The following is a 72,089-nucleotide window of genomic DNA, read 5'->3' on the forward strand; positions in this document are numbered from 1 at the left end:
GAGAATGAAAGTAAAGACTCAAATAATGAGTTGCAAAAGTTTTTGAAGATGGGGACCACTTAGAATGGGTCTCCACCGTTCCATCAAATCTAATGGAATGGTAAAGAACAATTCTGATTGGTTCTCATAGTCATCAGTTCTCGGTTTTCAGGGTCTCATATATATATATATATATATATATATATATATATATATATATATATATATATATATATATAGAGAGAGAGAGAGAGAGAGAGAGAGAGAGAGCTCTAAATATTTTCTACCACATTTTTTATGTGTAAATCCTTTTGTACCTCTCCCAATTTTTTCCAGCACACCTACCACAAGTGAGCCTCACTTTTTTTATGTAAAAGTGTCATGGAAATTTATGAAAGTTTTCTCATGAAAAGTCTAAGATGGCAGGATTTTGTAGAAATCCATGTCCATTCCCATGAAAAATCTTTCCTTTACATGCCAATGAAACAAACTAAGCCTAAGGCTTTCTGTCCAACCTGCACCTACCTTTTTAGCCAACCTGGTAGATTTGGGCTGAGAGAAACATGATTCAGATCCAAGTACCATTTTGGCAATTATACACCCTGAATAAGAATCTAAACCCGGAAGGTTCAGAATTCAGATCGTCTACTAACACTATCATAATGTTGCTGCACTTACTGTCTGATCTGTTGCCCATAAATGGTCCTACCATCACTAGCCAGTTTTGTGGCTATGTACTTAGCCTGGTTAGGAACAAGCTTTCCCTGGATCGGGATCCACACTGTGCAGGCCCAAGGTCCAGTTGGTGTGCAGAGGATGGTTGATTAGGGATGTAAACAGTTGGGATTTGGATCAAATATGGCCAATGCCATATTCAATTAATGGATGTTGGCTGAGTGGATTCCAATTTGGATTCGGATTTGGATAGTGAAAATCTCATGACAGATCCGGCTTTTTACATTATTAGTTAAATTTGAATATTTGTTAGTTTCAGTAGCAAAAAGATCAAAACCATATCGACATCCATTAAATATGGTTTTGGCTTACCAAATGCAACTAAACATAATCGAATTTGGTTGAATATCGTACAAAATCCGAGGCATTCACATCCCTATGGTTGCTGAGTCAACCTGGCTTTATGTAAGAATGAAAATGGATCGGGCATAGTTGGATATCAGATCCAAATTCATCGTATTAACTTTAGATTCAGATCCTTAAAGTACGATCTGAGTGTGCATTCGGATCAGATACAGATTTGTTAAATCGGATTATGGGTCGGATTCAGATATTAGGTCAGATCTAATTCAAATTCAGACCAAAATTTATCTGACTGCAATTTTTACATGAAAAGCGATTGTTTTAAATTTTTCTGATCGGATCTGAATATGGATCCGAATCTATTGTTTATATTTCGGATTCGGATCGTGTTTGACATGATCCAGACCGTGTTGGATCCATTTTCACCCCTAAACTCCGTGCTTCGCTGGAGCTACAAGCTCAAAAGACAATCTCTCTCTCTCTCGACGACCCCGTTTTCCGTATCTCTCCTCTTTCATTTCTTTCTTGCCTCTGCTTCAATTCCATGAATTCAGGGAGACGAAACTCCACATGGCATAAATGAAACACGAAAAGGTAACACGTTCGCCCTTGTTTTGATTGGAGTTTCATTTTTTATGTAATTTGAGAATTGGGTTTTTCAGTTTGGACCTTGGTTAATTGAATTATCTTGTACCCACTTGCGAAAAATCTAATTTTCAAGGTTGTCGGACATCCCGAGTTTTGGAACGCTAAAAATTTGTAATTGGGAACTTTTGGTTTTCTTTTTGTCATCATCAGAATGGAACGTAAGCTCTGCAATTCGGTCATTTGGTGATTTGGGTTTACCGGAAAATGAGTTTGTTGTGGCCGATTGAGGAATGATATGCTCTAGATGATGGGAAATCTTGAGTTAGGCCCTAATTTGTTGATGGGTAGGGAAGTTTTAGGGCTTAGGCTGTCGTAAAATGTAATACCTAATTTGATTCATTAGGTTTTGTTGGCTGAGTTCTACAATGATTAATTTTGTTTTTTACTTGCTGAAAAAGGTGTTTTTTTGGACTTTTTTAAAACTTTGTTTTGGGAGTTTTTGGGATCTGAGGCAACTTTTCAATTTTGAAACCTAGTTCTGCAGTTTTATATTATAGCAGATTTTTTAATCTTGTTTTCTTTTTGCTAATCAACTTGGGGTTAAGCAATCAATTCAAAAGAAAAAATGAAATTTAGATTCATGTACCTTAGGAGTCGTAGAGTTGTACTTCCAAATCTAATGTGCTTCTGACCTAATTAATAATGCAAACCATCTAGGTAAGGAATTACATTTCTTGTAAGTCAAATCTATCTGAAGCTGTTAAAACCAAAAGCTTAATCATGAATTTCCATGGAACTGTTAACAATTTGATAATAACGATACTTAAAGGCTGAACACATCTTGGTACATCTTCCAACATTTTATCCTGCCTATGAAACCTATGTTCCAATACTCCATGAAAAGGATGAAGCTTTTAACTTCGATCCATCAAGTTCATGATAAAATCCAGTCGTTTATAGATAAATTTATATGTGCTAGGCATTTTTTTTTCAATTCCTAATAGTATATTGCATAATAGAAAGTTTACTTGCTGCAACTACCAAATTTATGATATGCAACTACCAAATTTATGATAAACATGATTCTGTTGCCAATATCTTAAATCTTTCTCAAACAGTCTCATTATCGAACCCATGAACCAAGATTTTTTTTTTCTCCACTTCTCCAGCCTCACATCTAACTACACACTTGGACTTCTCCATCTACCATAATCATAGCTAATACTGTTCTGTATACTTCTCTAAGCATGACAAGAAACGAACAAGTGACAAGGACATGATGTCCATTTAGTGTTATCATCCTGTCATGGGTGAGTAATGCATCATTTGCTGCACTTCCTGATTTTTGATGCAGCTCTGAGATAATGTAAGGGAAACAAAATAAGCTATACTTGATCCTTCTGTCATCAACAACTGCCATGAATCTTTGGACAGAAACTTGTGTTACAGTTATGGTGGATCTGGTTCCAGTTAGGGCATTTATATTTATCTCATTAGTTACATCACATTCTCTCTTTATTTAATGAACTTTCTCTTAGAGCTGTAAAATGTTGTTTTTTGGGATTTTCAAATGGACAAAAAGGCTATAAATATTATGATCATGTTAAAAAAGGATTTTGAATATCTAGGAATGTTATTGTTCATGAGGACACACCTTACTTCAGTCTTATAAAAATAGGGATGGAGATGAGATTGATTTTCTTTCTTGGTGTTGTTTCTTGAGAAAGAGGGAGTTGATAATCATGTTGAGGTTCAAGGGGAGCAAGTTCAGACTAGAGAGAATAGGTTTGAATAAATCTACTCTAAAAGACATAGAAATGTTATTAAGGTACCATTCTTAGATCAAATAGAATTAAAAGATACGGAAAATTTAAAGGTCGATTTTGATCCCCTTCCTCTTTTGATTGAGTCTGAGTACACAAGTTTGGAGTCGTCTCTTCTTTATCTTCATCCTCCTCTTCTCCCCCCTAGGTACATTGAAGCTCTAAAGTATTTATTCTTTCCTCTCGTTTTGTATCTTCTGAATCTTTTTCTCCTAAGCATTATGCATTCCATTCTTATGTTAAACCCAGTTCTTATGCAGTAGCAACTTATAAACGAGAGTGACAACAAGCTATGGTAGAAGAGTTAAATGCATGCATGAGATCTTGTAAAACCTTCACCTGAAAAGAATGTGGGTGGGCAGAAGTGGGTCTGTAAGATAAAGACCAAATTAGATGGGTCAATTGAGAGTTACAAAGCAATGTTGGTGGTAAAGGGTTACAATCAATAGTTTGGAATAGTAGCACATATAACTACCATAAGGACTTTGTTACTTATGGTGGCCATAAGACAATATAACTTGTGGTATTTGGATGCAGATAATGTCTTCTTGAATGGTGATTTGGATTAGGCGGTATACATGGTGTTACCTTAAGGTTATATTGATTCAAAGGGCAATGTATGTAGGTTGAGGAGAGCCTTATGTGGGCTTAAGCAGGCACCAAGGGCATTGTTTGAAAAGTTTAGCACAATCATTAAGTCTCGTGGGTTTGAGCAGAGCTATTGTGATAGATCCTTGTTTGTATCGACCTCTTATAGAGAAAAGTATATATTGCTTTTATATGTGGATGATATGATCATTACAGGTGATGTTTTGCAAAATATAGAAGATACCAAACAATGATTGACAAGTATTTTTGAGATGAAAGACCTAGAAAATTTGAAATGCTTTCTTGGGTTTGAAGTTGCATACTAAAAAAGAGAGCTCTATTTGACACAACATAAGCATGCAATTGATTTGGTTGTGAAGGCAAGATTGCAGATAACTCTAAGAAGGTTGAGTCTCTCATGGAACCAAATACAAAGCTAAGGGCAACAATTGGTGTTGAAATAGAGGATCTAGTAATGTATAAACAACTTGTTGAGAGGTTGATATATCTGACTATATCTAGGCTAAATATTACCTATGTTGTTCATGTGGGTAGTCAGATCTTTGGGCCATTTGTGATGCATATTTTGGATGGTTTATTGGAAGCTCTAGATTGTCTCTCTACCATAGGGTTCTGTGTCTTTGATGGAAGCTCCTTGATTTCATGGAAGAACAAAAAACAACAAAGAGTTGCCTTATCCACAACTGAGGTAAAGTATAGTGCTATGACAAGTTATAGTTGAGATTATCTAGATAAGGTGGTTGTTGGGTGAGCTAGGGGTGTCTATACGTGGAAGAACCTCCTTGTATTGTGACAACATGAGCATTATTCATATTGCAAAAAATCTAGAATTCCATAAAAGAACAAAGCATATTGATATGGTTTATCACTTTACGAGGAGTGCATATGAATGTGGGGTTAGTTCCTCGGAGCATGTGAATTCTAAGGATCATATTGCAGATGTATTCACCAAGAGTCTTGCACCTATGCATTTTAAGATGTTCCTCCCCAAACTTGGGATGATTCCTCTTGCAGCATCTCAAGTTTGAGCGGGGTGTGGGGGGTGTGGGGTGTTGAGTGATGTAATACATGTATTATTGTTACTGTGCTGCCATTCTTTCTCTTGTACATTTTATTATTTATAGGAGTATTCTTGTACTTTTCTATTCTTTGTTGTAAAGTGAACAGTTTTTGTCTATTTGTGCAGAGTAGGGGATTTGATTCCTTCACTTGTAAATACACGTGTCCACTAGGGACCTTTTTTTGTTTTTATTATTTTTTGTCTTTTTAGTTTTTCTGTATTTTTCTTAAAATATTTGAATTGGGCCCTCATAAGAGCCATTGGGATCCTTCCCAATGGTCACAAATGTGACCGTTGGGGGGTCTCCCAACGACTCTATAGGAGCCCCTTTGCTTCCAGTTTATGTATAAATAGGGGTTCTTGCCCCACTTATTTTCTATGCTCTTAGAAGCATTTTTCAATAAAAGATTCTTTATATTTTAAGTCCTCTCTCTCATATTGTGTGTGTTTATCACTTGGGCTCCTTGTGGCTTATTGTATTTTTTCCCATTAGTGATTTCTTGTTTGTATGCTTATGCATCTCTTGTAGTCACGTTGTGACAATGTTCTTTGCACTAGTGTTTCATTACAGATACGGTGTTGGATCATGTCACATGGGAAATCCCGTGCATTTGGAATGTCCCTGTGACATGGACTCGGGCCCTAGTGTGGTGCTATCGCCAGTTTTGGCCAATGTGACCTCTCTCTAGAACTCCAGCAATGCACATGACTTTTACAAATAGCTCTATGCAAGTTGCAGCCACTGCTTAACGATTAATGACTGCCTGGGTATCTTAGTCATCAAATGCCCAAACTACTACATTCATCTTCTCCATTTTTATCCTTGGTGTTTTACCAGTGAAATGTCAAATGGCATAAAAAGCATGGGATAAATGTGGAGTTTATTAAAAAAGATTGAGAAAAGGATAACTTTATAATTGGTTACCAAAGGAAAAACTCTATATAAAATAAATGAATTGTATAGCTCATTCCTCTTTTCTTCTTCTCATTTATTGAAAAGTTCTCTTTTCTTTTCTTTTTCTTCCCAAGTCTGTTTCCTATAAGCAAACTATGTGTCAGCTTCCGAGTCCCATGGAAAGGCTCTTTGCTATGTTATGACTTTTTCTCCACAGTTTGGAATAATTTTTTTTTAAACGCAATCTGTCTTTCCTTAGCCACTTGACTGGTTTCATGACTTTGAGTTTGTTGTTTGGATTATCTTGTTAGCACCTTTTCTTATGTCGATGTATAGCAGCTTGACTTTAGAAATGGACTGAGGGATGGGGCATCCATTATCGGGTCCGAGAGTTGTATATGATGCTGACTGGATCATGACCGAGTAAAATAATACCAGTGAAACCACCTTTTCCCTTAAGTTTGTGTTGTCAGAATTTTCCCATGTTGAATGTTCGGACCTGAATTAGTGTTTAAAAGGTCAAGACTCAAAACCAAGAGTAAACAAGATTATTATCGTACCATTATGCTTCATTCTCTCAGGAAAAGAAAAATTAACATTATGCTCCGGATCTGGTAACCAAATTATGCATACTAGATGGGTCCATATGTAGGTCCAACTGGGTCGTGTATGAACATATGATGGTATGATTAGTCAGTGAATCTCCTGGTTATGTGCATAGAGGCTCAGTTCAACAAGTTGGCTTGCATTATTTTCTGTTTTGTGAATTTCAGGTAATATGAATGTTAAGTTGTACATTTATATATATATATATATATATATATATGGTAATATATATATATATATATATTTGTTTTATTTATAATGATGTAATAGGCAATACCCTCTAGGGGTATTTTCATCATTTCACAACATTGTAATAGGTTGTGCCCATTAGGGGTATTTTAGTTCTTTTACTTTATTTTGTTCTTTTTGTCTTTTTCTGTTTTTATAGGGACTATTTGGTCAAAGACCAAATAGAGTTGTTGGGTTCTTTTTGGACTAGTCAACATAGAGTTGACTAGTCAATAGAGCTATTGGAGCACTTCAACAACTATATTTATAGATGTTGGAATAGTCCAACAGCTCTAATTGATACTACCCCTTGTGTATAAATAGGGGTGAACGGTGGTTGCCAGTCGAGGAAGCGGGAAGTGATACGAGAAGCGGAAGCGGGAAGCGGGAAGCAAGGCACTTTCAAAATTTTAGAAAGCGGGAAGCGTGGGACGACTTAGAAGCGAATAAGGAATCGTCTCGGAAGCGACCTAGGAAGCGAGGGGGAAGTGAGAGGGGAGCGAAAAAAGAGAAAAATAAATAAATAAAATACAAAAAAAATGAAAAAACATTGTCTAGTGAAATTTATCACTTTTTTTATATCAAATTCCATTTGATAAAACATTGTTTTGAGTCTTGACAGCTAGTGAATTGTGTATAATGGTTATTTTGTTTGCTTGGTGGTACATATCTTAGTTGTGAATATTCCCGTTTGATTTGTGTTTTCAACCTTTAGATGATATACCCTACTGCCTCTATGCATATTTCTGGCTACTGTGATATGGAATTTTTTGTCTGTTGATTACTTGGTGGTACTTGATTCACATGCTGGTCGAAGAACTTACTGTTCAGTGTGTATTACGATAGCTGATACAAGCAAACTACCACTGATATATGTGATAATAGCCCTGATATCTCTTTGTTTCTTTTATTATTCACTTTGTACTTCCTTTTTATTATTGGTTACAGCTGAATGTCACACAGATCCCACTTTTGATCTCACAATTTCCAATCTCTGATGGTGTAGGTTGTCTAAAGGTCTTTAACAGAGTGTAATCCTATAGTCTCCCTCTCTAACTATATATATATATATATATATATATATATATATGTGTGTGTGTGTGTGTGTGTGTATGTGTGTGTGTGTGTGTGTGTGTGTAATGTTTCTCCATAGTTTTTTTTTCTTTTTCTTTTCCACGATAGTGAGACAGTGACTACCATCTGAAGTATTATGGTTAGTTTTGAGGTGATTGCTTATAGAGTAAAAATCAAATGGGTGTCTTGCTGCCAAAAAGTTGGTGCTGGCAAGAAGCTCAGGCATGGCTTCATCCTCTTTCATTTAATAAAGAAGCTCAAGAAGCTCAAGCTTGAGCCTGGTTCGTTAAACTTGTTTAGAGTAATTTATTCTATAAAGTGTTCAATCATAGTGCATAGTGCAAGGACATTTTGTTTTAAATGAGAGACGAGAGGTTCCAATCTCATTTCCTCTACCTTATCAAGTAATATGTTACAGCTGGCTTGGCTCTGCTCAAGCTTACTGGAAGTGAGCTTGATTTATTATAAAAAATGAAAAAAGGGAGGAAGTGCGGGGGAAGCGCGTTTCCCATAAAGGGAAGCGCATTTCCCATAAAAGGGAAACATGCTTCCCATAAAAGGGAAGCGCGCTTCCCCAAAAAATTGACTCTTCCCCACGTTTCGCGCTTCTGAAACGCCCTTCGGGGAAGCACGCTTCCCCACTTGCCTAGGCGTTTCCGCTAACTCTGGGTGAACCCCCATCTTGTTCTTCAATGCTCTTCTAAAGCATTCTAACTCACTTTGTGAGTATATTATGAATAAAATGTTATTTATTTTATTCTTGCTTTTGTGCTTTAATGCATGGTATTGCCCTTAGTGATAGTTTGTATTGTCTATGTTGGCACCTTGTATTATCTCATGGTGGACTTATGCATGTGCATGTTGTGTTTGTGTTATCGTAAGCCTTTTGTGGTTCGTGCTTTTGTTTTTCTGCATATTTCGTGACAATGAATAAATGATAATCAATGCAATTGTATCTCATAAGCTATTATTTGGTGTGTTTGAATGTGTTAGAGATGCACTTGAGGGGTAGTTTTGTATTTCAAACCTAAGTGTCAAGTCAATGGCAGCATTGTAATGCTTTTTGTATTTGATCCTTTAATTTGTGTCTTACTGTTGATGCATATCTCGTAATTTAATCATATGTGCTGGATAGAAAAGGTAATTGTACACAAGGTTATTCTGATTATGTCACAGAACCTAACTATATAAATCTTAATCAGATCTGCCGCCACTTCAAAGAATGTGGGGCTAGTTTGTGTTCTCCATCAAGCCTCTGGGCTCTCTCTTCCTCTCTTCACTTCTACACTTCTGCCAAGAGTTGTTATAATATTATGTATAAGACTAACGAGGAATGTGAAGATGGCACCACCTATGTCATACGGACACTTAGCGTGCATATCCAATGTCAACATGACACTCAGCTCTCCAGGAAACTTCATGCACACAGTCAAACAAGTGTGGGGTACTGTCAGCATTGTGTCATCAATTTTATCTGTTTTCATTTATGATGTTGATTACTTATTTTGTATTCACTAGCCTTATTTTTCTTTCAAAATTTGTCATTATATTACATTTTAATTTCAACCTAGTTTTATTATTTAATATATATATATATATATATGTATATATTATATCCCCTGAGAATCATACATTTTTAATATGAATCCCTGTTGGATCAAATTATAACGAATCCTTGAGAAGAAACTTTTTTAGAATCACAAGGGAAGAATCTTATACACATATTTTGCCCCAAAAAAAGGATGAATAGGTACACTTCTAAATTCTAATTATTTAGTTTAGATCTACATTTGTTGCACTCATATTCTTATAGCATAGAATATAATATACTTATAATTATAATATATAATTATATGTAATGGATATACTTAGTTGTCAAAATCGCTAGTCGAGGCCTAGGCGGAAGACTCCTAAAAAGGCTAGGCAGAGCCTTTGCGGGACTAGTCTACTTAGGCGGGATAAAAAAATAAAACATCAAGAAAAGTAGAAATATTACAATAAATAGTTAAGTTTAGTAACAAACATATGATTGCGACTACAAATGAAGTATAAGTGTGTAATTCAGTGTAACATATCACAAAATTGATAAAATTGCATAACATTGAACATAGAACATATATATTTGTGTGTATGAAAACCAGCAGCGTACATGTAAAGAACAGAAATAAAACATAAGGAAAAAAAGAAGAAAGCGAAGGGTAAAAGAAAAAAAAGGAGAAAAAAGGAAGAAAAAGAAAAAAAGAAAGAGTAGAGAGGCAAGAGGAGGAAGAAGAAGAAAATAAGAAAAAAAATAAGAAGGAAAAAAAGAAAAGGGAACAAAGGAAGAAGGTGGAGGGGCAAAAGGGGAAGGAATACGAAAAAGGAGAAGAAAAAAATATGAGAAAAAAGGAAAAGAAGGGTTTAGGGTTAAGAAAAAAAGACAACCATGTTCCCATGGCCTAGGTGGGGAAAGCCTGGGCACCACCTAGGCAGCCTAAGTGGGAAAATACGGCCCTACTACCTAGACTCATAAGCCTAGGCGGTGGCCCTCTGCCCACCTAGGAGCTGCTTTTGACAAATAAGATACTTTATAGCTATAATAGATATCTTTATATACCAAAGAGAAGTATCAATTAAATACACTGATTCTATGACAGATCTCAACATACCTCTAGTTTTGCTCCTTTAGTAGGCCCCTATATATATATATATATATATATATATATATATAGAGAGAGAGAGAGAGAGAGAGAGAGAGAGAGAGGCATGTGATGGTTCATGATAGGAATGTAGAGCTATCAAACAAACTCTATAGTTTGGTGACAAGGAGTCATAATAAACAAACCAATTGGGTAGAATAGAAGCGCAACTACATCTTCTAAGAACGGATTCTTCTATAGGTAATTATGATCAATCTCTTTATCACCAACTAAGAGTTCTTCGAGAGAGGAGTATTTGTCTAATGCATTTTGAGGATTTCTTTGCTCACGCCGAGTACAAACACATATCTTTAGTAGATCTTTCATCTACTTTATCACTATCTTTAGTAGAATCTTCACTAAGTTATACGCTTTCATTATTAGGATGACTATATCTAACAATAACTTCATTATTCAAGGACTTATTACAACTAGAATCATCTTTTCTAGGAGAGAGACCAAATAAAAAAGTATGGTCTACTTCCTCTTTTCTATTATCTTTATGAATCTCCCGTATCTACCTATGAAATAGGCCCCAACTCTCAACATTAATTGGCCAAAATTCGACTTCAATTTGGTTCATATAACTTATAATCTAATCAATTTTTTGCAGTTTTATGATGCCACCCTGCCATAAGCCATCTGTATTAGGATCGCCATGAAATCAATGATTCACCTAAGAAAATATAAAAACTCGTGGTTGAGTGCCTATTATTAGGTTCACCTCCCCAATCTGCATTTGTATATACAAGGAAATCAAATGCAGACGAGAAAGATATAAACAAACCTCTAGAAATATAATTTTTGAGATATCTAATAATACACAAAACAACTCCCATGTGAACATATGTGGGAGCGTGCTGAAACTGATAAAGCTGTGTACAACATGTGCTATATTAGGTTCAGTAATTGTCGTAAGGAAACAAGGAGTCTTCACACACCTCACTCAAGAGGCACAAATCACACTCACAAATGGTCCAAAACACAAAAACCACTAAGGGCTTATGAAGAACGCAATTACAAAGTGCACATGCACAAGTCCTTTATGGGATAATCCAAAAAGCACTAAGGCTTCACAAGCACAAGAGCGCATACAATATCAAAAGAGAGAACACTTAAAAATAATGAATTTATTCATCAAGGAACTTCAAAGAAGCTTACAAATACAAGGAGCCTTAAACCCTTATTTATAGACAAGAAGAGGCCAAAAGGGCTCCTCCAAATAGATGTTGGGAGACTCCTAACGATCATATTTGTAACTGTTGAGAGTACTCCCAACGACTATACGAAGGCATTTTATAAGAATGCCCTTACACCAAGTGATAAAATACAAAAAATTAAAAGAATAAGAATAAAGAAAAACCTATTTTTTAACATGTAGAAAATGAACAAAATGCCCCTAATGGGCAACCTAAATTACATTCTTAATTATAGTTATATATACATATATCTTGAATATATATATAACTATATATGAAATTATACATATAACTTAACACCCCCCTTCAAACTTACTGTGATGTAACTGTAAGTTTTAAAAATCTTCGTAGTCTTCGTCATGTTTCTTTATTAGTTCCTTCCATTGAATGATGTATAGTGTCTTCAATACTTCTGTTCAATTGTTTGCTCAAAAAACGACTCTTCAATACTTGGGAACCTATAAATAGATCAACAAGCCAAATATCCCAACTATACAAAAGAACATATATATCACAAAAACAAAGAACATTTTAAAATATTATTTGTTCAAAAAATATATTGATATTATGGAAGGAGGCATGTTCATAAAATCATAAATCACTTTAAACATTCACGAAAACATTTATAGAAATATGCATAATACCTTAATACTTCGCAATGAGAAAGTAAAACCACTGGAAAAACTTCATAGTCATGCATAAGATGTGAAAAACTCAAGAAACAACCAATAAGAAAGTTAACTTTAAGATAATCAACACATATATTTAACAAGAAAAGACACCTTAATGCATGCAAGACATGAAATAGGATTTGTCGAGTAATATTAATACCATGAATAAATTACTCACAAAAGGTGTTTAACTCATAAACTTCCACAAAGAAGAGTATTTGACTCGTAAATAGATTTTCATTTGAGAACAAGTTATGTTTACACAGCAGAAGATACAATAAGTAATGTGTTTAAATTATTCAATAAAGGTTAAGATAAGACAAATATGACATACATGGATCAATCAAACATTATGTTTTAAAAGCAACTAATGCATATATGAATGAATCACACAATAGTTTAGAGCCAATAAAAGTCACTTATGGACCAATTACAACAAAATTTTTCTAAGAGAAAATAACTTATAAGAGATTTAAAATTTCACAAATATCACGAAATAATATTTTGCAAATAGCAATATAAATGCAAAACATACAAGACAACCAATCATGAAACAAATTAAAAGTGTCTTTAATCATGCAATTAAAGCATATTTAATGCAAAATGCATGAAAATATTTCAATAACTATTTTAAAAATCTCATATAACACAATGAATGATGTTTGAAAATCTCAACAATAGTTCGATCATTACGAGCAATCACCTTACTAGACCTCCAAACCAAGGTTTTAAAACCCGCGACTCGGAACTCGACTCGTTCTTTATTGACTCGTGACTCGGCGGGTCAACTCGGTGACTCGGACCGGGTTTTGTTAACTTTTGATTTTAAAAGAAAAACAATATATAATTTGTCTGAAACCATGTTTTTGAGTAAACATAGTCTCCAAATGTCTGTAAGAATATAAACACAACTGCAAAGAGCTATAGAGGTTTGCTTGAATAATTGAATTTGATATCTATACAAGCACTTTGACAGTCAATTTGTCATGTGCCACAAAAATCTGGGAGTTTAAAGATTAAAAGTTTATTAGATGTAGAACAGTTGGTCACGACAAGCAAAAATTCATTAATTTTGCTAGTTTAAGTCCCGACTCCCAAACCATTTCATCAGCTTGCAGAAAATACTAGACTCTTTTAGCCTTACTCAAGACCTGGTTCTCCATTTCAACAGTTTATCTGATTTTTCATATCAATCCCAATTTTGAGGTAAACAAGGTCTCAAACTGCAAAATAGACCATTTTTTATTTGACAAAAGCAAATGCATACAAAAATCTCCTGGTTTTGCCAATAGAGTAAGTTTTTCAATGTATGTTTTTACACAGTCAATTGTACATACAATCTATTAGAACACAATTTTTTTTTTCAAATAGTTTGTCAACATGTAAGCAAGTTTCTCAAGGGCTTCACAAATCAATGGCCTACAATATGCCAAAATTTCATGACTCAAAAAAACATATTTTTACATAAAAAAATATGATAAAGGTGTGATTCCTAGCAAATAAACCATGTTGAACACATATATGAGGTCAGATTGCTTAGATACAACTTGCACCTATGATTTTTCAACTAGATTGTACAGACTGTAAATAGTAGACTGCATATATGTATATATATCATTACCATTTGAAACTCAAAAAACAAATTTCAAACATCCCAGAACTCGCCCGAGTCAGGCCGAGTCAAGTCGAGTCAGGCCGAGTCAAGCCCGAGTCAAGCCCGAGTTTTGGCAAACCGAGTTTGCCTTGCCGAGTTGACTCGCTGGAGGGCCGAGCCGAGCTGAGTCAACGAGTTGACTCGGCGAGTTTTAAAACATTGCTCCAAATCTCAAAATTTAAGTGTATTAACTACTAGAACAAGAGCACAGTTACAAATGTCAACAACAATCATCTCTCTGACCATGCACATGCAATGCAGGGCTCACTGACAATACAAATTAAGAGATTAGTCACAAATGTCAGCAACAATAATCTCTCTGACCATGCACATATAATATAGGGCTCCCTGACAATCAAAAGAGTTACAATCCACAAGAGGTGCATATAATTCTCCTTATAAATGATTACAAAATTGTAAACAACATAAGTTTCAATGAGTGCACTCACCACACTGATAATCCAAAATCTCTTATAAACATCGGTTTCAACGAGTGCAATTACCTCACCTCACTGATAATCAATGCCTCTTGTCTACATAAAGTGACACTTAAATAAAAGGCATAAAAATGAAAAGCTACTTGAGGTAAGAAAGCTTGTAATGGAAGTACACTAATGTCACAAAAAAGAATATCAATTTTAACAATCCTTTGAAACACTATAGTTTAAAACAATAGATTGCCATCAGAGATAAATAGAGTTATAAGCATCCATAATAATAACAATGACCAATCAACAAATGAGTGATACTCACAAATCCAGAGATCAATCAACCGTCAGTTATAGCCAAACTACAAGTTAACAATCTAAACTAACATAAAACGAGGTGCACACAACTCACCCCAACAAACATCTCTGAATAAATAACAAGGCCAAGAGAATGATGCATCATATAAAATTCTATGATGGACGATCTAGATGCCACAATAAGCAATACATACTCACATAATTCAATTTTCAAATAGGTGAGTTCATATCAAATATCCGATTTAAAAAAGCATAAAGTTAGGTAAAAACCTTGTAACGATTTGTGCTATCATATGCACACAAGATATTAATTTATAATTTTTCATAAACCTTGTAAGTAAAAACAATCAAGGTTACATCAATAACAATGAAGAATGAATATGGCCAATATAAACAAGTTATACAGTGAGATGACTCAATCTAGATTATAAGTCTATTATGAGACAACAATGGTATACAACATAAAAGGGGCTAGAACTTACAAAGCTTTTTGCTGTTGAGGTTATTTTTCATAGCGGACACCCACATTATGTAGTTGAAACCATGTAATTTGGAGAGATCTATTTTTTGTTCATTCTCCATTTGACTTAATAGAAGAGGAAAGAGAAAATATGAAAGACCAATGAAAAGAGCTCCTTCACCTTGAGTTCCGCATGCACCACGAACAATTTTCCAAAGGACCAAGAGCACTATGACTCTGATACCATGTAATGAATTTTGCAGAATTATAGGAACACAGTGCAGTCGGGTAGCGACTGTTCATCCGAAAAGTTGGCACCCACGTAGGTTTCACTGTTTTCTCCCACTGCACTAGGTATTTCTTCGCTTCGCCCAAGTCGTCAAAGGTGTCTATCACGTATTGACCCCTCTCCATGTCACTGCGCTTCCGCCTCCACCAAGCGATAGCATCTCCATCCAATAGGGCTGCTGCAGCCTTAATCCTGAGATCTTCAAGCGTCACGTTCTGAATATCCAAGTAGTCTTTTACTTGGAACAAGAAGTTCTCAATGGCCTTGCTGTTGCGAGAACCATTGAATGTTGCTGGTCTTGGCACATCAATCCTTGATGACTTCTCATCATTTCCCCCATTCAGGGTCACTGTCCGTTGAAATGTGTGTCTCTTCAACTGAAGCTTCCCTAATTCAATTTGTAAGTCAGTCACTGTTGTCGTCAACGAAGTGACCTATTCCATCAGTAAGATCACCTGCTCTTGCAGGCTCTCCACCACATCATTCAGTCCACCGAATGATTCAACTGCGCATGAATCGCTTTCTCGTGCGAAGTCACATCTTCCACCAGCTTGTTGACAGTTGCAACCATCTGCTCTTGGCCCTGAGGTGAACTCATGTCTTCAGCTTCGGCAACTGTCTTGCCTTTGGTGTTACACAAGTTTTGATAGGGCGCTACGATGTCTTGCTCGCAAATCGTAGCTTGTCGATGCGTCTGTCGACACCAACTCTGGAGTCCCTTCCTCAGCACGAGAACGGGCTTTGGTATCACTAGTCACGGGCCTATTTCTTTCAATAGGCCAACACGTCGCGATGGTCCTTCCTTACCGCCGCAAGCCTACTTATGCTCGTTTGCCAGTCGCGGAAGCTTGTAATCAGAGTGCAAGAGAGCAAGAGAGAATGGAGGGAGAAGAATTGCAATCACAATGAGGGTGAACAAAAGAAAGCTTAACATATTTGATTTATTCACAATTAAGCCCGTAGGCTTTTTACAGTTCAAGTATACGGGCTGCCCCTTCGGGGTATTGATTAACCCGATCTGGGCAGCTTACAACAGACTCAACGAAAGCAAAACAGACTCGAGACGCAACTTTACAATGTAAGTCACAAGGGATCAATCTCCATCAAGAGCTTTAATTTCATTTCCTTCCTTCTTGGTGAGCACAAGTTGAGGCTCAGGAGTAGTGCCTATCATGTATCCCAAATCTTCTTTCCTTTGAGATTGTTCTCCATAGCGGAAGCCCACATCATGTAATCATGCTCTATATTGAAAGAGAGGAGATAGATGTAGGAGAGCATATCACGAACACTTGATGGTCACATCCACAAGTTCAAAAGTACTATGATTTTGATACTATGTAATGAAGTATGTGAAAAACAAATACAAAATGTGCAAGCACTAATACAAGTCTAATAAAGGACAATACAAAAGCACTAAGGCACTACACAAGAACAAAATGCAAATACAAAGACTTCAAAGAGTCAAAGGAAGAACACACGATAAAAAAAATATAGCCTTTATTGATCACAATATGCTTAAGAAAAGCATAGAATACAAGAGAGAGGGTCATCCCCTATTTATACACAAAAGTGGCATTAGACTCTATTGGGGAGCTCCCAATAGAGTCGTTGAGATCTCCCATTGGTCATAAATATGATTGTTGGGTAGATCCCAACGACTCTATGGTCTTTTTACCATAGAGCCCATGCTCAATCCCACAAAGACAAAAAAAATTAATAAAAACAGAAAATAAAAAAATAGAAAAATTATTCCTAATAAAAAATACTTATTAGAGGCAGTAAAAAGACCAAAATGCCTCTGAGGGGCAATACAAATTACAGGACTATATATATATAGATATATATAACAAAGGTCTTTTTTTTAGAAAATGATTTTTGCATCATGTCAATGTGACATGTAAGCAAGTTTTTTAAGGCTTAAAAAATCAACGGCCCACAATGCATTAAAATTTCACTACTCAAAAAATAATATTTTAAGGTTGAAATCACATGATCCAAGGTTTGATCCTTAGCAGAAACAACCACTCTTAATACATGCATGTGGTCAGTGTCACGAAATACTAAAGAAAAAAAGATAGTCACAAAGTGACTAGCAAATGCACAAGCACACAAGCAAAGGGCCACTAGTGGGCAAGAATACAAGCCACAAAGTGACAACAAACACAAAACGAGAGAGAGAGAGAGAGCTAAAAAATATAGAGCATCTATTGAAAATAGCTTCAAAGAAGCTTAAGGAATACATGGGGCAATGCCCTTTTATTTATACACAACATAGGACCCAAGGAGGGGCTTTCATGGAGTCATTGGAGCCCCTCCAACGGTCATATTTATGACCGTTGGAGGGGTCCAATGACTCTATGGTGAGACCCCTCCAATGATGAAATAAAAAAAAAGAAAAAGAAAGAAAAGAAAAAAGAAAAAGCATATTAAAAAAAGAATATGTGTTACAAGGAAATGACTATTTTACCCCTAGTGGGTATTACAAAATAAATATATATATCTATATATATATATATCTAGGTAGACACGTAGACATATATATTGAATATATATGTATATCTCTCTCTATATATATATATGTAGATATATATATTGGAAGTATAATACAATTTAACACCCCCTCCCCCCCCCCCCCTACAGTGAGATCACTAAGAGGTTGTTAAGGAGAAAGTAGAAACGAGGCGATGAAAAAGCTTTGGTGAAGAAGTCCGCTAGCTGATACTCATAAGCAACGTAGGGTAGTTGAATGGTACCCCTTACAAATTCGTCATGAACATAGTGGCAATGCATCTCTACGTGCTTTGTTCGTTCATGGGAGGTGCGATTGCTAGCAATGTAAATAACACTCTTGTTATCACAACACAACTTCAAAGGAGTAGAGAAAATGACGCTGATATCTTTCAGTAAGTTTCTCAACCAGATAAATTCAGTGGTAGTGGTGGCCATCGTCTGGTACTCAGCCTCTGTTGAAGAAAGAGAAACTTTTTGTTGTTTTTTACATCTCCAAAAAATGAGTGAATCTCTAAGAAAAACACAATAACCTATTGTAGAAATATGATCATCGGGGTTACCCTCAAATCAGAGTCAATATAAGCAAGTAAATTAAGAGATGAAGAGGAGGATAAGAATAGTTCTTTTGTGATGGTGCCCTTTAAATATCTGATAATCTTCATAACTGTCACCATGTGAATTAAAGTAGGAGCAGTTTGAAATTGACTTGCACTGTGAACAACATAAGTAATATCTGGCCTTGTGATAGACAAATTTGTGAGTGAACCAATCAACTGACGATAAGGAGTAGAATATGCTAAAGGAGTTCCATCATTGGCTCTCATTTTGGCGTTGATTATTTATGAAGTCTCCACTTTCTTGTCATCAGTTAGGCCAGACCGAACAATAATGTTGGATGCAAGCTTCATCTGAGATAGAACATACCCCCTTGGAGAGTATGCCACTTCAATCCCTAGAAAATACCTTAGAAAACCAAGATCAGACATATCAAAATTTTCTTTGACAATATTTTTAATAAGAGCAATTTCTTTTTTATCGTTTCTAGTGATGATCATATCATCCACGTATAACAATAAGATAGTTATGTGATCTCCAATAGTCTTAACAAATAAAGTAGTGTCAGTATAACAAGAGAAAAAACCATTAGCAAGAACTACTTTGCTAAATAAATCATATCAAACTTTTGGAGCTTGTTTGTTAAGTTTTAAAATATTCCATTTACCAATCTCAAGACCCGACAGAGGATCAATAAACACTTCTTCACAAAGATTTTCATTTAAAAAGACAATTTTAATATCAATATGATAGATAGGTCAATGTTTAATAGATGCTAAAGCAATCAAAGTTTGTACACTACTCATCCTAGCTACCGGAGCAAAGGTTTCCTCATAATCGATTCCATATTCTTTGGCATATCCTTTAGCAACTAACCTTGCTTTGTATCTTTCTAATGTTCCATCGCTCTTAGTTTTGACCTTATACACCATCTACATCCAATAGCCTTTTTTCCTAATGGTTGACTTACTATGGTCTAAGTGTTTGCCTTCTTAAGAGCTTCTAGTTCAAATGTCATAACATCAATCCAATGTGGATGTTACATAGCCTCTTTAACATTGGAAGGTTCATCATAAGTATGTATCATCATTAGACAAGTTCTATATGCTGGAGAAAAAGAGTCATATGACACGAATTTTTGAGGAGGTCTACTATTTCTAGAGGATCGCCTAAGTTGGGTTTCTTCAACTTGATCTTCTGAGGAGAGATCTTAAGAGTATCTATCAAAAGCATTTTGATGTTCATTTCCCTCACACCGAGTATATACATGAATGTCATTAGAATCCTCATTGTGAGAATCATCAATTATGGGTGACAAATCATCATTTTGATGTGGATTGTCATAAATATTATCACAAATTAAATCATTGCTAGACTTAGTTCTAGGTACTAAGTCAAATAGAAAAGAGGAATCCACTTCTTCTTTAGACTTTTGAATTTCAAAAGCATTTTGTTCAAGAAAAGTTACATTTCTTAAGACATAGAGTTTATTGTTTTGTATATCATAACACCTATAACCTTTTTTATTTTCACCATAGCCAATAAAAGCACATTTAAGAGTTTTTGGTGATAATTTATCGTCCTTGAAAAAGAATAAAGCACTTATAACCAAAAATTCTCAATCTCTTAAAATACGGAGATATTTTGAACAATTTTTTGAAAGGAAATATATTTTTTAAGGAGGTGGAAGGCATTCAATTTATGAGATAAGTTGCGGTAAGAATAACTTCGGCCTAAAAATTCTTTGGAATACTTTTTGAAACAAGAAGATTCCTTGTTGTTTCAATGAGATGCCTATGCTTCCTCTCGACAAGACCATTTTGTTGAGGAGTTTTTGGACAAGGCCTTTGATACATAATTTCATTTAGTTTAAGATAATTTTGAAATTCTTGTGACATGTATTCTCCTCTAGAATCAGATCTAAAAATATCTATGTTGCTTTGAAATTGATTTTGAATAAGAACATGAAATTCTTTAAAATTAGAGAAGACATCGAATTTGTTTTTAATAAAATACACCCATGTGTATCTAGTAATGTCATCAATGAAGACAACATAATATGAATAACCTCCTTTGGTTATAATGGGTGTCGATTCCCATACATCGGAATGCATTAGTTCAAATGGTCTCTTGGAAACGAAATTACTATGTGAATACGAAAGCGAATGCATTTTTTCAAGGATACAATCATTGCAAGTAAATGTTTTTTATTACAAAATTTTTTCAAGAATGAAAAGAGATACAACTTGGAAATACTAGGATGACCAAGCCTCTTATGCCAAGTCTCAATATCTTTAGATTGAACATGATTACAAAAAGATTTGGATGGCAAAGACAAAAAAATCATGTAATATAGGTCTCCTCTTCTATGGCCTTTCCCAATCCACTTCTCGGATCGGAGATCCTTCACATAGCAATGGGTTGGTGAAAAAGAGACACTACATCCAAAATCGGTGATTTGAGAAACCGAAAAAAGATTTAAGTTAAGTTTTGGAATAATTCTTATTTTTGGAACATAAAACTCTTTGTTTTGACCATAAACTTTTTCAAGGTTTCCTATTCCTTTAATGTCTAATGATGTTCCATCGGTGGTGGAAACAAAGGATTTGAAAGTAGTGAGACTTGGTTTTGATAAAAGAGATGCATTTGGAGTTATATGGAAAGAGGCACCCGAGTCAAGAATCCAAGAGGACATACCTGAAATTGATGATATTGCTGCGTCGAAAGTGGAAGGTATAGAGGAATTGATTCTCATGAATTGTTAGAGAGTTTCCGTAAGTTGTGCAATAGAGTTTTTTATATGTCCATCTCTCTTTGGTTCTTCATTTGAATTGCTTGGAATCTCTCCAACGGAAACCACCTTTCTTTTTAGCTTAGGACAATCCGGTCGAACATGACCCGGTTCATTGCAATGGTGACAAATAATTTTTCTTCTACCACTTGTTATTTTTTCAAAAGTGAGGTGGTTTATAAGTCCTCACATTGTTTTCCTTTCTTGATACTGCATGTACTTTATCAACATCCTTTTTTAAGGCCAAACGAGTTTCTTTTTGGCATAAATCGGCTAATATTTCACTAAGAGGAGTAGAAGTCCTATGAAGAAGGGACCGTCTTAATTGTTCAAACTCGGGATGGAGCCCATGAATAAATTGAAAGATGCTGTCTCTTTCCATTTGCTCTTGCCTCATGGCAATAGCACTTCCTTCCCATTGAGGTTCGAGAAGGGCAATTCATCCCATAATGAGGATAGAATACTATAGTAGTCTCTAATACTTATGTACCCGTGCTTAGTTTCTCTTGTTTTTTCTTGTAAGAAGAAATGTCTAGCAAGGTCTCTTTGGGTGTACATACCTTTTATGAAAAACCAAGCTTCGTTCACTTTCTTGAATTTTGCAAGATTGACGCATATTCTGAGCTCCACATTGTTCATGAACCATATCAATATCTTGGCATTCTTGCTTGCTCAATCTTCCATTTTATATTGGTATTCTTGAATAGCTTTGGCATTCTTTTCTTCGTTCAAGGCTTTCTCTTCATTTCCTTTCTTCTTTGTAAGCTTTAATTGTGGTTCTGGAATGGTTTCACACACATAACCCAAAGTTTTTTACTTTTGAGATTATTTTCCATGGCGGCTGCCCACATCCTATAATTTGTTTCATTCAACTTAAATGAAAGATCAATCTTTGAGTCTTTGTCGGCCATTGCGGAGAAGAATGATGAAGAGCAACAAAGAGTGATAAAAAATACTTCATGTTTGAAGAGGAGTATTCCAATGGTGCTTTCACAACCAATGCTCTGATACCATGTCACAAAATACTAAAGAGAAAAGGATAATGTCACAAAGTGACTAGCAAATGCACAAGCACATAAGCAAAGGGGCACTAATGGGCAAGAATACAACAAGCCACAATGTGGCAACAAACACAAAAAGAGGGAGAGAGAGCTAAAAAATATAGAGCATCCATTGAGAATAGCTTCAAAGAAGCTTAAGGAATACATGGGGCAATGCCCCTTTATTTATACACAAAATGGGACCCAAGGAGGGGGCTCCCAGTCATTGGAGCCCCTCCAACGGTCATATTTATGACCGTTGGAGGCGTCCAACGACTCTATGGTGGGACCCCTCCAATGATGAAATAAAAAAAAGGAATAAAAGGAAAAGAAAAGAAAAGAAAAAGGAAAAAGCATATTAAAAAAAGAATATGCGTGTTACAAGGAAATGACTATTTTACCACTAGTGGGCATTACAAAATAAATATATATATATATAGGTAGACACGTAGACATATATATTGAATATATATATGTGTCTCTCTGTCTATCTATATATATATACATATATATATATATATATATACATATATATATATATACATATATATATATAGGAAGTACAATACAATTTAACAGTCAGGTTGAGTTAATGATGCTTGAACACATGATTTCCAGCTTTAACCCATATATATATATATATATATATGGCCATGTCCTGTCATACCGAGTGTATCCGCAGCATGTCTCATTCTCGTATCCGTATCCATATCACATAGGACAAATCTCAAGTACAGTGTCCTCTTATCAGAAACTTGCATCCCAATTTGACAAATGATCCTATTCAAACTTATGGAAACAAAAATGAGATGTCCTAAAGTGGCCATCTCAAACCTCTGCTCAATGTAGTGACAAATCTATTTTTTCATCAATTAAACAGTGGACTACATTCTTAGTTGTAATTGTGTAATTTCTCATTACAGCATGAGGTGTGGAGCTAGTCACCGGAAAGCAAATCTAGGTGGCATGAGACGGAAAATATATGCCAAATGACAGATAATCATGGCCAAGAAAAAAAATCAGAAAAGGAATTTCTTCATTTTTCATTCAAGCAATGTCAGAAAAAATGCTAGTAATGTTTAAGAAAATCAGGATTTAAACAAACTAGGCCTGCATCTGTCAATGTTTTGACAAGTATAGTTATTAACAATAATTTCTTTTTCATGTCTAAAACCCAATTTTGGCATCCTTACGTTAATTATCAATGAGTTCTTGACTTCTTCACTACTATTCATGCTTTGGTTTCTTAAACTATCTGAACATGCTTTTGAAATTTCACTGGTAGTTGATATATACCCTTTTTTTAGTTCTTGGACACAAAATTTGACTCTGGAAGACATTGGTTCAGGTTGTGTGTTGAAGAATGAATATCCATTTGCTTTTTTCTTTTCTCTTCCAGTTTTTTTTTCCTAAACAGAGAATTAATTTCAAAGGCTGTTTATGCTTAACCTAGTGATTCTAGTGTATCATTTTTTTGGAGCTATGTTTGAAGAAGCACTTTACTGGGCAAGTGCATCATGTTCACATTTCAGGCAATGCATGCTCGAGGGCATGGTTTCATTGATGTCACTTGAGATGGCTCAAACTGCTGTGTTAGTCTTTGCCGTTAACCATGGTTCTAGAATATGCGTTTAGAACTTTGTGCGTCCGAACATCCTACTCTTGGTCATTGAAACAAATTTTCTTTCCAGGTTGGTTGATTTTGTTGCTGTTCCTTAACACTCGGGGATTCTGCTTCAGTTTTAGAGGCTTTAGAGATGGATGATGCAGATAATGGTAGGGGAAGGACGATTGATCTCAACTTATACCTAGGTTCTCCTTCACCGCCACAAGTGGGCTCGGCTAGAGAATCAGCTTTTGTACTCTTTCAGAGAGAAAGACATGTACAGGGAAGTGATTCTTTCGTCCCTGGCAATTCTGAAGATCTCCCTCAAAATGCAGAGGTGACTTTCCCAATTCCAGTTCGATCTCGGCAACATTGGAGAAGTAGAAATAGGAGATGGAGGCTTCGAGCTTCCAACAATGCAAATATTGGCTCTCTTTCGGATCTCATAAGCTCACAACTCAGAACAAATGACTCCCAAGAAGCTGGGTTGGTCCTTATGGATCCTCAAGAGGAGACTGGAAATGCAGTTGATCCCTTGGAAAGGGCTGATGAGCCTTCAGAAACAAGGAATGAAATCGCAAAAGGTAAAGAACAACAGAATCCGGGTGCAAACTTTGAATGCAACATTTGTTTTGAATTTGCAAAAGAACCAGTTGTGACTTCATGTGGCCATCTCTTTTGTTGGCCTTGTTTATACCAGTGGCTGTATATTCATTCAAGTACCAAGGAATGTCCTGTATGTAAAGGACTGGTAACAGATTCTAATATCACACCAATATATGGACGTGGTGCTAATGACTGTGGTCGGGACCGAAAGGATGATGAAGAAAATTCTTCAGGTTTGAAATTGCCTCCACGGCCACACGGTCTCAGAATTGAGAGCATGAGGCAAAGAATGCGCATATCAAGAAGGCCTGAGGATGGCAGGTTTTATTTTGATGAAATGCTTAATGGAATTCATAGGGAGAATGGCGTGGACCGTGATCAAGGTGTCAGTCGAATTCTTCGTAGGCCAAGGTTGCGCAGAGGAAACTTTTCACAAGTATTGCTTCATGCACACGGCATGCCATCTACTAGACATTCAGAAGTTCCAACAAACATGGAGAGAGGATATGTTCATTCACAAAGTCAAGATGCGGATGGTGGGTCACGGTTTGGTTCATTTGTCAGAAACAGATTGGATCTTTGGCAGCGAATAATTGCTCAGAATCATCTTCGGGGATATGATAGATTATCATCTATAAGTGCCAGCCTTGCTAATATGGAAAACATTATTACCAGGTTGGCAAGGGAAACCAGCAGTGGTTCTGTCGTAGGGAGTTCTAGTAATCCTAGCAATTTGGAGCAACCGGTGAATCAAGAAACTCAAGCAACTGCAGCAACAGATGAACCAGCTTCCCTTAGTACGGTGGCTGGTGTAGTACAAGGTAATGGACTTGGTGAAAATCAAGCTGAGCTAAACAGGATGGATAACTCACCTGCTCATAGGAGGCAGCGCCATGTGGCTTCAGGTTCATCGGATGTGGATGGAGACATAATCCATGGAAGAAAAAGGAGGAGACTGAACTAGATTTAACTTTTGTTGTTCAGCGGCAGATGCATCATTCAGGCAAATCTCCTTCATGGGTCAAAAGTATCATTGGTTACTTCTGTCCCAGTTCGCTAGTTTTGCATAATTTTGTCTGTGTATAGTTGATTCTGCTTCCTCATTTTATAACTGAGTTTGACGGATATATTGCTCTATAATGTCTGACTTGTTTTGAAGAATAATCTGTTTGACTATTATGTTCTTTATCTTTATACAGACCTTAGGAAATCCTTCTTTTCAATTCGTGTGTTATTTCATTGGGTTGTATATTACATCTCTAGTCTGTGGAGAGTATTATCTGATTAACCCATTTATGGGGGTTTTTATATGCACGCAAACTCGTCATTTTAAATGATAAAGGCTGCCCCTTAAATTTCGTATCAACAGTTCCATGTAACTCTGGATAATGCGGTTAATATTTTGCTTTCGAACATGTAGCCTTGAGGCCTTCTATCATTTCCTGGACTGTTTGCCTAGCCTTGTTTCCTGCTATGTGCTTGTAACCTAACAGGTTTACAATTCCAGAATCTGTGCTCGTATAAGAGCTTGCAACAGTTTATCCATTATCGTTTTCAAAATTATGACAGGTTCACCCGTTTAAGAATTGCAGTGGCTTCCGATACATCCACTTTGATAAGTACACCTTAAAACTTTAATGAAGGGACATTTAACTTCAACTGTAGGATTAAGCTTGCAACAACCCATGTCTCCTGCATTTTCTCAGCTTCCTGTGATTGCCAATCACAACACTTTCTCAAGTTTAATGAAACATGAGAACACTTGTATTGAAATTGTGATTCTCACTTGAGAATGCTTAATTGAAATTATGATTCTCACTTGAGAATGCTTCTCCTTTGAATCCTGTGAAAGTTTGTCACAAAGACTAACCTTGTGACAAACAATCACAGTTTTTGGATTCTCAGCTGTGATTGCTCATCCCACGTTACCAAAGCAAACTTAGCCTGAGTTCATCCGCCAAACCATGGTGTTACAAAATTGAAACGTTCACCTTGATGTATAATGACATGCCTCATGCTGCTGAAGCTCAGGTTTGAGGTGCAGATCATGCTTGAAGTTTAAGCTCATGAATAATGACATGCCTCATGTTCAAGAGGCACCAGGCAATGGGGATGCTACAGATTCGCCAGTCTACGTGTGAGTGTATTTTCAAACATATATAATTTTAATATTTTATTAACCTCAACAATACCCGGTTACATCGGTACCAAAAGTCTAAAACTCTTTGTTAATGATGTCTTTTCTTTGAAAAGTTGGAGTGTACTATCATTAGTGTATGTAGCTCGACCTCTTTCATAAAGAGTATTCATCCTCGTGCTTGCACATTTAGGTACACTCTGGGTGCACATTTCGAGTGCATGATTCAATGTACATTTCAATTTGTTTTGTTTTCGAGGATATTTCTAATGTTTTTTGAGGAATATATTTCTAATTCTTGTTATCTAGCGGTTTAGGATCAAATTGATGGTTGTAACTAGGGTATTGATCGAGTTGTCTAAATTTTTACTCTTTTATTTATATAATTGAGTTTGCTGATAAATTAATGATATATAGTTATATATAGCCCATATATGTCATAATGGCAAATGATAAGCTGCTAATATATTGACTCGTGACAGTGAGCTCTCTCTCTCCTAAAAATAATATTTTCATTAATCCATTTTATGACATAATCCAATTAAATTTGTGAATCATACTTTCAAGATCTAGAACAATTAATTGCGTGCACCTTGGTGGACCAATCATCATCATCTTTGAGTCCAACTTCTATTAGGTCTTGGATGATTAGATATTGGTGTTGGTACTACTAGATTCATTGAACGCATGAACTATATTTGGCACTTTTTTTGAATTTATATGCGAAAAACAGAACTTTTTTTATTATTTGGATCGGTTTCATGCTTTCCATTGAGTTCAAATTAAAGTTTTAGGGTTAGATCTGGTTACTTCCATAAATTTGTGATGTTGGCTTGCAGAAAGCAACTTGAATATAGCCTACTGCTAATTATCGCCAAATTCTACTATTTACCCAATAGTATTTATTGCATTACTTTTTTAGACCAATTATCAGTCTAGGTTAGTTCTATCTGGAAATGGATTTAACCGTCTCATTTGCGAATGTCAGCCTCTATTCATTTATTATAAGTTCGATCGTTGGGTCCAATAAGAGATTTGGAGATATATTCTAAATCATATTTTATAATATATTGCAATGAAATCCAAAAACGTGTTAAAAATGAAAATATAATTAAGATACAATTTTTTATGATGATTAATATTGAAATTGCAACCTATCCAAAAAAAAAATTATTGAAATTGCAAGATGAATGTCAATTGTATGAGATACTCAATTAAATAAATTTCTTAATATAAAATTGTGTTCTTTGTTTATTTTTCCTTTTTTACCTCTTATCATTATATTTCAATATTAAATTTCTATTTTATGTTTGATTATATTTTTAAGTTTTCCTATTAGCGGCCGTCCAACTATAAAAAAAAGTGCGGCCCTATCTCTTTGCACGTGTTGATGGCTCCCTACCACCAAGGTGGTATCCCATGTGGTAAGCGGGGACCTGTGCCAAGCTGAATGCCCAGGTTCGAATCCCTCTGCCACATGGGGAGCTTAAGATATCTAGGGATGGCAGTGGGGCGGGGCGGGGGACAAGGTCTCCACCCCCACCCCGCCTCAAGATTTTATCCTCCACCCCCGCCCCACCTCCCTGGCGGGGATGGATTTTATCCTCCACCCCCGCCTTCATCCCCGTTTCATGTCCTCCATCCCCGGTTCAAACGGGGATGAGGCGGGGCGGGCGGGGATATTGCGGGAAAAAGTGGTCGGGGTGGGGTTGGGGCGGGGAAAAGTGCACGTCCATCCCCGCCTCCACCCCCGGACGGGGATGGATTTTAACCTTCGTCCCCGCCTCCATCCCCGTTTCATACCCTTCATCCCCGGTCCAAACGGGGTGAGCGGGGTGGGGCTCTGCTTTCCCCCGGTCCACTGCCATCCCTAAAGATATCTGTTAGGGTCTGCCTAACCCCAGCTTGCTTTTAAAAAAAATGTGATGATGGCTCCCCTAAAATAATCCAAGAACCGGTCAACTTTTGTGGGTCCCACAGTTTCAATTGGGCACATGTTGGGCTGCCCAGGGGCGGCATTTTTTGTTTTTTTACACCAGATCTCTGATCATCAAATTCTAGAACCTTTAAGCATTTTATAACAAAGCAAAGTACGATCAACCATAAGGGAAAACCCCACATCACCCATTATACATTGGCAGGCCTATTGTTATTAAAAAGCTTAAGGAGAGGCATTTTATATCAATACAAATTACAAAGTAAGATCAACCACAAGGGTTTACAGGTATTATTATTACTATTTTTAGCTAGGACAAGGGAAAACCTTACGTCACCCACTAGAAATCTCTAGAAATCTAAGTATTAGGGTGGGCGTTCACACACACCTCTCTCTCTCTCTCTCTCTCTATATATATATATATATATATATATATATATATATATATAGAGAGAGAGAGAGAGAGAGAGAGAGAGAGAGAGATTGGTGCCCTCAGCGTTTTCTTCTCGAAAAACGCTGAAACAACATCAAAAAAGCAAAAAATGGTTTCACTTTTCAAGTGCTGCTAAATGTCCCAGTTCCGCTGAGACCTTTAGCGGCGCTCGAAACCACAACTAAATTTCTTTTTTCAAAAGGATGGGTGCATCCTTTATAGGCTTGAGCAGAACTGAGACCTTTTGAAAAGTGCAGCTAATTCTTTTTCAACAGGAAAAAACTCGCTTTTTAGTTTTTTTTTTTACGTTTTTTAGTCATCCATCATCACACGATGGATGGCCAGCGTGTTCCCGTACACAATTGCACACTTACCATTCTCTCTCTCTCTCTCTCTCTCTCTCTCTATATATATATATATATATATATATATATATATATATATATATATACAGAGAGAGAGAGAGAGAGAGTTTGGTGAAGGCACAACATTCGGAAAGCCGACCCTGTAAAATGCTGGGTGAGCGTAGCAATCTCACCCAGTGTGTACAACCACAAACCCCACCCCACTGTACTGTAGCTCAGTACAAGTGGGACCCACACAGGGGTGGGGTTTGTGGTTGTAAAAGCTGGGTGAGATTGCTAATCTCATCTCTCACCCAGCGTTTTACAGGACCCGCTCTTCAACATTCGGGTCAAGGTAGCTTACTTGCCCACCCTGGTTAGTATGTGGCTCCGCCACTGGCTTAAGGTCCCCTTTTCCTACCAGGAAGTACACTCAGCTTTGATCTTGCAGCAAATGATGCCTCTATAGGTTTTGGACTATGGTTGTCCCATGGTTGCCCTGGTAGGCAGCTTATATTTTATTTTTGAATGACTTAATAGTAATAAGAGAATACAAAAGATATACATGGTATAGACTTTAATGAGCATGCAAATCGAGTCAAATAGAAATTTCATTCTCTCTCAAAACAAGGGCCACGGTAACTTAGTAAGGACCCTAAATATTTATTAGTGTTGGGATTGTGCCACGTTGAGAAAATGGAAGCCCTAGCCCAACCTAATCTTATTTAAAATATGTATTTTTGTTTAAAAGTAAGGTGGAAGCCCAATCCCAACTTATTTTGTTTACAATCAACACATGATTCTATTTTTTTTTTGTTGTGTGTGTGTAGGGGGGGGGGGGGGTCAGGTTGTTTTGTAGGAGCGGTTAGTTCACGTCACCTTGTGTTTCAACAGGTTTGGGTCTGCCTAACCCAGCTTGCTTATAAAAAAAATCAACACATTTTCAAGTTTGGTTGGTATTTGGGTCGGCCTTATTTATAACCATACCCTGAACTTCTGGTTTGAGTGAGGCGGTCCATTGATCATTAGTTGTTACAGCTGGGCTATTTTGAAGCAAATAAACTCATATAAATCATATTTTTTTTCAAAAAGACTATCAACCTTAATGGGTACAATCTACACGAATTTATTTATGAAAATAAATTGAACTATATGTAGAATCATGCATCTAATATGAATATGGTCTATATTATACAATACATGAAACATAACAACACTAAACCAATAAAACACATTTCCCTCAAAAAAAACCTTGAATCTCCAAAATGATTTTTACTATTCGGGTTCTTTCGTTCTTTTTAAATTTTTTTAATTAAAACCACAAATATCAATTTAAATAGGGTTTATGGCATGATCATATCACCACAAAATACTAGATATCCCACTTAATATTCTAGCATGGAGATAATAAATGCATCATCTCAATGATCTAGTATGCAAATTTAAAGTCGTATCTAAATTCAAACTAACAAAAATAACTTTTTGAGAATATGGATTTAATCATTTTATAACTGTTTTGATTTTTGAATTAATGAGTTAGTTAATAAGCACTGATGCGGGCTTTAAACAAGACCAAACTTATATTAAGAAAGACTCCAATATTTCTATCTACTTTACTATCAAAGGGACCATTAAACCTTAAAGGCCCATTTATGGCTTATAGATTTGGCATTGTTGTAGTGATAGTCATAGGTATTGCTTAAATAGTAAATGAATCAACATTCAGAAGCATTATATATATATATATAGAGAGAGAGAGAGAGCGAGAGAGAACATATTAGGCCTTCTTTTCTCGTTCTGCCTATTAGGCTCCATAGTTTGAAGTGTTTTATGATAGATCTGAATCATTAGATGTATTTAACATGCTCTATTTAGTGGGCATTGACTCTTGGATCATATTTTTTGGACAAAAAAATGTATATTTATGAGTTAAAAAAATTGATGCCTTCATAGCCATTGATTTTGGATGTCCGGAAAAACCTGTATACAGGTCAGATTTCAGTGCATTACTCATATATATATATATATATATATATATATATATATATATATATATATATATATATAAACACTTGAGTATAAAAATGGTGATGCACTCTTTCATTTTTTAGCCACACCATGAGATTGGCTGCAACTATCTGGGTCGCATCAGCCTGGTTGTTGCTACCCTGATGGTTTCTAGACAATTTGATGCCAAAAGGATGCAAGTCAAAGAGTGGATTGTTTCCGGTTAACCTGGGTCCAAAACTGTCTCAATTACAGCAGTAAAGGGCATTCATGAGACTAAATATTTTATAGCCAATTACGGCCTGTGATAAGACCGGATATGGGTAGAGAACATCACACCCTTTACACTTTGCTAGTTTCAGGCAACACAATGGCCGAAAAATGGTAGAGTACATAGGGATGCCTGTACACATGAGAGTGTATATATATATATATATGTATATATATAGCATGATTTATTTGCTATAATAGAAAGTTTTATCATATTTAATACACCACGAGATTCCATTTTTTAGACTGAAAAATTGGCAGCTCACAATTCATGAAGATAGGGGTAAATGAAAATAGTAAACAGGACATCCTAAACATGATCCAAATGTTAGATTTTGCTTTTGGCTTATTTCTATGAAAATCAAGTAGTACCACATAAGTTATGGTGGTATAGTACCACCATAGAAGCGTATAAAAAGTGTTAATTGGAACTTACGAATGCATTCAACATAATTTACTTGGTAGAAAGCATGTTTTAGGTCAGGTATTTTTCATGTTTAGATATGTTAATTAGTTAGAGCAATAAAAAACCAATATGGCTAAAACAACACAAAAACTTGATGAAAAATAAAAAATTTTGGTTGGCTTGATACAATCCAAAGCAATTTTTTTACCAAATAAACAACAGTAAACACATCTACAGGTGTATATAAGAAAAAAATATGCCTATAACTATGTTTTTTTGGAGTGTTTACAACATTTAGGAGCTACCAATTTTCTGTATATAATATACATGGATACATACATACATATATGTGTATGCACATGAGCACCCGTGTGTATGTGTGTGTGCATGAATGTCAGTATTGGCTTTCCTAACCCAGCTCATCTTATGATTCAATGAAATGATGTACATTGCCAACACCTGCAGTAAATTGGTACAAATCTTCCCTTGATTCCATGAAACTCAAAATAGGAAAAATTTATGTATCACAATTCATAGTCCCAACTCTCATGGGATTTATATGAAAATTTTATATGGCATTAACTCTAGTAAAGCATGATATGTATTATTCTAGTTATCCTTTTAATTGTCTCATAATCATTGATGATGTTTTAATGCCATCATTTGTTTTTGTATGACAAGGAACCCTCCCCAAAGCGAGGAAAACCCCAGGTGTAGCCCCACGACCACCCTGCCTTATGTGGGGCCACCTCTGAAAGCTACGGACACAACCGTGAGCCACTGAGGTTTGATCCGGTGCCTTCATCTCAGCACCCTCCACTTCGCTTAAATGCCATCAATTTTCAACCTTAATTAATAATATGCAAATCATGATGAACATAGTTATATGACGCAAATCCAGACCTTGGATGTTATAATAATAAAACTCTCATGATAACAAAAAAGAACATCTAATCAAAACAACACCTTTTTCATAAACCTCAAAATAGGTTGTTCGGTAGGTATTTCTATAAAGAGTGAAAACACTCATGCTCGGTGGAATCAAAGTCATTGCATGGAGAATGTGTGTGCCTACCTTCATAGGTTGTTATCACCATTCTACAATCTTCTGATAGCCTCTCAATCTTTTTCTTGACTCGACAATTTGTGTGGGTGCAGCGATAGTAGCTTCTGCTAACAATAAAAAGAACATGAGACAATTAGCACAATAACCTACTGATAGATGCTTTAAAATAGCCTCAAACAAAACATGATCAAATTTATAAGCTACAAAACTTTCTTACCAAATAAACTTCATTTCCTTACTGCCTGTTGAAATGTTAGAGCTTGCAAATCTGTTTATGTGATGCTAAACAAAACCTTTATGCATATGATCTGGTTTTTATAGTTATCTTGAAAGCAAAATTTTCAATATGCAATTGAGTACTTTAAACCTTTGCCGCCAGTGCTCAAAAGCCAGCTTCTGTAATAGATTTTCATATTAAAAGTTATATCAGTGATATCAAAACACAAGTAACATTAGGAGAAACCATATTGCCCTTCACTGGGCAATAGAAAAAAGGAAAAAAGAAACAAAAGAAATTTTGCTTTAATGTGTTTATAGGTGACCTCACCATATGGAAGTTTCCATTTATCATTTTTACTGTTGAGGTACTTGTAAGGACATGATCACACTCCAGTTGTAAGGCATCCCTTATCCAAACACACTTGTTTTCTGTTTCAACAACAAGATGTGCACAAGTTTCTTCTCTATTGCATTGTATTAATGAAGTTCTAAAACTTGGCCTAAGGAAACTCAGATGTTCTTGGACATGGTCACATTTCTGCAATTGTAATTTTGCCTTTTAGAACAAGCTAGCATTACTATGTTTAGGATAGGGTACTGCAAAAATAAAAGAAATGTGGATGAAAGCAGCCACCAAACTTCACACACAATTTCCATTATGATTTGTAAAAGTTGTATTTAAGTCTGCTCTTGAAGAGCCACCTTATGATTATCATGCTTAGCCTTGATTTAAAAGTTTATCCAATCTCAGATGATAAAGCACAAATTTTATTTGGAGCATCTTATCTCTGAATCATGCAGAGATAAGCTCCATGCACCATCATGTACACTATAAGATTGTATACCACGAGTGTTTTCTGTCTGAACTGGAATGAAAAATGCAGCCTAAACCTTTCTATAAATTACAAGAAAACATTTACATCAACAACTGAATCATGTCTTGGGTGTATCAACATCTAGTAATTACTCTCAAATGTGAAGTCAAATCCCCTTAAATTAATTCAAATGACTCAAAATTATAGGTCATGAAACGGTGAAGATTTCCAGTCCATGAACGTTGTGGATATATATAGATAGATAGAGAGAGCAGAGAGATAGAGTCACCAAACATCGAACCCTGGACCTACCGTTGAGAGACAATATTTGTCATAAGGCCTTTACCGCTAGACCAAGGACATGTTGGTGAGAGAGAGAGAGAGAGAATTGTGGATATAGAAGCATTTCACACAGCAAGAGTACCTTATTAACATACTCCCAACTGATGTTTTGAGAAAGCAATGTCCCTATGAATTGTTGTTTGATAAAATGCCTGACTATGATTTTATGAGAAGTTTCGGGTGTTGGTGTGCATATTGCTGCCTTTCATTATAAAATAAAAAAAGAGAGAGAAATTACCTCGGGTGAAGGCTGTTCTTGACAACTTTTTGTCCATACTTTCTCCATTTATATCCATCATCCAACACATCGATGTCACTCCTGGTTTGGAAGCAAAATCTGGGCTCTCTTTTCTTCTTTCTCGACTTAATGTTGCCCTTTTCACTAGCTGGTGAGTTCCGCCACCTGCCCATTACAATCCGGAGAGAGAGTTTTACGAATCAGTGATCTAGAAACAAATGCTATATGCAAAATGATCTATATAAGGTCCTAAAACATAACATAAAAATCAGTGTAAAACCGACTCTTTTCTAGATCTGTTCTTTCACAGGAGACCCGTTCGCCATGTTGTTCAAAAGATATCTTTGTCTCAAAACTGAACGGCAGAACCGTTCCTTAAAGCTTAAAGTCATCCAGCAAAGACAGAGAGAGAGAGAGAGTCACCAATTATTTCCATCACCACCATTGTAACTATGATCATTACCGCTCCTCTGATTCGAACCGCCATCCTGATTCAAAATTTCAAAACCACCATCCAATACAAAATGATCAAGAACCCTAGCTCTAGGCAACATTATATCAATCCTTTTATATATATATATATATATATATATATATATATATATATATATATATATATATATATATATATTCTCACCACTATCATATTACCGATCACCGATGTGCATACATAAGTTAAAAACAGATAAAAACAAACCATATCCATAGTCACCATGTAATTATTATTGTTCTTAGAGCCTGATTGAGGAGAAAAGGACCCGAGGAGCTGCGGGCTCTGCATCTGCGAAGAAATCGTGAAGGCATGTGAAGGAGAGTCCTCAAGATCATCATCCATGGCTCGGACTTCTGAACAGCTTGACGAAAATGGATTGTAGAATTCTTGCAAACCCAATCGAGTATCCATTTACTTCCTTTGATATTACTTTGGTGGGGTGCAATTTCATGTGCAATAGGAAGCTTAATGGGTTGCTGAGTCTTTGGTTGTTTGGTGGAGGTGTTTTGTGGCGGTGTAGTACTGGTGAGTGGGAAGGGGTACTAGTACTACCGGTTAATAGCGATAAATCGGTGGGGTCTTATTCTCTTTTTGGCTTCCCATTCCCACTCGTCTGTCGCTCTCATTTCCTGTTTTTGTCCTTGACAATTTACATGCTCTGGATCCGCAGGTGTGAACAGTGAATTGCAGGCACGTATTTGAACGTGTTACTGTTTACTCATCATCATCTTTTCTCTCTCTCTCCAGCCGAATGTTTTTTTTACTATCTTGGCTTTGGTCTAAGAATACTCTTTCTCTCTCTCTGACTATCTTGGTTTTAATCTAAGAGTGCTGTGTGTGTGTTAAAATATGCTGTACACACGTATATAACACACAATAACACACACGACTCTCTCTCTCTCTCTCTCTCTCTCTCTCTTGACTGAATGTGTTTTTTCAGTATCTTGGTTTTAGCATGTAATAAATTGCCGGGTTCAGTTTTTGATGGGACACACAAATGGAATAACCTGCATAATTTTAAAAATTTATGTTTACAGAAAATACATTTAAAATACTTGGGTCGTGTTGGGTACCAGCAAAAAAGCAGGGTTGCATCAGGTACCCGGCAATAGTCATAACCCAATCTGGTCTGCATATTACTTGGGTCGGATCCGGGTCAACCCGAATACTCTTGACATTGGCACTTTTCATACCCATTTCAAGAATTTGGGTTCCGGTCAGGTTGAGTATCCAGTACAAACGCGACCCATTAATGGCCCTACATCTCTCTCTCACACATGATGGGCAGATAACTGACATTTTGTTTCGTACGAACCCTTGGTCCAGATGAATGTCTCAAAACCAAACAAACTTGGTGGATATAATTGTTCCAAAGAGTGTACGTGTACTGCGTGCCGGTTCATTTGTTTGGGCGTGTATGTGCCCATCTTGTTAGTCCCTGGTTTGCTAAAAAGATGCCACCCTCTATGTTTTGATTTGACATTGAATCATGGCTCCTCGTTTGGTTCCCAAAACCCTTACTGTTTGGTGTAAAGAAGATGGGTCATCAGGAAGTCCTTGTATACAGAAGGTCTGTTGTCCATCATTGTGGTCATTCATGAGAGGATCTGCCGTAGGGACGCATGCATTCATCCATGATACCAAGCTGTCAAGGTGGTGGTGGTGGTGCGTGCCTTCACTTTGTCTGGCCATTTGCCAACTGTGAATTTTTTAAGAGTGGCTCGCGCTGGAACTAGCCAAGTTAGATTTTTTTTTTTGGAAAAATGTAATCACATTAATCAGAAATCGTTAAGGCAAACCAAATGATGAATAATGAGGTATCATTTTGGAGGCCAAGACAGTACAGATATTAATCTAACATGAATATACAGTTGCAGAGGAACACTGTCTGCAAAAAAGAAGGAACAACATAGGAAGAACCCAGCCACACTACAGCAGACAGATGAGCTGCAAACCAGCTCCTGCGAGTTCGAAACAGAGAAGAACAGAGGTGATGCACGAGTGGACGATGGAACAACAAGCAGAACAGAGTGACAAACAGGACCCGCTAACCCAGTCCAGCCCACCATGGTAGTCGACCACTCGCCCAATCCAATTAAAATTAATCCAGTTGACAGCAGAACACAACAGAAATTACACACAACCTGCCAAAGGAAGCACAACAGAGTAGGAACCACAATCTAATTACTGCGTTGCAATGCAGATTACTGTGCAATACTGTTCCATTTTCAAGAGAAATAGCAGAAATGCAAATCAGATTATGGCCCTGCGATTGCCAATCCATTCCAGAGATGGACCATGCCATTTGTTTTTTGTCAGTCATGACCCATCTTAGCGATTCTAGAATTGCAGCAAAATCGCCTTGCTCACCCCTAAAAATATGGTTATTATACTCACACCAGATCAACTTCCACTCTGTGAGAATCTAGACTCTCCAGACAAATTTTCAGTGTTTACCGTGAGAGTTCAAGTGTGCTGCAATCAGCACATCCCTGAGAAAAACAAAGCTATCTCAGTTCAGGCTTAGGTCCACCCATGCTTGATCAAGCATGCATCGTACATGGTTACACTTCCAAGAGGGAGACGGGACTCCTCTTCGCAACGACATAAAGAGCAGAAACTCGCCATTTGCAGACCATGCTGTTTTAGCCTTCCGTATTAACCTTCCCAACCATAATAGGTTACCCCATATGCAAACCCCTACATTGCAGCCCCCCCCCACCCACTATTGCATCGAAGGACAACCCAAAGAACGATAAAACAACGAAGTCACGAAGTCACCATCACCAGCCAGTGTGCACGATACGCCATCCTCTCGTTGCACCAATGATTTCTGTGCTAAGTTAGTCATAAGTGTCAACCATTGCTCAAACACAATTGATGTTGGATCTCTGCGCAGTACAATGTCCCATGCATCTTCTTGAGCCGTCCACATCCGCTGCACCAATGCGAATTTACCTCTGTCTATGCATCATGTGGCCTACCATCGGCCCACCAACAATCTTGTTAAAATAAGGTGGAGCGCCCATCAGTGACCTCCACTCGAATGACACTACAAAAATTATCAACCACCATCACCAACCCCTTCCAAATACCACAGCCCCTCTTTCATTGCTGATTTTTGGACTAGTTCCAAGGCTAACCAATCAAATTATATTTTTGTGAGAAAATGATTGTGACCCGACCTTCCTTCTTACATATTCTCCATAACTATTTAGCTAAGAGTGTCTTATTAAATAGGTGTAGATTCGAAATCTCCAAGCCCGCACAATCAAGAGGATGAGCAATAAAAAACCAACAAGCCAAAGAGTTGGATCTACCCTCGGTCTTACCCGACCAAATAAAAGAATTATAAATGACAATCAAATGTTTTTCAGCCCTCTTTGTCAACCCGAAAATTTGCAAAAAGTATAGCACCACATAGATAATATTAAATGTGACAAGGTTAATACGACCTGACCTCGATAACATACTAGCCACATAAGCCTGGACCTTCTTCCTAACACGATCATTTACCCTACTCCAATGCAACTCTCTTGACACTCCCAAATGCAAGGGCAGACCCAAATACTTCATTGAAAAGAACCCGACTTGGCAATTAAAAATATTATAAGTCATAATTTGCAACTCACCAGATGCATCGTTCATAACCAACACCTGGCTTTTACCTTCATTCATGCACAACCCTGAAATTTCTGCAAAGCATCTAAGGACCACCCATAAAGACCACGTGGTTCGTCACTTTCCTAAACACCAACAATTCATCCACAAAGATGAGATGTTAAATTGTGACACTCTGTAGCCCTAAAACACACCAAGTGTTTCCATAGAGCCAAGCATGACTAAAAGGGCCTCCATCACAATAATCAAGAGGAGGGGTAAGAGCGAGTCACCTTGGCACAAACCCCTCACAGGTTTAAAGAACTCATTCTCCCCATCTGGACAACATAAGTTGTATTGTCTTCATTGTAGGGTCATCAATATACACCACCATAATCCTTGCCACTTGGTGCACTGGTGGAATGTGAAAGGAACAACTTTTAAGGTTATGAAATCAAGGCTTCATTAACAACAGGTTGTATGATGGCAGGACATCCACCACATGAAACAATATCTTTTGAACAATGGGACCTATTGCCACATCCAGTAGCATAGTCCCCATAGTAGTCGTGGTGTTGCCAACATATCCATTAATCTGGATCACATGCTTCTCCAATTCTACTTTCGAAATATCCAGCCTTTTGGCAGTGAGGACTGGGCATATGGTCATTCCACCTACACCGTCTACCAAGAAATTAGTAACAAACATGCTCTTGATTTGGGCATTAATGTACAAGGCCTTGTTGTGAGATGTCACGGGCTTCAATACATCATTGTCTGAGAAGGTAACTGGCATATTGGTTATGACCTGCAAAATCAATGTTGTCAAGGATATTGGGAGGAATCTTAAGCTTCCCAAGAATCTCTTCAACTGACTCTTTATGCTCAGTATAAATTCTTATTATCTCCAATACTGAGATGTTGGTTGGTATCTTGGTCAGTTGGGTTTCAATATTGTATTTTCCCTTATCTACTTATTTTGATTTTTCCTGAGTCTCTTTGTTAGGCTTAGGCTGCGAGGTGATCTGATGAGGCATCAGGGATGTGCCTCTTCTTTGGACTGCATGTTGGTAGACTTTTCCTGACCAGGTGACCTGACCAACATAACTTTTTGACTATTTCTTTTTTAGCGACAATATCGGGTGGTTGTTTTTTCTTGTGCCAGTACCTTGATGATAAGTTGTTGGTGGAGGAACCTTACTCTAACCATTGTCTGGTGGGTCTAGATGAATCACACTTGAGGAATTTCTTGAAAAGTTTTTTGGTTCTTCCATAGAATCTATCTTTCTTATACTCTTCTCTCTCCTTAGTAATAGATTTGGGAAACCATATGTAGTGGAGAGGAACCGGTATTACATATGAGGGTTTGGAGAATGCAGACCATTGTATTGGCAGATAGTCCTTGCTCTATGATCTCTTCGAAAAGCCAATTCTCCTTCAGTTCACAAGCTTGGACTTCTTCGGTGGTGTGATCCGGGAAGGGCTCTTTAAAGATACCTATATCATTATTGCTCAGCTTCAGTTGTTCTTCATTGACAAGCAATTCACTCATGCTTGAGAACAAAGCACACCTCACTGTCATGACCCACAACTTTATGATATCTGCAATATTTGGATAGCTATTTGTTTTTTTTCCTTCATCTGCGGTGGATCTGGCTCCTCAGACAACTTGACCAGCCATCTTGTAACAGAAGATCCAAGACTTCTTACTGAGATTGTTTAAACTTTATAAATGTTTCGTCCTTGTTTCACTTCATATTTTCACCATATCAATTTCCATTACTGTTCAGTTTTCTTTGGGTAATCTTCTGATTGCTTATCTCTTGGCCTTGATTATCATTTTTCTTGGTGGTCTGTATAGACGTTCAAATAGTGTTGACCTAACCTTTTGTTGAGTCAGACTTCTTTTATATATTGTTGTCCCTGCTACTCTTTAGAAACTTGTCATATACCCCTCTTTTGATGCTTACCTCAAAGGAGGTTGCCTTGATGAGTTTGACATAGGTTTCAACCTGAGCCATGTTGATTAGGATCCTCAGAGGTTGGGAGAAGTTGTCAATGACTATCATGAGAGTTTGAGATCATCTTCTTCATTCTGTTGGTCATGGACCGCCATCCGTTTATGAACTCATGAACACTCACATCTCTTTTCTGCTTCAAGTCATACAACTGACTTATGGTCAGGAGAGTTCAAGACTGAAGCAATAATGGTCCATAAAAAGGTTTATGACTTGTTTACTTCCTCACCTACTGAAGGTGTAGGGTAACGAACCATTCTAGTGCCTCGCTCTCCAGACTCTTGGGAAACAAGTTGATCGACCTCATATCATTATTTTGATATTTGGCTACGCTCCCCAAACAATAGGGTCCTGTGTGTTCTTGGATCCCCCTTTCCACTAAACTTTAAAAACTTGGGAGAGTATCATAATCATCATCATCACATCTCTATGGTAAAAAATCCTCTAATGAATACTCTCTTCGGTCATTATCCATGCATTGCATTCTGGTGCTAAGGTTTCAGACCATATCTTTCAGAGACTTGATCTTCATGTTTGATCCCAATGATGTGGTCTGGACCAAGCGAGCCAATTGGGGTTTGTGAATTTTTCTCTCCCAGTCAAACACCTGGGACTCACTTCACTCGCTATAGCCCCTTTCATAATCCGATTCTTGGGCTCTCATGGCTCTTCTGTCATCTCGTGCTTCTTCATACTCTGATTCTTGGGCTCTCCCGCCCCTTTTATTTGCCTGTGTCTGTTCTTGCATCAATATTTCTTGGATCTCTCTTATCCTCTCCTTCATCAATGTTCTGCCTTGTTTGGACTAGCACATCCCCTTCTCTATGCCAAGCTTTGAAATATGAGGTCTTAGGGATTCATTGACTGGTGGACTCGTCTATGATAGAGTTTTTCATCTCGTAACTTGAGTGGAGATGACCGATGAGGATATCAATGTTTTGATACTTTTCTTTCTTTTGGTTGGGTTTTAAAATGTGAGGTCATGGGCATTCATCTTCTAGTGGACTCATCTATGCTTGATTTGTTCAGTTCGTAACCCATGTGGGGACATTTACAAGATTAATAAGGATACCAATGTTCTAGCACTTCCCTTTCTTTGGATCAGGCTTTGAAATACTAGTTCTTAGGATTTATCTTTTAGTAGACTCATTTGTACTAGAGTTGTTTGTCTCATAACCCGTGTGGAGACCTTTATGAGACTGATGTAAGACAGACTCGAAGAATATCAGGGCTTTTCCTTTTTTTTTGGTCATCCTTGAGATCGATATGGGTCTTGCCTTCAAGATCCTCATTGAATATGATGTTTTGCATCATATGGGGTGACATTCATATATGGGATTTTCTAGAGGTTGTGCCTTTGAGATTAAAATAGACTTGAGTTTTTGGGTTTTAGATAGGGTATTCATTATACCTCAAACAATGGTTTACAGAGGTCTAAATAAAATAATGAGAGCTCTTTCAAAAACAATGGATACCCTAGTTCTTCTCAAAAAGTGTATCCATGGATCTGTGAGGTTTCTTTGAGTTCTATGGATCAGGGTTCTTTTTTTTATCAATCACTGATATACCCAAGCTAACAACTTAAAGGTACTAATGTATAAGTTATCTTACTCTAAAGTACCACCACTGATATACTCAGACTAACAACTTAATTATATTGATGGAGGATCCAAGGATCCAAATGATATGATAAGTAAATTTTTTTAAATTCACAATAAAAGATAGGCTATATTCTTAAAAGAGACGGAGACAAAAACAAAGAACACAGAATCAGATCACAAGGTCTCCTACAAAACCCTTGTTGAATATTGTATTTTTCTATTTTCTATGTGTCATAAATTTTCTCTAGCAATTGTTTCTAAAATGTGATAGGCCTAAACCTAATATTTATGCATGAACCTAATGCAAAAAGACCAATATTCGAAAACAAAAAGAAATAAGACCCTTAAAAGAATAAAAATTAACTGAAAAGTGGGTAAAATGGTCGTACACGGGTTCCAAAGGTGAGCCTTTCACCATTTTCTGGTGGATGATAAAAAACAAACCCACGATAGGACTAGAGAACACTGATATGAGACGACGGATGGTCAGACGACACTGTTAGAGTGCAATCCCGTGCTAGACAACACTGTTAGAGTGCAATCCCATGCTGAAAGATAGAGTTAATGGGTCGTCCACTATGTTGGACGACAGGCTCTGTGTGAGCCTAAGGCAGAGATTGCTGGGGTCTGGGACCTTCAGACATTCTAATCGATTTGCAGGTGTTGAGCATGACAAAGTGAAGGGATGAATAGTACTACATGGAGTGCAGTCCCATGACAAATGATAAATCCTTCTAGAGATCCAAGCAGCAAACCCTGTGAGATGGGAGTTCCTCAAATGGTCCAATGGTCTGCAGAGGGTATCGACGATCAGAGAATGAGCGAACTGCATTGTTGGAGTGTGGTCCCACTACAGACAACAGAGTAGTCAGTCATCCGGTGTGTTGGATGATAGGGCTTGTGGCAAGCAAGAAGATAGTGTGGGTGTCAGATGGTCCACCCTTGCAGATGATAGAGCAAGATTTGGACAATAGAGATCTAGATGGCGGGGGTTATCGAATGACAGACATTGCAGGAGTCTAAGCTTTCAGATCCAACCAAGCAAACGATAGAGAGGAAGGTCAAACAACATTGCTCTATCAGTCATTTCAGACTTGGTTGTCAAAGAGGTCAATCAGACGATGGGGTCTATGAAGGTCCGACTCTAAACTAGCTAAGTAGATGATAGGGATGTTGATCGGGCGACAATCATCTGGATATTAGACGACAAGCTCTGTTAATAACGATAGGCTCTTATTTGAACTCGAAACATAGGACAAAATAACTGACCACAATAATTTGTTGGTAGCATGGTTGTTGGACGACAGACCTTTGATGGTTCATCAGTCTGCAACGGTTGTAGACGACTATGAGAAGGACTGGACGGCAAAGTGGTCTGTTATCTAGTGGTTATCTAGACCGTAGATGACAAACTCTGTGTGGCAGAGTCTATCAGGCAAGCAGATGATAGATCGAATGGCAGAGTGGCCTGTTGTCTGATATATGGGACGACATGCTCTAGCTGCAGGAAGGTTGTCGTATGACAAGCCCTGTTATGGATGATAGTGGTCGAATGACAGAGTTGGTCTGTTGTCTGATCCAAAGAACAACATGAAAAACAGGTTTTGGAGCTATTTATGACACAAAATCTTTCGATGATGCAATTCTAACTATAAAAAAATAAAAAATAACTTGACATCCCTCCATGATTGACAAAAAATGTTGATACATTTTTTGTAAGGGGAAGATTTGACTTACCTGAATTTGCATAAAATCTTTTTAGAAGATGGGAATGCTCGTTTGAAGCCCTTGCTGTATTTTTTTTAAAGAAAAAGGTGAATCAAATGCAAGTCTTTCAATTTTCATAGTTCGAAGCTCACCACGATGAATTCAAATATGTAAAGAAATTAAACATGCATGAGTATCAATAAACATGTTAAATAAATCAGAATAAATAGGCAAAAAGATCTTAAAAGTACCATTTTTGGACTTTTGGAATCTGTTTGGTTCTCTGGGGCTCCTCTTCAGTTCAGCAGCACCTCGACATAGGTATGGCAAATTAGGGCTCAGGTTGATAGTAGGGCTAAGGTAGGCATTCTCTCTTGGGGCCAAAATTGTAATACCTGTGATTTTTCATGAATTTTCTCACAAATAATAATTGTATAACGATAATAAGAGGTATGAAATCAATATATTGGATTTCAAAAAAATTATTTAAATGACTAAGTGTCCTACCAACCCTAGTGAAAATTGTACTTGAAACAAATTTCATTAAAAATAGCATTTCTAAAGGGAATTTAGACAATTATGACAAATTAGCAATTAAAAGAATTTCATATGAATTTGAAATAATTTGGTTTACATGTAGTGTCATTTCATCTAAATTGAAATTTAGTTTTAGAAATTTTGAAATCCAAAATACCAAATAAAGTTAATGAATAAAATAAATATTATCGAATGAAAATTTTGATTTAATCAAATTTTACTAAGAAGTAGAGGTCCATAGGTGGAGTGTCTCCTATGAGGCCCATCCAATGTGGCACCTCAAGTTAATTTGAAAAAAAAAAATTGTTAAAGGTTTAAAAATAAAAGAAGTTTTTAAAACTTTTTAAAAGCCAAAAATGAGAAAGCAAAGTCAAAAGTTTCCAAAATGATGGAAACCATCTCAGTGGGGGGTGTCCCATCCTAGAAGATTCTAAGATGGGCTGACAAGCCAAAGAAAAAAAAAGGAGATTTGAAAAGCTTGGAAGAAGGAATGAAAAAAAAGAGATCAAGTCAATTTGCTTGCCAAGCAAGCAAGCTTGACTATTTTGGAATTTGGAAAGAAAGTTGCACAAGGTGGGGCGGGGGGCAGCGTACAACCTTGTGGACCCCCTTGTATAGCATTCAAACCATATAATGTACATAAATTTACATCATATGGATGCTTAAGACCTAGATTAGCTAAGTAAATATATATATATATATATATATATATATATATATATATATATATATATATATAACGCATATAAAAAAAATATGCTTAAGAAAAATTAAGAAAGGAGAAAGAAAGAAAGAAAGTAGAAAGCTTGTCTCAAGGACTAAGATTTAATCTTAGCACTTTATAGAAGGTTAGAAGAGGTTGGGCAGTATAAAAGAGTGAGAGGGGCTCAATTCCCTCTTATTTGCTACTTTTGAGATGTTTTCCCTCTTCTCTCTATCTCCTTCTTCTTTCTCTTTCTTCTTGCTCTTTCTTGAGCTTTCCTCTTTTATATCACAAAGAAGATTGTACCACGATTTAGAGGGAGGCTAAGCATTGAACTGCAACCACCACACGAATGGGAGGAGGTGAATCAAGTAGAGAAATCAGTCTTTCGAGAAGAAGAGTCACTATTTTCGCAAAAAGGTATAGGGTTCTATTCTTTATCCATAGATCGAAACTCATATGCACGAGTTTATTCCAATTCTAAATGGATAGACCCTACAACGAACCTCTTATATGAGGATTCGAGGTTAGATCTATCATATTTAGAGTAGAGATGGTTTTCGAGATTGAAGACCATTTTAAAAATCAATTTTCACTCAAATCAGTTTTAGGATTTTAAAATTAAATCAAGTTGTATACACATATGTGTGTATACATATCAAATATGATACATATACATGGATATATATGAGAGAAAGACTTTGGTCTAGAATCTTAGTCGACGAAAAAAAATATGTACATGTCTATGCATTTTAAACGAATACGGGTAAATCGTGCATAGTCGATTAGCCCAAATTTGATGCACAAAGGGTTTTCGAATGAAAACTCTTCATGAATAAATGACATCACTAGGGTCATGCCTGTGTGAAGTAAAAGAAAGTTAGTCCATGAAAGAAGAAGCCCTGCATATTTTTTTGTTTTTCTTTATATTTTTTATTTTTTTGGGCCACTGGCCATTTAATTAGGTTGTAATAATTTTTAATTTTTGCTCGACTATTGTAATGGGGTACAACATTTTATTTATTCTTTTATTTAAGACAATAAAGGTTTGTCATTGTGTTGAGTACAAAAGGCGTTTAAACTCGTTCTCTATGTTCGACCCGGACATCACCACTAGTGTGAGTCAAAAAATTAAAATTTGATGCACGGTTTACACAAATGAGTTTTACTAAAAAAAATACTTTCAAGAAAAGTTGCATCAAATTTTTGGCACCGTTGCCGAGGAACGGTGATTTAAAACTCAGTACTTACTTTATTGCCTTTTTGCATTTATTTAGGATTATTAGTTTGCTTTGTACTTTATTAGGATTGGTTAGTTTAATTTTATGTTGATATCTAGGATTGCTTAGTTTATTTTTGCTTATTATTTAGGATTTCTAGAACCATGTTGAATGTAAAACATAGAGCTTGTTTACTTTTTCTGCACAGACCACCTATTAGGGTACCATTTTACGTGACTGTGCATTTAGTTTGCTTTAAAGTTCTATATCTGCACTGAGTGGTGGTTGTTTATTTCCTGCTTTATTTTGCTTTATCTACGTTCTGGTGTGGTTTGATCATATTGGCACGCTAGATTTGGTAGAAAACCAAATCCTTAGGACGTTTGTTATACCGGGTCTAACTGCGGTATATGCAAGGGGGATGCTCCCAGGACCCCCAACTCCAAACTACGCTTTCCAATTTGGAACAATTGTTTAGGAGCCGCTTGCCACAAGCTAGAGTAATGGGTGAGGAGGTCCAAACATGCCCACTTAAGGAGTACTTCATCTCTAATGAGTACACCCCGACCTCTTACATCATAAGACCGGATATAGGGGCAAACACCTTTGAGATCAAGGCCAACATTATTCAAATGCTCTCATCTTTCTATGGCATTAGTAATGAGGATCCTTATCACCATCTTGATGAATTCTTAGAAATTTGCTCAATTGTACGAATTCACAACTTTGGCGACGATGGCTTAAGACTTATGCTCTTTTCTTTTCTTTTTAAAGATAAGGCAAAGCATTGGTTGAAGTCCATTGATTCGATTCAAACTACCACATGGAAACAATTTCAAAAAAAAAATTAATATTTTTTCATTGGTAAAATTAATCAGTATAGGAAAGCAATCACTAGCTTCCTGTAGTTGGAAAGAGAGCAATTCCATAAAACATGAGAAAGGCTCAAGGACCTCTTGAGAAGATGCCCTCACCACAAAGTAACTAAATGGCAATTGGTGCAATATTTTTATGATGGTCTTACTGATAAGAGCAGTCAAATGGTGGATGTTGCTTGTGGGGGCACATTCATGCTAAAAAATGAATATGAAGCATGGTCGCTTTTTAAAACATTGAGCGATAACTCTATGCACCATGTCTCATCTTCGAGGTTTGATAGGATCACTTCTAATCCAAGCGGTCCTAAAAAAAGAAGAATTTTTTAAGTTGGGTCCAATCAAGAACTACAAATCAAAGTGGATCAGTCGGTTAGAAAAGTGGACTAACCGCTAGCCAACCCAACTTCAATTAATCAAAGGAGTAAACTGTGTGAGTTATATGCTAGCCCTGCACACTATGTATCTGATTGTTCGGTAGCACCACTCTATCCTAAATTTGTTCAGGAGCACGTGAATACTGCCCAAGGTTTTGCCAGACTGATGCATGATCCTTATGCACCTACCTATAATCCGGGTTGACAAAATTACCCCAACTTTGCACGAAAAAAATCACAAGACCCACCTCTTATGCCTTCCTAAACACAGGCCAGACCGGGTAACTTCCAACATAGTTACCCAAGGCCCACATTCCTAGAAGCCCATCCCTAGTTTAGTCAGCCTTCTCTCCAGAAACCCGCATCGAGTCAATATTTTCAGAAGAAACTCCTCGAGACCTGATATAAAGACCAACCTCAACTCCCACACGCAGTCAATAGCGAAGCTAGAGACTCAGATAGGACAGTTGACTGAGGCCTTGAACAGGTGTAACGAAGGGAGCCTCCCTAATCAGTCTGCCGTCAATCGAGGGTCAAGGAACCCATGCATTCTGGCCTACATATGATTGACTCACACCACGAGTAGGTTCAAGCTATTAGAGTGGGAAGGAATTTCATGGCACCACAGAGATGACTGAAGAACTTCAGAGGCAGAAGAGTGATCGGTTGGTCCCCATAGATTTACCCCAGGAAAGTGGGAGGGCTTTACGTACCATCGTGCCTTCCAGGTCATATATACCCATGGCCCCCTTTCCTGAAGCTCTTGAAAAACTAAAATTTTTTGTCAAGCAAGGAGCGAAAATATAAGAAATGCTTGAGATATTCAAGCATGTTCACATAAACTTCCCCCTATTAGATGGCATCCAACAAGTGCCTGCATATACAAAGTTCTTTAAATAACTTTGCACGCAAAAAAGAAAGCCAAGATCTCTGCCATAGGAGAAGTCTGAGTCCAACTGAAACACACATCCTTTAGAGGCTTATCCACACATCTAATGGGACAGGACCACACACTAGAGTGTCGTCCGGTAGATGGGACCACATACTGGATTGGTCTCATACTGAAATTAGGTTTTCAACATCTTTTTGGCGGAGTTATTTCCTAGATCCCTAAGTTTGTCATTTTAGGAAATTATAAAGAAAGTTTAAGGTGTCTACAACGCACCTAGTAAAAACTAAGAATTTTCATAATTATTGAGTTTTATATGTATTCGTAGTAAACAATAAGTCTTGGAATGTGTGATCTTGACATGCTTGTAGGGTTTGTATGATCTTTAAAAAATTAATGGCTACAATATACCAAAATTTTATGACTTAAATGCCTTATTTTTACAAAAAAAAGTATCTCAGGCATTATTCCCATTTTTTTGAGAAGTAAAGCATGATTCCTATTAAGCAAACTGTAATGAATACATTTATGAAATCTGATTGAGGGAATGCCACCATTCATGTTTTCTACTGGGTGGTATAGGTGCTCCCACGGCACCCTATCATTACTATACGCGCTCGCGTGCGCACACACACACAAGGGCGCACTCTTGGTCAGCCATGCACCACGGATAGCCCCATCTTGTGGTGAACCCCATTAAGTTGTCCATTTGAAGATTCTTTGTTTCAAGTCTTTACCTGCATTATTAACCTAATATCATTTAATCACTCTAGTTTTAGGCTAACCCCTTTGTACACATCATAACCTTCAAGGATGAATAATTGATTCCCAAACACCACATCCACAACTATTATATTTCATTACAACTCTCTCTCTCTCTCTCTCTCTCTCTCTCTCTCTCTCTCTCTCTCTCTCTCTCTCTCTCTCTCTCTCTCTCTCTCTCTCTCTCTCGAAGGGGTGTTCGTATGATTAATGAATTAAAATTTTCAGCAGAATCATGGAATGCAGTAAAGTGGAGAATCCAATAATATGCGACGTATACAAGAATGAAATGAATATTGGGAAGGCTCTTCATATGATTTATTCTAGAGTTCCTTTAGGGGTCCACGGCCTTGTTGGTCCTTAGATCATGAATTCTTCAAGGGAGATAACACTCCCAACTTCATGCAGCGATCAACGGGGCATGTGAATGTAATGATATAAGCTCATGAACCCACAGAGTGCGGAGAAAAGAGAAAAGAATAGAAAATGCTTGGAAAAAGTAGAAGGCCTACTATATACATAGCTAACGTTCTTCCCTTTATACTTCAAAGGTAAGAATATACTTTCCTGTGACAAGATATTGATGACATAATGGAAAATAGTTCAAGACATTGGAAAGTATCGCTCGTATTGAAACAAACAAAAAATAAAAAATAAAAGTAAAAGGATAAATTGAAGGCCTGAATCTTCGCCCGGTGCAAAGACTCAAGGTACCATCCGAAGCATGCTCTGCTGTTGCATCAGCTTCCCTTTTGAAGTTTCAGAGAGCAAGTGAAAAGTTGGGCTGTTGGGTGACAGTAAAATGCAACTCTCTCTCTCTCTCTCTCTCTCTCTCATTTTGACTTTAGTGTAAACTCGTATCCACCTTTTCTTTCATTTGCTTGAGCTCTCTCTCTCTCTCTCCCGTTCCCTTCTCCCTCGAGCAGAAATGAGGTGCAATGTGATTGCAGATAAAGAAGTGCGACCATTTTAGATCAAATCAGGTGATATGCCAAAACGCAATTTTTTTGTGTCCCGAAATCACCACCGTCCGCATCCTTCAGCCATTTTTGGCGGGCCAAACTGTTTGCATAATGAATTGTGGTGATGAAGGGCATGCACGGACTGTGGTGATTTCAAAACTTAAAAGCTTTTGTTGTTGGACATATCACCTGATCTCATTTTCTCCATCTCCTTACCCGATGACGTGTTTTTGGGCCCCACAAAACATGAAGAATCCGTCAAACTTTTGTGGACCCACAGTTTGAATCTGACATGCATGTTGAACAGGCCGATGAACGGTCAATTTGGTTCCACTCACCCCCCATCTTCATACCCCTCTAAACCTTATTGATGCAGGTGGTTTTGAATCTGTTGATTAAATCCCGATGATTTAATAAGAATTGACCCTTGCAAAACCTAAGAACCCTAATCTTAATATGGATCTAAGATAGATCTAATCCAAAACCATAACTCAAACACGACTCAAGAATCAATATGGATCTAAGCTAGATCCGATATGAAATAAAATTCAAAATAAGATCCTAAGCTAAGATTCAAATTAAATAAATATAAAAAAAAACAAATAACTAAAATGAATCCAATTGGACCCTTTATGGACTTGAGTATTTTGCTCCAGATTCGTTTAACATATTTTACTTTGAAGGCATCTCATGTGACTTTGATTGGTTTGGAAAGAATGATCATGGTTTTAGTGTGCATTTCTGAGAAGATCCTGCTAAGTTCGTTCAGTTTGCATATCATCAACGAGACCAGGTTCCATATCAAGGGCACATAACTCACAAGATGGAATGAAATTGAAAAAAATGCAAGCTGGATTTAGACTTGAGGAAAAGAATTCTCCAACCCGATGAAAAGAAAAAATATGAACCCACTCCGAAGAAACCCCTTCCATAGTTGTTTGTGGAAGACCATATTGATCCAGTTTGAAAAGGTCCAAGGTCTTAAATGAGTTTGATTGTGGAATAGGGATACAAGACAACCTTGGATATGGGTATTAAGATTTGGGTCTTGAATATGTTTGAGTATGGGTAGGGTAAATGAAAGGTCACTCTGGATTGGATCAAATGCATATAGGGTTAGTTTTAGGGGATCTCTCGTGAGTTTTAATGTATCCACTAAAATATATTTGGATATGGGTAAGTCTTGGGGAGGTCTACTTAAGATTGGATCTAATATACTTGGATTTAGGCTCAAAATGGGTTTAGGAGGATCCAATATAGGATATTTGGATTCACGATATGAATTTGAGTCCAAATCTTCTTTGATATGAATTTGAGTCCAAATCTTCTTTAATTGAATACGGATCTTTTGGAGTGTCTTTGTAACACCCAAATTTTTAAGTCCTGAAAATTGTATATTTTTTTTGAAATACTTTTAAATTCTTTTATAACATTGCAGCGGAGAAATCAAATAGGACTAAAACTTGGTGTGTTACTTCTCGTTTACATTCATATTCATACATGCTTTTAATATCAAAAACTAAACTTGTAAAATTTAATAAAAGCCCATATATGTCCATATTTAAATATAATATCCATTAACAAATTAAATCAAATATCAAAGTCTTTGAACTATTTAAAATACTCTCAATCCAAAATGTTGGAGGTTTAGAAAAGGTATAGCTCGGTCCCCGTCGTAACCACCCGCCATCGTATGTGAGCTCACTCACTTCTTGAAAAATATTAAAATTTATATGGCCAAACAAAAATTGTCTCAGTAGGGTAGAGTTATACTAAACATGTAATCTAGAATTCGTAAACAAGAATTGTTTCAGATTTCCCTGCATTTAACAAAAATCAAATGTGACAAGGCTCAACATGTACTGTAAATATCTCAAGTAAGCATACAATTGCAAAAGTTAACATTTATCCATCATTTATTCAAAATTAAACAAGTAAAAATACATGAACAGTTAAAAATGCATGTACTTACCAATAAAGACGTCATTCATATACATGAACTAATTCTTATATTTAATTATCTTTTATTTCTTATATAATACATGACATGCCTATCTAATGTGTAATCATTTAAGTTACAGTTTTTCAAAACCCAGTGGGTATAAACACAGGCAAAAGTCCTGGGTTAGGGTCACCACACAGGCGGTGTTTTCAATCAAGGGGTGGTTTTATCCTTGTAGGGTGTCATTCGCCAATATCGGGTGAGAAACACAAAAAGCGAGAGAAGTTTCTACAGTACCATCCTGATGCATCAGACTTTACTCATGAGATTTTGTATCCTCTATTTTGCAGTCTAATGTGGAGGGTTCCCCTATTTTCGTGGTTGGAGAAAAGTAATCTTTTGTGCTCAAATTGATACCCACAAAGCTAGATTAGTATCACTTACCTTCTCTTAGTGAGTATCAGTCATTTAATGTTACATGTTCATATGAACTTCCTTAAATAATAGATGCACAAATTCATTCACATCATTATTATCATTTACATGACAGTCATATGAAGGAAATTGCAGCATGCTCAATCATTAAAATTTAGCATTTAGCATTGGGCTTGGTAACACTGCGCATGCCTAGTTCATTTCAATTTTTAGCCCCCATGCATTGATGAAACAATGACTCTCTTTTGCATTGAAATGCATCACATATTCCTATATTTAACAATAGGTACATGGCAGTACTATATAAAAAAAAACATGCTTAATCACTAAATATTTGCATCAAATCGTAAAATGACAAGTTCAGCTTGTTTGTTCGATATAGGCTACAAGGCAAGTTCATGCCTTAGCACATGGATCAGTTCGGGTCTCATAGGTAGACAATTTAATTCGCTATAGCAAACTCATAATTTTAATAGTTCATAGCAGCTAAACATTCATTCAAAATAGCATCCATACATATGTATTATTTTCATAACAAATAACTAGCCGAGTTTAAAACTGGTTTCAGACTCTTAAAAACTCAACTTTGTTCGACTAATACAGAGATTGTAAAAAATGTATCATTTTATCGTCAGATCTAAATTTTTCACCATTTGTAGGAAATTTTGTTAGTTTTATGATGTTGTAAATTATTTATAAAGATTCATCTGTATGAGAAAGTTACAAACGTTTTGGTACAGACCTGTACATTTCTATTCAAACTATCACAAAATAGTGCTTATTCCATGAAGGCTACTTGGATATTCAGAATATGATCGTTGAAGATCTTAAGATCAAGGTTTCAGCAGCTCTACTCGATGGAGATGCTATCATTTGGTGGAGGCAGAAACGTAGTGATATGAAGAAGGGTGTCAAGCATAAAGAGTAGACATTTTTAGTTATTGTGCACACAGAAGAAAATAAGGTGGAAGTAGCAGTGACGTCGACCCTAGCCCCACTGCTGAAGGAATTTCAGGGGGTGATGCCTTCGAAATTGCCAAAGCGTCTTCCACCAAGACGTGAGGTCAATCATAAAATTAAGTTGACCCCGGGAGCGAAGTCTCCCGCAATGGTTTCATATCGTATGGGGCCTACTGAGTTGAAGGAGTTGCGCAGACAACTAGACGAGATATTAGATGCAGACATTGTTCGTCATCAAAAACATAGCTCAAAATTTCACAGTAGATGTAAAATTTTATTAGCTTTCCAACGAAATAAACCGCTCATCAAAACTTTTTCGGACAATAGAGATATGAGCAATTTATCGATCGGGTGTGAGGCCAGAAATACATAATAACGGGTATATGCATTCGGGTGAGGCCAAAATGGGTGACCCGAATTCATATTTTTGAATTTTTTTACATGAACTAAGCAAGAAAAATTATAAAATTTTAACTACACTAAATTAAGATAAACTACAATGGACAAATCTTATTTTCGTAGCCATTGGGTAGGAAAACAGACCAGTCTTACCGAAGGCTATTTCCTCATAAATGGATTCGGTAAATTTTATAATAAAATAAGTAAATCACATAATTTTTTTATCAATAAAAAAATAAAAAATTATTGTATACTTTTAAAATATTCATATGCAACATACACTATAATTTTCAATTAAATTTTGCATGAAAATAATTAGACATGCCATGGTTTTTACTAAAATTGTCGATTTTTTTTATAAACCTGATAACACAAAACAAGTATTTTTCTATGAAATCAACCATGGAAATCATTTAAATTTGTATAGTACATCCATATGAACATGATCTACTAATCCTATCCAAAATTTGTAGAAAAATAATTAACACATGTATTTTAAAGTTTTTACAGTTCTTATTTCTGAGAAATCAGTTTTTAGAAAAAATGATTTTTAGAGGGGTTTTCTTTCAAAACCCCATTTTCATCACATGCATCGACAGCCCTAAGCCAAACCCACGTATGAGAGGCAAGGTTTAAGGTCTATACTTATGAAAAATCGAAGGAATTTGTGCCACAAATTTTGTTTTTATGTGTAGAGCATAGAACCCCATACCTTTTTGGCGAAACTCGATTCTTACACGCATAGAACACACTCCTAGCACGAACCGGTCATCCAACATGAATAACGGCCTCACCCACAACCTCCTTATGCACTTCATATGAACGTGAGTGCTTTCCTTCTTGAGCCAAGGGTGAAAACACCAAGGTTTTGGTATGGGGAAAGGAAAAAAGAAGAAAGAGATTTGGAGAAGGAAAAAAAGACTTAGAAAGACCAAAGGGAAGCAAATAGCGGGGGGAATCCTAAGCTTATATAGGAGTTTATGGGAGGTCAAGGGCTGGATGAATCCCAGCCCTTGATCTAAATCAGGTCCCCCTTACCAAATCTAAAGGTTCTCTTCCTTTCCTTTTCTCTTATTTTTTTTTTCATTTAGTTAGCTTAGGTTACATTAATTTTTTCTTACATATAATATTGAATACATATTATATAAACTACTTAAAACTATATACATGGTCTGGTCGATCCATGTGGTCCAAGTTCTTTCCAAAAATCAAAATGGTCAACTTGCTTGCTTGGCAAGCAAGTTGACTAGTCTATTATTATTTTGTTTTTTAATTCTTTTTTTTCTTTCCTTTTCTAATTCTTTCTTTGGTCAAGCCAACTCTCCTTAGAATCCCTCTAGGGTGATAACCCCCATTATGGGGCCTTGTTTTGAAACAATGCAAGTTTTGACTTTTCAAAACTTGCCTTATAATTTGGTAAGTTTTTAATTAAAGCTTTATTTTGAAGTTACTTTTTTTTAAAGTTTAAATTGGATGCCACATAGGATTGAGGGCCACCTATGGACTCCTACCAAATTATAAAATTTAATTAGTTCTTGAGTTCTATTCTACTAAATGAAATTTCTAATTAATTTAATTTAAATTCAAATTCAATTCTTTATAAATTTAAATGTGAAATTAAATAAAATGACACTAAAAAAAATTGAATTGGGCTTAAATGTAAATAGATTTCATCTATAAAATTTTGAATTTTTATGTTTTTAAATTATTTATTTTAAATATTCCTTAAGAGGTTAATTCAGATTCTTCATAAATAATTTATAAAAAAATTGAAACTCAATAGGGTCGATGAGACCCTTGGGCGTGTAGGGGTATTTTTCTCATACTTGATTTTTTTTCCAAATCCTATAAACCCTATAACACAGTGCTCAAGTTTAAAATTTTGATTTATCATTCAATAAAGAAAAATATGAAAATTCAAGAAAATTATGAGTATTACAGTCTTGGGTAGGTTCTAATGGATATTTATTTAGATTAGATTATAAATGGGTTTCACCTACCTGGGTTCGAGTAGAAGTTTTGGGAATGAATATGGTTTGCATCAAATGTTGCATCTATTCCCATGTCTGAATTTGTCCCAAACCTTAGTTCTCATGATCTTTTGGCAACTCATCCCACTACACTTGGGTTGGTCCTCAAAATCGGGTTACTGCCAACAGGACCATACGATGCTTTAGAATATCATACCACTTGAAGTAGAACCACACATCATAAAATCAATCAAAGAATAACTTCTCATCAAAAAACCATGAAACTCTGGTAAATCCACTTTGAATTCGTATGTATTGGTTTGCTGGTGTTGGATCTCGATAAAGGTAGATCTTGGGACCTGTTTTAGGTTGTTAGGAGGAGTTTGGGTTTGGATTAGGTTTAAATTTTGGGTTTGGTTTTGTTGTAGATCTTGGATTGGGTTAGGATCTAGATATGTAGGATGAGGGATTTGGATATGGTTCAAGTGGTTTGGATAATGAGTTTCGTTAAACTTTGATTTGATTGCGACCTGATTGGGTACATGATGAGTTGGCAAACCCAGATTAGGGTAGGACAAAGTCTGGATCAGGTTTGGGGGATAATATGTCTAGTCTAGACCCGATCTAGGTCTAAAAAAGTGATTGGTCTAGTTTTAACTCTGTCCAAAACTAAATTGGAGTTTTGTCCAGGTCCGATCAAGTTTGGGTCAGATCCATATATATGGAACCAAAAATCTTGGTTTGAGTTTGATTCGGGTGAGAATCGAGATCAAATCAATGGAAGCCATTTGGGTCAGAACCAGGTCTAAGACCCAAGAACCACCCTACAGAGGCTATGGGGTATCAAACTAGTTCGATAATGAATCGGTTTGACCACCCGGTTCTATGGGTGGGAACCTCCCACCCGATGACTTGGGTGGGAGTACCCCACCCACATTAGGTTAGGGATGTGGCTCCCCCACTGTTGGACCTATTAGGATCCGAGGCAGCGCAATGATAGTTGAAGGGGAACAAGGGAGGTGGAGACAAGGAAGGAGATAGTGAGCAGGCAGTCGGTGGCGAGGGCTACCACCAATCAAGGCTGATCAGTGGGTGCACCGATTGTGTATTTGAGAGTACTTGTGTCGGTCCTTCATTTATGCCTTCATCGAATGAATGGTCTACGATAAACCATGGTGGTCCGATGAAAGAATGCTTGGCGATGGTGATAGATATTCGCGTTGAAGATCCATGCAACCACTCACATCTCTCAGTGGCCAAATTTGTCATTGTTCAGTGTAGTTGTAAGTCATGATCAATCCATACTACTTCTCATGTTGAAATCTTCTGTTGAATCTTGAAGTTGACAAGATTGTTCTCTCAAATTGTTCGATCGAAAGAATTGAGGTGAACCATCCCTTTTCTTAACAAGATGTTCCCTCAAACTTCACAATACCGATGATCGAAGATAACCACAACTCTAATATCAAATTGATGCAGTGGCTAGGAGGATTGCTCTTGAACCCCACAAGAATAGGCACCCTAGCACAACTACAAAACTAGAAAACTATGAAAAATAGGGAATAGATAGAAAATTAAAGAAAGTCACTCATAATTCATTCATCTTTAATTTTTTCATCGTTAATTTTTTCTTCTTTAACTTTCTCCTCTCTACAATGAATATTTATAATGAAAAAAGAACAACCCTAGGAACCCTAATCTTAATATGGATCTAAGATTGATCTAATTTGAAACCATAACTCAAATATGACTCAAGAATCAATATGGATCTGAGATGGATTTGATATGAAATAAAATAAAAAACAAGATCCTAAACTAGGATCCAAATTAAATAAATACAAAAAAAAAAAAACAAATGACCAAAATGTATCCAACTTGATCTTTTATGGATTCGGGTCTTCTGTTCCACGCTTGCATCGTTAAGTGGACTCTTTATGGACCAGGATCTTTTGTTCTACTCTTGCATCAGTCCTTTGCGAGCTAGTATTCACTGGAGTTTGCTTTAAGCAACATCTATTCTTTCGGCATTAAAAAAAAAGGAGGGGTGCACTTTCATGCTTGTGTTTCTCTTTCCTAGCTACATGGGCACCAGGTCCCATGTATAGTAGGAAGAAAGAAGCGTTGATATGAAACCTAAAATGGAGAAAAGGCACACCACCAAGCTTTGGCCCTGTTGTCTTATAAGTATCAGTCTTTTAAAGACAACCTCCCTAAAAATTTCATTAAAAAGTAAAACAAGTTTTCCCAACTCCTCAACAAGATCAAGATGAGATTCTGAAACCACAAAAACACCATTACTTTTTGTGCCCTATGACCACTATCAAGGTGGTCAAAAAAGGTGTTCACCTTTTCCTCTAAACTTGTTTTGCATATGTACTGTGAAGTTGAATTATTAAAAACTTGTCTTCTTCCTTTGGAACCCTATGGTCATGTGGTCATTTATTTTTAACTTTTTGTTTATTTCAGCATGAGAGTCAGGAAGGCAATGAGTGCTGGTGTCCACAAGCAGCATCTATCCTAAATTTTCTTTTTCATGCCTACCTGCTATCCCTAGATATCATGATGAGCAACTTAAGTCCTTCAAAACCCATCATTTTTTCCCCAACTTGGCTCCCCAAAAACCTGCAAAGCTATCATCATCCCATTGCTCCCATCAACACCATTGCAGTTCTTGCCCATTGATTCCCATGACCTGGGCTTTGACTCAAGTGAAGACTACACCCTGAACCGGATTGAGTCCAGTCTCATGAGCAGACATGGTTTAGGTTTATTCCGGATCTATAATATTGGAAACAAAAGGAGTCTGTCATTTCCCTGGTGGGTCTAACATTGTCTAATCAATGAATGTCTCAGATCTGGACCTGAGGAAGTGGGTCTAAATAAATCCAGATTACTTATGTGCAAGTTGGATTTTAGTCTAAACCTCCTTTTCCTCTTAAAATGAACATTATGAAGAAAAGTGGGGAGCTGATGGGTTAGACAGATATACATTAGTCCTACCTCATGGAATCGTGTGTTGGTCTGGATCCGTATATTGCGCTTGGATTTGAACCGCAGGTTGAAGCATCATTATGGTTCAGCCAAGTGGGGGATCCAATGATCTTTTAACTCATCTTTTATGTGGTCAAAAACCCACAGCCAATCACATGATAGCATTTTGAGTAAGGCCAACAATCTGTTGATATGGGGCTCATGGAATGCGGTCATGAGATTGGTTGTGACCATGACCACATAAAGGATGAGTTAAGAGATCATTCCATCATGATCTGCAGCCAAGAATTTGATCCTAATTGTACAAGTTTGTGCAAGCGAGGACCTCAGGGGGAAGGGGGGGAAAATATAGAGGCAAACTGGAGATAACCCCGGTGCACATCCTAGCTCCTCTTGCACCTTGGTTATGATATTGTGGCCTAACCATCCAGTTATCTCATTCGACCGGGCAGCAGTTAATTGATATGCTTTTCATATGATTATTATTTTTTTTTCTACAGAGAAAACTAGGGTTAGTCTGACCCCTATCAGTTATACAACCATACCATTTGGGGTTCGAACTTGCACTGTCCCAATACAAGGTGATAACTACTCCTGCCAGACAAGCAGAGCCCCCCCGATGGTTTTCATATGATTATTCTCGATCATTGTCATTGTCAAACCTTGTCTAATCTATAAGGAGTTGAGTTATATTGCCGACAGCTGCTTACAATGTTTTTTTTTTTTAAGGCAAGCTGGGTTTAAGCAGACCCCTACCAATTATACAATGATATCATGGAGATTCGAACTTGCAACGTCCCAACATAAGGTGACGTGAAGAAGAAAATAAAACAAAGTTAAAAGACTTTACATGGTGATTGATTAGGTCAGGCTCACCACCTAAAGGCTGAGCAGGACTGTCGTCAGAATCGGACCCTGAATCAATTTGCAAAATGATTCCAGGAGTCCCCAATTGGGATCCTGAACTGAGTCAAGCTGAATCGGCCAATTTTTAACTAGCTGATGGGACAGGTCAGAAAAAACATATTAAAATAATATTAAAAATATTTTAAAACATTTTTAAAAAAAATTATTTTAAAAATAAGACGATTCATCTCATTTCGTATCAATTTGTTGCCGATAGATTCGCAATGATACTGACGACATTGGTTTGGTCCATATAAAAAATAAGTTGTGTATGCATTCATTTACCAAGAAACTGGTGCTAAACTAACAGTCGTTTGTGGTGGGCAAATCCCGATCCTTGAATAGAGAATATCTAGTCATGTGAATGTTCACTTTTCTAGGTCGATGGAAATCTTAATGAAATGAGAGACAGAGAGATTTGCTATTTCCTAATAGTCACTAGATAGGATTAATTTTGATATTATTTCGATCTAACATCACATCAGAAGACGCTACAACAAAAATGGAAACAGTGGCATTTTGTACAGCCGTCAATTTAAAAAATTGTCACTGTTGAAGGCCTTAGCGGCAATTTGGCTGAAGCTGCTATAGGTAACCTACAGCGGCAGTTCAAAACCTAAATCTATAGATTTTCATTTATTTATAGGTAACCTACAAGGGCAGTTTTTTGAACTGCCGCTATATATAGGTAACCTACAGCGGCAGTTCAAAACTGATATATAGGTAACCTTCTCTAGAGTATGTCCATTTGATTCAATGGGTCCAGTTTAAGCGTTAAATTGTTGAGGCACGTTTGTAGTAACTAGCAAGATTTTGAAAATAAAGTAAGTTTGAAGCCATTCATTGTTTTTTAACGATGAATTAATACATTTACACTCATTGTTTTGAATGCAAATTGTTGCGGTGCCTGTGTGGAAAGTTATTATAATGCGCATACACGTTATGAGAATGCGAGTGCAATGTTCATATAGAAAATGAAAAGTAGTATAGCATGCAGCAAAATTGAACAAGATCTTCAATATGAGTGGGAGCCATGGACATTTGATGGTTAGAACTATCTTCGATTTGCAAAAAGAGTAATGATATGGTTGAATGCAGCCACATAAAATTGTATATATTCATAATTTAATGTTAATATACAATATTTTTGGAAATATCTGATGATAAACCATTACAGAGTAAATAATTGTGCAGGGATTACATGGAGGGCAGATTGGGCCACACACGTCACATGGCATGTCTCTCTAATTAATTGGGACTTGATTAAAATGGAGTAAGTTCACATTACAAGATTATCTTCCTTGTGTACATAAAAAAGGAAATCCAAGCCAATCCTGCAAATTCCATCAAATTTAAGCAAATTTGAGGGCTCTACATGCACTAAACAGATATCTAGAATAAATTCCAATGTTATTTTTTGTTCAATGAAATCAATAAAATGAATATTTTGGCAATTAAGGGCAAATACATAGAGGATATATTACTACAAGTCAGCCTTAAAAAAAAAACAGAATATTAAAATATTGACCACCGCCAACTAGGGCTCGGCTCATCTGTTAGGCTACTCGCAGATGGGCAGGGGGGAGAGTTTACCAACATGAGGCCAACCATTATGTTATAGGTGATTGATGTAAATCGAAAGAGCTGGCTTTATGAGAAAAATCTTCGTTAGGCTACTCTCATGCTTAGGAATCTAGAAAAGCAGGAAAATATAATAAATTTAAGAAAATTTTAGAAAATAAACAGGAAATTTTGAAATAATTAAAAATACCAAATTCAATCTCAAATCAATTCTAGAGCTATCATCTTTTTATAGATGAGGTCTCTCAAATCCCAATCCAAGTAAACTACTTATTTAATAAACTCCTAAAAATATAAAACTTATTTTAATTAAGATATAGATCAAGCCTACATATCCAATATAAAATAACCTGAATATGAAAAATGATCCAAATGATAAAAATATTCTAAAACATCAAAATAGATCCTCGTACCCAGATCTTTTACTCCTCTCCCGCATTAGTAATGAAGATTTTTTCTTTTAGATTATCAAAAAAATATTGACCGCCAGAAATGTCCTTATGAGATTTTCCACAGTAACATTGGACTCTGTACCGCATGTGAACATGAACAACAACCTTAAGATTTTGTCATGTATGCAATTTCAAGATAATTTTGGAACGACGAGGACCAAATGGAATCTTAGGAAATCGATTGGATCTTTTTTTCTATCATGACCACCAAGTGGTGCAACCCTTTTCCATTCTCAGCATAATGACAGTTCTCGAGTGATTCGGTGCTGAATACAGTGAATGTCCCTCTGGTCGATTAGTCATAGACACACAAAAATCCAAGTGAATCAAATGTTCATCATTAGATTCAGAGTGCGATCAGGTCAGGGGTACATGGTCCTTCTGATGCCGTTCATTCATGTGTGATGAATGGCATTCCAATGAGTCAATGACCATAGATGGATTGTTTATCTCTTAGACGGGTCCCACTTTTTTTTCCAGTCATTGATGCTTTAGATGAACGGCAACTAGAGCTTGCAAAATGAAGTGCTCAAAGCAATGGGCACAATCATGGTTGATGAGATGCTGTTCATCACAAAAAGGGACCCCTCCCCATACCTGATCCGCACTCTTAGATTTAGACCAGTATGATAGGATCGTCTGAAAATTAGGGGTGGGCATCCAGACAGTAGGGTCGGTCCAATTAGGTCTGGATAGGGCCCGACAGGCCCAACTCATGTCTTGGCCCGACTAAGTCATAGTCGTGCTTGGGTTGGGCTCTGGCTCTGGCTCTGGCCGTGCCGGGCCTGTTCAGGCCCTATGTAATTTATACAAGGGTCCTGCCCGATTAGAGCCTGATTACTTAATCAGGCTGGGCCTGACTTTATTTGGGCTGGGGTGGCAAATTGCTGCCAGAGCCTGAGCCCGACCCGATTCAGATCGGGGACCTGAATGTAATATCACATATTTTCATGATTTTTAAATTCAAAAATATGAATTTTAAATTATATATTAAATTAAACTGATAAAATTTATGAAAAATATATTAAAAAATAGGTGACATCGGCTGGGTCTGGGTGTGGCCTAGAGCTCACTGACATGACCTAATTGAGCTAATTATAATTTAAGAAATTTTTTGTTTTTAACCATTCAATTCAAGCCAAAATTAAGCAAAATTCAGGCTAAATTTAGGCAAAAATCAGGTATATACACCGTTAGGTGTGCCTTAGAATATTGATTGTGTTGGGGCCTGTTTTTTCAAATTCGGATTACTGTTGGCCAGAAAATTGCATTTTTCAAAAATAACCACATTTATTTTTGTTTTTTTCTAGATTGGATCAGACTGGGTCCGCTCTATTTGATCTAAGTTAATATGGATTTGAACCCAGTTTAGAATCCAAATTGACTAGAATCTGGTCCAGGTAAGATTCATATGGATTTAGATATGAATTTGGATCTTGAATTCATATCTAGATTTGAAATCCATCCATGACCAATTTAAAATTTAAATTGAATGAGGTAGAGTTCTACCCGTATAGAGACTGGCAGAGGGGGCGACACCCTCTAGAATAATCTTACAATATTTAATAATTAAATAAATAAAATTTTAAATTTATCTAGAAGATAATATAGAGATCTACATGAAGTAGAACTCTACTTAATTAGAGTTATCTAGAGGGGACATCACCCCCTTTCTAGATTAGATTAACTTAAAAAATAAATAAAATAAAAAAATAAAAGGTGAGAGATAAAATATAAAAAGGGTGGATCTCTCCCTCTCTCTAGAACTCATGTTCTAGAGAGAGAGTGAGCTAAAGCAAAAAGAAAGGAAGACCCCAAAATCATGTGGGGAGAGAAAAAAAAAAAGAAAGAGAGAAAAGCAAGAAAGGAAAGAGAAGAAGAAAATTTTCAAATCTCCATACGTCCATCAAATTTTTTGGTCTTTTTTTATGCTACAGTCAAGGTACGGGTTTATCTCTAAGTTCTTACGGAAAGAAATAGGTATAAATCTGATTTTATGTATACATATTTGAGTAAAAATGAGGAAATCTGATTTTATATATATATATATATATATATATATATTTATTTATATATATATATATATAGTGTAGAATATATATATAGTGTAGAATATATATCTATATATATAGAGAGTTATTGCTTTTATGGATGGTGATTTCTCTTATGAAGCAAAAAAAAACTGAATATATATATTTGTTGATCTATTGATTCATGCATCTGAATATGTATAGACATATGCATATTCAGATTTGACGATTTTTCAGTTAAAATAGTGTTGATTTCTTGTTTCATACATTATGCATAGCAAAGATATGTATGATGCATAAAAATTAGATTTAGTAACTCTTATTGTTCATATCATGGAAAATATAAATGGTTTAGTACATGTTCAGATTTCTGGTCATGCATTGAGGCACATGTATTTGGGTTTATTGGCCTTATTAATTTGCATCTAAAAATATGCACGAAATTTTAGATTTGTTGATGTTTGATATTCATGTAGTTAAATATACATGTTGTCGATTTTTGTATGTAAGCAAATCTGATCAGACTTGTCAAGTTTTCTTAGTGTGCAAATTTGATCAAACTTGTCAAATTTTATATATGCAAATCTGATGAGACTTACTCAGCTTTATAAGAATGCAAATCTGATTAGACTTGGCAAGTTTTGTTTATGTGTTGAATCTTTTTTTAGCATGTTTTGGATATACTTCTTGGATCAGATTTGACGTGTGTGCAAATCTGATCAAACTTGTCAAGTGTCACGTGTATGAAAATCATATCAGACTTATTGAGTTTCATTAGTCAGCAAATCTGATTAGACTTGTTGAGTTGCTTTAGTGTGTAAATCTGATCAGACTTGCCGATTTTTTCATGGAAGCAAATCTGATTAGACTTTCTGATTTTTGCATGTGTACAATCTGATTAGACTTGCCGATTTCTGTGTGTGCAATCTGATCAGACTTACTAATTTTTGTATGCATGCAATCTGATTAGACTTGTCAATTTCTATGTGTGCAATCTGATCAGACTTGTCGATTTGTGTGTGTACAATCTGATCAGACTTGTCAATTTTTTTATGTGTGCAATCTGATCAGACTTGCCGATTTTTTGGTGTGTGCAATCTAATCAGCCTTATCAATTTCTAGGTATATGTGCAATCTGATCAGACTTGCCGAATTCTATGTGTGTGCAATCTAATCAAACTTTTTGATTTTTGTGTGCATATACAATTGGATCAGACTTGCAATTTTTAAGTATGTGCAATCTTATCAAACTTACCAATTTTTGTTTATGTGCAAATCTGATCAAACTTATCAATTTTTGCTTGTAAGAAAATCTGATCAGAATTGACGTTTTTTATTGATATGCAAATTTGATTTGGTTTATTGACTTTTATTAGTAAGCAAATCTGATCAAACTTGCCAAGTTACACTTGTGTGCAAATCTAATCAGACTTGTCGACTTTCATAGTAGGCCAACTTGATCAGGTTTTGCTGAGTTTTATAGTATGTGTATATGATCATAATTGCTAAGTTTAGTGACTACGTAAATCTAACCAGATTTGTCAAGATTCATGAGTATAAAAATTTGAACAGATTTGTTGTGTCCAGGTTCACATTCAATTTGGCTGCAGGCTCACATATTTATTTACATGTTTGATTGGTTATGCATGCTCGTGCAGTTGAATGTCTTGTTGCAATTGTGTATATCATATGCATGAATATGAAATTGATTTAATGTTTGCATAAATATGATCATATGCATGTTTGAATGTTTTGCATAGAAATTGATCATGTTAATGTGTATTGCGAGCATCAATTAGTATGCATATGCATTTGGTTTCATGTACATTCATTTGTGTGTTTGAATATGCTTTGCGAACCTATTTTAAAAAAATAAGTGTGTTGCATGTTCAATAAAATCTTGCAAAGATGTATAAAACACTTTTGAGATGTGTGAGTGGTCGTATGTGGACCACTACAAGCCATGTAGGCTAGAAACATGTGTTGCTTCACTTATTGTTGATTTTATTTATACATTGCAAAATTTATTTCTAAAAATTTAATGGTTTTTCAAAATTAATTGCATTGTTAAATTGTGTGGATCAGGGCCTGAAATTGGTTTTGCATGTTGATTTGCAAAACAGTACTTGCGTAAAGAACTTGAAAGTTATTTGAAAAAGGTAAAAGAGACCAAACAATGTAATTAATTTCTTCTTTGATGTTCTTTCCACAGTATAGGGATCTTGGATGGCGGTCTTGGGGGACCATGAGGATACTAAAACTCCATATATGATTGTGTCGCTGAACTTGATATAGCGGTTCACCTTTCAGCCACGGTTTTAGGAAGATTCAACCACTTTGTCTCGAGGTTGTGTTATTGACTCAGTTGTAGTTATTGGTATACCAAGAAAGTCGCATTAGTGGATGTTGATATTTTGGATGTCCTGGCATTAGATGTTGATTTCTAATGTTCTAATGGATGATGTCGATTCTTGATATCGATCGAAAAACAAGTGTGAGACCCAGTAATAAAATATAAATTATGTGTCAAGCTACAACTAGTAACCTAACTTGGACTTCGAGAATGTTGTGCCAATTTTGAATATCTGTGGATTTAAGGAAAAGGAAAAACTAAAATTATACCCTAAAATTTTCAACTTAGAAACTTAGAATTTTAACCCTTTTTTTTAAATAGCAGAACAAAAATAATTTGAGTTTTGAAAAAGTCGGGCAATTTCAGCGGGTTACAAAAATGAGAAATATGTTTAAAACAGAGTTGCATAATCTTAAGAAGTTAAAACCATTCCATGCATTGTAAATAGAAAAAGTTATCCAAGTTTATACATCATCAAAAGTTTAATTAAAATATCCCATAAGAATGTGATAAGCCATAGTTGGTTCCAAGATCGGAACGTAGTTAGGGATGGTTGGATCAAGGCCACGTCGTGCATCGAGCTCTTACATAGCATTATTTTTCACTATCTGTGCCCCATAACAATGGAGTCAAACTCTTGCAAGCAGGTAAGCAAACTTAAGCACCATGCATTATGATAAGGAATCAAAATATCTATCATATTATCTAATATGCAATTATCAATGTTACTAACATGCTAGAATTATGAAATAACATGTTCGTAAGCTTAACAACATCAATAGCATAATTACAATAATGAGATATCAATAAGAACAACATAATATCAAATAAATTGCATCTAACTATGTCAGTAAGTTAGTAGTGTTAGCATTAAATTTTGATAGTCTTAATCCTTCGGGTACGCAGAGGTGGTCATCACGACAATGAGAGATACTACCGTGTTTATTATGCAATGGTAAATTTGTTGTAGTTTCTGCTACCCGGATCCCCAACCCAAGTCGTGGTCTCCTTAGGACTGAGAGATGATCAGTGCATGGGTAAATTTGGATTGCAATCCCTAGTGCTGCAGCATCTAAGGTCTACTCTCTATCTGGTGACCTGGACCTTCTTGACTCCTAGTGACAGAGGTCTGAGGATGCCTTGCTCCTCATTTTTCAAGTGGGTATGACATGTAGTTATAAAATTCTACATGCAACATTTGTCACTTGAGGTTATACCATCCACCTTATCTTGGTGAACCAGTGTGAATGGGTGACTTGGGTGGCTTCATCTTCATTATGGATATGTTAGTAGTCATACTCTTGTGTCATATGAGGTTTCAAGGCTCAATAGCCCCATACTCCCCCCGCAAGGCAGTATGTCATGACAAGGTCTATGCTCAACTCAAATCATATTCCCCTTTGAAAAGCACCTTGTCAATGATGGCGTAAATATCATATTTAAATATGTGGGAGTTAGTACAAGTAGTGAGACTTTATCTCATGGGGTCCAGCCACCCAACTTTCAACAGAACACTTATTTCTTTTTTGTAATTTAATTCATTTCACACATATATGAGATGTTCATCATGCCTTAATGCATCAATAATTATCATGATAAGTTGAGTGCAACAATATTTCATTTTACAAAGGCATCATGTATGAAAGTATGAACATCATTATCACTGGCCTATATGCAACATGTACTACTTATGCATTTCATTTGTCATATGCACCTTCTTTGCCTAACCTTTCATTTTGTAGGCAATACACACACAATCACATGAGTGTTATATATATTTATATGATATTTAGCATATCCATAGACAAGTATGTAATGTACTTCAAGCATAAGTTAGTCTAAGTCAATGCACATTCATCATATTTACAAGCACATGTATGTGTTTTTCATATGCAATTTTGCCATATTATTGCCTAGCCCTTGGGCTGAGTTCATAGAGTTTTGATTGCTTCTTGCATACGTGAACTATTTTTAATGTTTGGCCATGGTCTAAGTATAGACATATCTAGCCCCTTTCTAAGACAATGATATTTGTAACTGATATGATAGTTGAAATCATGTCAATTTCAAATATTGGATACCAACTTCTTGGTAGTCTCATTCCTTTGAGCATAACACCCTTATGTGTGTGGGTTTCGTATCGAATCCTTTCTAAAGATTTTCATACAAATTATATTTGAAAAGAATTCTTTTGGTAGAATATTTTTGACATTTTCCCAAGGTCCAGTTGGTGAATATGGATTCCAAAAAATCCATTTAAGTAAATCCAATTTACACAACTCCATTGAATGAATCCAAAAATCCATTTGAGAGGATCCAATTCATTTAGGTATATCCAAATCTATTTGAGAAAATCCAAATCCAAAAATTCATTTGAGATTATCTAAATACATTTGCGTAGATCCAAATTCATTTGGATAAATCCATATTCAAATCGATTTGAGAAGATCCAAATCTATTTGGGTAGATTCAAATCCAAAATCCATTTGAGTAAATCAAAATCTAAAAAACCATTTGAGAGGATCTAAATCCATTTAAGTTTATCCAAATCCAAAATTCCATTTGAATGAATCTAAATCTATTTGAGTTGATCCAAATCCAAAATTCATTTGGGTAAATCCAAATACAAATCCATTTGAGAAGATCTAAATCTATTTGGCTAGATTCAAATCCAAAATTTATTTGAGTGAATCCAAATCCATTTTCCATTTTTTTTTAAAACGTATAGTTTTTCAAAAATCTAATTTTTATTTAGAGAAATACGAATTTTTAAAAGAATCTATTTTCATTGGTTAGATGAACCACAACAATCCGAATTTCTTTAATTTTATCTTTAATTTATCTAATTTACTTTGATCATAATTTTAATGATCATAGTTGCCTGATTTTTTTAAAATTTGATTTTTTTCTCAATCACATCATGCAAACTTTTGAGCATATAGTTTTCCATATTTACATGAATAAGATTCAATAATGCATTTATAATCAAGACATATCCTTTCACATGATTTTTCAAAAGTACAATTTCAATTTATCACTAGCACATGAATTTCTAAAACATCTTTCAATTTGGATGTAGTATGATTTGAATACTTCTAAAATGCATAAATGCACATATCTTAAAACAAAATTATTCTTAATGCCAACTAAACCTTTCCATGGTAATAAACTATGAAAAATCATTTTTCTTTTCATATGAACATAATAAAGAAAATCGTGTAAGTTGAGAAGGGATAAAGATAGAAAGAGTAGCAACATGCTCAATTCCTATATCCACGTGTTATGAAAGCACATGTTTATATGGTTGAAAATAGAGATTAGGAGATAGAAGAGAAATTGAATATTATCAAGATGCATAAATATTCAATTTACTTACCTTGAATTGTGACTTAGGCTTGAGTTTCTTCTTGCTTTGGATCTTTTAAAGCACTATGGGAGTAGAGAAGAGTTTCTAGAGAGGCACCCTTCACTAATCTCAAGTGAAGAAAGAAAAAACCCAAAAAACAAAAAAAGAGAGAAAAACAAGAAAGAAAAGGAAGAGAGAAACTCTTGGATGCTTAAACCTCTCCAAGGGATGGGTATTTATAAGTAATGATTACTTTCTAAATAGATGTCTAGGATTAATTACAAAGAATAAAGGGTTATGATTAGATCGTCTCAATTCTTCAATAATTTCCTCCCAAGCATAACCCTTGGCCCTATTATGAAGACCTATTTAAGCTAGATATTTTAGCCTCTAGAAGATATTTTGGAGATTCATATGAGATTCACTTTGATTTAAGAAATATTTGGAGATTTTATTGGATTTAGAAAATCCAATCTAATCATGAGAAAAAATTGCCCCCCTCTAGCATACTTGCATTTGGTTTGATTTAAATTGGTAATTTCTACCTAATTGTACTTTTTAGTTACTTTAACTTTTTATTATTTTATTTGGTTAGATTCCAACTACAATTATTATTTAGTTGTTTTTTCTACTTTAACTATGTACCTTTCTATTCCTTTTGAATATTCTTACTTACTTTATGATAATTTCATATTGAGTCTTGTATTATCCAAAATTCAATTACAATGCTATACTTTCAAAAATTCATTTACAAGGTTATACTTTTTGAAATTCATATACAAGGCTATATTTTTCTAAAATTCATAAAGGCTATATTTTTTCAAAATTCATATACAAGGCTATATTTTTTCAAAATTCATTTACAAGGTTATATTTTTTTAAAATTCATTTACAATGTTATATTTTTTCAAAAATCATTTACAAGGCTATATTTCTCAAAAATTCATTTCTGACCAGTTATTCTAAGTTTGATTGGTCCTATCAATTTATTCTAGATCTTGGAGATACGAACCATAAGTAAGATTGACATAAGAAAAATATCTGAAAATTCATGGGTCTTATAGATATATGTAAACATATATTGGAGATATTTATTTATATGTGTAGTTTTATCAAAATTAAAATTGTGTTCATATGTACATTCATTAGTCTACAAGAATGTGACATAGCATGAATAAGATGTCCATGATACTAATTGTTTTGCATATAAATTGAATATATGATTTGCATGACCATGTGTAATGCATGGAACGCTTGTTGTTAAATGCATTATTTTAGTAATTATACAGTTATGAATATTGCAGGGTCATGAATTATGTGAGAGCTCAAGACTGAGCTTGTGGTTCCACAGAACCCTTGTGGTGCTATATGGGCATGACGGAATTTCTATGTGATTTTCATGTGAATGTTATGACCGTGTTCAATGTACAGCTCATCTAATAAAAAATGCATATTCTTATAAACTTTTACACAATAATGAAAATTACATTGTCATGATTATGCAAAATTTCAAAACTGAGCTTGCGGTTTTCCAGAACCCTTGTAATGTCATATGAACACTCTTGAAATGTTGTACTTGAGATAGGTCATGTATTTGCATGATCAGTGGGGTATGATGTGTATACCCTAATTAAGAAATAATATTTAAAATAGTTCAAGTACAAGTACTCAGCTCGGATTTCAACCATGATTCTAAGAATTTTTGTTAATGCTTATTGGGCACGAGGTTGATGATGTGCATACACTTGATCACCTCGAGGGTGGGTTTAGGATTTTGGGAATCCCTTGTGGTGCAATGACTCGCACAAAGAAATAAACAAAATTTAAGATATGCATATATAACCTAACTGTGGGATTCTGGGTATACTTGAAAGATAGTATATGTTATCAGTTTCACAGGGTTCTGGGTATACCTAAAAGACAGTGTATGTTACTGGACCCATGTTCTACCTTGGAAAGGGTAGATGGTACAAGCTTTGTGGGACAGTTATATTTTTTTGAGAACGAGGCGTCTCACCCAGTCCCCAGTCCTCAGAGTTAGGGGTCAGGACTACCAATGCC

At 36.1% G+C, this 72,089-nt stretch overlaps 1 protein-coding gene across 2 annotated transcripts; it reads left to right on the forward strand.

Moving 5' to 3' along the window:
* Positions 1 to 1,475: 1,475 nt before the first annotated feature.
* LOC149819088 (uncharacterized) lies at positions 1,476 to 25,929 on the forward strand. 2 transcript variants are annotated; one of them, XM_089984285.1, is made up of 2 exons: positions 1,476 to 1,611; positions 24,186 to 25,929. In XM_089984285.1, exon 2 carries the CDS (start codon positions 24,252 to 24,254, stop codon positions 25,668 to 25,670), a length of 1,419 nt encoding a protein of 472 aa, XP_089840411.1. In that variant the 5' UTR covers positions 1,476 to 1,611; positions 24,186 to 24,251; the 3' UTR covers positions 25,671 to 25,929. The 2 variants fall into 2 exon arrangements, with proteins under 2 accessions (XP_089840411.1, XP_089840412.1); XM_089984286.1 differs by lacking the exon at positions 1,476 to 1,611 and adding an exon at positions 9,238 to 9,344.
* The last annotated feature ends 46,160 nt before the right edge of the window (positions 25,930 to 72,089 follow it).

The sequence above is a fragment of the Nuphar pumila genome, chromosome 13 (assembly GCF_984573655.1).
Source record: "Nuphar pumila chromosome 13, dmNupPumi1.hap1.1, whole genome shotgun sequence".
NCBI classification, from domain to species: domain Eukaryota; kingdom Viridiplantae; phylum Streptophyta; class Magnoliopsida; order Nymphaeales; family Nymphaeaceae; genus Nuphar; species Nuphar pumila.

Bases quoted from the DNA above. Each gene is read 5' to 3' on its own strand.
- LOC149819088 (XM_089984285.1), top strand. From the start codon at position 24,252: ATGGATGATGCAGATAATGGTAGGGGAAGGACGATTGATCTCAACTTA.